The 72,089-nt window shown below is 45.8% G+C and overlaps 1 pseudogene; it reads right to left on the bottom strand.

Annotated features, from left to right (window-relative positions):
• Positions 1–35,188: 35,188 nt before the first annotated feature.
• Positions 35,189–52,332, bottom strand: LOC125541241 (E3 ubiquitin-protein ligase At1g12760-like; annotated as a pseudogene).
• Between the last annotated feature and the right edge of the window lie 19,757 nt (positions 52,333–72,089).

The raw sequence follows: 72,089 nt of genomic DNA, 5'->3' as shown, positions 1-72,089 counted from the left end.
GGCACGAGTGATAATAAAGCATACACAAATAGCAAATTACATACACTGGGCAAATACAGCTCCTACATCATGGACGCACAGCAACATAACTTACCATTTGAACTATAATCTCTTCAGAAAATATGATTGGCCAGATTTAGATAGCACAAATTTCAGTCTGCAAAATCTCCAAATCCTTCATTGTTACCTCGGTGTCTTGTTTCATTTTTTGACTCCTACATCTAATACTTGCATGTCCAGTCTCAACTTGTTGATGGTACGTTGAGAATCATGTACACGTTGTCTTGCCACCTCTAGTTGATGCTCGAGAACATCAGCACATTCCAATTCCAATCCATAATCATTCGGTAGCGGCCATGTTGCACTGCTCATAGGTCTTTGTGTTGATGTCACTTCATCCTGAAATGTTTCTGTATGTACACATGACTAGGGCAAAAATATAGTTACAAAAGTGAAGCAAGCAAGACAGACTATTTTGTACATGGCAAAACAGGACTAACAATAATGTTACACGTCATGAAGCATAAGCAGGTGGTATTTTAAAAATTATAAAAAGGTAGTCTGTGTAGCCTGCATACAGAAACATCTCTTAGCTCCCCAGAGTAGCATGATGTTGGGGCCCAATCCAAAACATAGACAAGTTACAAATTTAGACAACACGTTACATAGAAGTAAGCAAGTAGTTGGCCATTCTGTAGCTCAATTAAACTCTTAGGGAGCACAATGAACAACAGAGGGTTTCATACAAACATACTACAACAAGCAAAACTATGCAATCATTGGCCTAGTATAAACTAGATTGTGAGCCTCATGCAATAATAGTTGGTTAATAGATTTCAATGCTCGGACGAACCGCGTTTGCCAGATTCAATGCGGTACCGCATTATGCATACCTCAAGATCAAAATGCCAGGACCTCGTGGGGTTATAACAGTTATTGGAAACACAGAAAGCTCGCTCCGTACAGAGGCGCACACTGCGGCCCTCGCAGCAATAGTACAAAGCAGCCTTCTGAGGCAAACCGCCAATTCGGCGATAAAGCCCCTTGACACCTTCAAACGAGTCCGGAGTACCCTGCAACAAGATCGCCCGTCACGTTCAGAGCTCGCCTAGCAATTCGGCCTCCGTCCTAGTTCCAGTCAAGTGGCGAAATTTGTGCCGCGCGTACATAATTACGCACTCAAGATACCATGGGCATAGGCGGAGGCCCGGCTATGGCACGACCCACAATGCGGCTCAACCGCCTCAGGACCTGTATATCTTTACTATTTTCTTCCTTTCAGGACCCTATTCTCTGAAGTCCCTCTCCGATAGCCTGATTATCGGACCCATCACGGGAAGGAAACACCAAGGAAGCAAGAAGCTTTGACGTACAAAGGAATCCCCAGGTGGTCTCTGATAACGATCGCAATACATGTTTTACATACCCACACGCAGCTTGCCCTTGGATAGGAACATTAGCTTATTATTGAATTTCTTCATCTTTTTTCCCTATCTGCTTATTTACGACAAGTTGCACCCGTACATTCTGGTACGTCCAGTGCGCCAGGGGCTTCAGTGTACCCCATAACACGGCAAGAAAAGTCCGAACACTTTCGACAGTGCGGCACCCCGAACTTATAGCATTATATGCATCAGCTCTGAATAATGTCTTGGGTCAATAGTTGGGTTTGCCCGGCTCCCATGTTTTGGTACCTTATGTTCCGCTATATCGGCTAAGGTAGCACTAGGAGAACTACTGCGATTGTGTCCCGGTTCTTCCGGATGAGCACCTCAGTAGAGAAAGCCGAAAACTGACTATCATGATGTATCGAGAGCTAGTCGCTGTTCGAGAGGTCTCAAATCCTTAAAGATTTTTTCCGCTTCGGGCGAGGAATCGGCCTTGTCCGATTTAGGCGTATATAGCGCCCCAAGTTCAGCCTTCCGAATACTAGGGGCTTCGCCAAAATTCAAAATTGTAGACTTCTATGGCTAAGTGAGAGTGATAAAGGTGTATACTCTGATTGCCTTGTTCTTTGCGCTAAACACCTCCTTAAAGGACCAATTTTTTTTGGATAAAGAGTGTTTAAGATTTATCCCGAACACCTCTGTACTAGTTACATGGGGGCAGAAGCCGACGACTGGCCAACTCTCAGATTTTATAAACGGTCGCGCAGAAGGTAATATTTTAAATCGACAAGCGTTATATAGCGCACATGAACTCGTTTTCATATTACATGATCACATGAGTACATTCATTCAAATATTACATCCTTAGCACATTCCTCCGCCACAAGGCGGGCACCCTTCAGGACACTGTCATAATACTTTTCGGGGTGGCGATGCTCCTTGCCCTCCAGTGCCCCCCCCTTCACCAGCTTTTCGGCATCCATCTTCGCCCAGTGCACTTTTGCACGGGCAAAGGCCCTGTGCGCACCTTCAATGCAGACGGACCGCTTTATGACTTCAAACCGCGGGCAGGCATTCACAAGCCGCTTTACCAGGCCGAAGTAGCTGTCAAGCAGGGGCTCGCCAGGCCACATCCGGACTATGAGACCCTTCATGGCCAGTTCGGCTGCCTTGTGAAGCTCGACCAGTTGCTTCAGCTGGTCGCTCAAGGGTATCAGATGTTCAGTGCCAGCATATTGAGACCAGAACAACTTTTCCGTCGAGCTCCCTTCCTCGGCCCGGTAGAACTCCGCGGCATCCGATACGCTGCATGGTAGATCTGTGAACGCTCCTGGAGAGCTTTGAATTCGGGTAAGTAAAACAAAAGTCTCCTTCACATGCTTGCTTTGCATAATGAATGCCTTACCCACCGCTATCTTCTTGACCGCCTGAATTTCCTGGAGGGCCTTTTGGGCTTCGGCCTTGGCATTTTGTGCTTTCTTGAGGGCCTTCGCAAGCTCGGACCCCTACGTCTTAGAGTCATGCTCCAAGGACTCGTATTTCTTGACAAAATCTTGGAGCTCTTGCTGAACCTCGCCGACTCGGGCCTCTTGCTTCTCGCGCTCGATGCGCTCCTTGGCCACTCTGTCTTCGGCCTCGGACAGCGCCTTCTTTAGGGCCGCCACTTCGGTCGTGGCCCTAGCAAAATTCATGATGATCCTATGATCTAATAACCACTTTCTTATTTATCAATATATAGACGGGGTATCACTTACCTTTGTTCTCTTCAAGGTGCCTCTTGGTAAGGCCGAGCTCTTCCTCGGACCACTCAAGGTCCCGCTTCAGTCCAGAGACCTCCGTAGTATGAGCGGCAGTGGCTAGCAGCGAAGCCTGCTTATTCACATAGCCATATTCTGATTAGACTCCTGTGATTGTTATTTGATCCTCTGTTCGGCCTTTCTTTGTGAACACCAAACAGGGCATCAGGGGCTACTGTCTATGCTTTGATATTTCCTCATAATTTGATTACTTACCTCAAAGCCCGTTAGGAGGCTGGCACATGCTTCAGCCAATCCATTTTTGGCAGACCGAACCTTCTCGACCACCGCACTCATGATGATGTGGTGCTCTTCATCAATGGAAGCGCCGCAAAGCACTTCCAGCAAGTTGTCCGATGCCTCTGGATGGATAAAGTCCATCGGCACAGACGACTCGCCCCCATTAGCGAGGGGTCGCTTGATAGAATCCGGAACCACTAGAGGTTCCGGCGCAGTATCCGGATGGGGGCCAAACTTGATGCGGCCCCCGTCATTAGAACCCATGGGAGTCTTACCCCCCATGCGCCCGGCATCTGGGATGTCGCCCTGGGGCGCCTCCAGAATTATCTCCCCTTGGTCCGGTGCCCTCTGAGACAACACCTCGATGTCGTCCGTGGGCCGGGGTAGGTAGCTGTCGGGAGTGAATCGCTGTTCATCGCCGACTAGCGCAAACACCCATCCGAAGAAGATACGTCGATGTGGGCTTTGGATGGACTACAGGATCATGTTTGACATGATAAGAAGCAATAAAACAAAACATACCAGAACTATTATAGTATCCGGATACTTACAACTTCGCCAGGCGCTTGTCCCTGGGCAACCACTCCTCGTCGTTGTAAGAGGATGTTGTGGAGTGGTCCAGAAAGAGGGTCCTTCCCTTCTTGGACCCTTCGGCCTCCCCAGATGGGGCGGCCTTCCTTTTCTTGCCCCCCCTCCTGGTTGGGTGGGGGAGAACTTTTCTCTTCCTCCTCCTCATTTTCGTGGGAGGAGTGCGCCTCGGTGTTTTCGGACGATGAGTCCGATACAACCTTGCGCCGGAGACCTTTTCTGGTCCCCACGGCCTTCTTCTTGGCATTCTTCTCCGGCGCCTCATAGGGCGCCGGAACCAGCATCTTCGTTAAGAGAGCCTTTGCTGGATCTTCGGGCAGTGGGGCCGGACAATCGATCCGCGCTGCTGTCGCTACCTAGTCCTGTTAAAATAGCAAGGATGCTCAGGTCCCTCACATGATTATACTGGGGAAAGGAACATCTTGTGAGATATAAAGAGCTTACCAGATTGGCAGGGCGCTTTCCGTTGAGTCCGCGATCCTCGGTAAGGGGAGGAGGTACCTCGTCAGCCTTGAACAACACCTTCCAGACGTCTTTGTGCGTTGTGTCGAAAAGCTCTCGCAGCGTCTGGTGCTTGGTCGGGTCAAACTCCCACATATTGAATGCATGTCTTTGACACAGAAGGATCCGGCGGAAGAGCATGACCTGGCCCACGTTGACAAGCTTGATTTTTAACACAACTCTGGAGTCCGTTCAGCTCCACCGATGAACCCCAGGATAGGCCCTTCTCTTTCTAGGAGGTGAGCCGCATGGGGATGCCAGATCGAAATTCAGGGGCCGCCACCCAGTTGGTATTGCGCGGCTCGGTGATGTAGAACCACCCCAATTGCCACCCTTTCACGGTCTCCACATAGGAGCCTTCGAGCCAGGTGACGTTGGGCATTTTTCCCACCATGGCGCCTCCGCACTCCGCTTGCTGGCCGACCACCACCTTTGGTTTCACTTTGAAGGTCTTCAGCCACATGCCGAAGTGGGGCTTGATGCGGAGGAAGGCCTCGCACACAACGATAAACGCCGACATGTTAAGGATGAAATTGGGGGCCAGATCATGGATGTCCAGCCCGTAGTAGAACATGAGTCCGCGGACAAATGGGTGGAGGGGAAATCCCAGTGCACGGACGAAGTGGGTGAGGAATACAACCCTCTCATGGGGTTCTGGAGTAGGGACGATCTGCCCCGTGTCTGGGAGCCGGTGCGCGATGTCTGCGGCCAGGTATCCGGCTTCCCAGAGCTTTGTAATGACCTCCTCCGTAATGGAGGAGACCATCCACTTGCCTCCCGCTCCGGACATGTTTGGAATGGCTTTGCGGCGAAGATGAGAACTTGGGCGCTGGAGCTCGAGTGCGCAAGAATGAATGGGCAGGGCAAGAAGAAGGCCTGGGTGAAAAAGAGGAATCCTTGTCCCTTTATAAATGTGATTGAAACTGTGCGCCTCCCCACTTGCCCCATAAAATCGCTTATTCCCCAAGTGCCGCGATTGATGGCACGGTTGGGTTACCCATACCTGTATTGATGAGAATCCCGTGATAAGGGTACACGATCTCTGCTTCGACAAGACATGGCAAGGAAATCGCCTCGCAACATGTGCAGCAGCTGGTTGAGGAAAACGGTTTGAACAAAGACCGACTCGTGGCGTGATGTCATGTTATGTAAAGTTGTCAGCAGACTGGATTTGTGGAATATTGCACTCTCTACAGTGGTATGTGGAATTTGTTTCGCAGAGCCGGACACGATCCTTGTCTTCAAATTCTTCTATGGAGTATTCATAGAAGGAACCTGCCTTGCAATGCCGAAGAAAATCTGCGCGTCGGACTCATCGTCATTGAAGTCTGGTTCAGGGGCTACTGAGGGAGTCCTGGATTAGGGGGTCCTCGAACAACTGGACTATGTACTTTGGCCAGACTGTTGGACTATGAAGATACAAGATTGAAGGCTTCGTCCCGTGTCTGGGTGGGACTCTCCTTTTGCATGGAAGGCAAGCTTGGCGATTCGGATATGTAGATCTCCTTCTCTGTAACCCACTATGTGTAACCCTAGCCCCCTCCGGTGTCTATATAAACTGGAGGGTTTAGTCCATAGGACAACAACAATCATAATCATAGGCTAGCTTCTAGGGTTTAGCCTCTACAATCTCGTGGTAGATCAACTCTTGTAATACTCATATCATCAAGATCAATCAAGCAGGAAGTAGGGTATTACCTCCATCGAGAGGGCCCGAACCTGGGAAAGCATTGTGTCCCCCGCCTCCTGTTGCCATCAGCCTTAGACGCACAGTTCGGGACCACCTACCCGAGATCCGCCGGTTTTGACACTGACAGTGGGGAAGCAACGTCGCGCCATCCGGCCTCCTCTTGCTATGGGAGAACGAATACTCCTGTGGCTCCGGCTGGCTCTGCACCCTCACGAATGGCACACCGTACTCGATCGATTCATTCCCCTCTGGGTGCTCGACCTTCAACCTGTACGCCCACCACCTCCCCCTGACTTTGCCTCGGGCGAATTTGTCTGCTCCATCGCCCAGAGGAGATACTCAATGAACTCGAAGGACTGTGGCATGACTGCCGCTGAGGAGTACATTGACGCCGTCTCGCTCTTTCGCATACATTGCCACATGGCCCTCACCGTCCTCGAAATCTCCCACTCATTGTGAAACCAAGTAAGGATCTCATTCAACCTAGCTAACTTTGCCTGGTCGCCGCCGGCGATCTACCTGATTTGTTGTTGCATCCTCTCCATAGATGTCCTTCTGAGTGGTCTGGTGCTAGCTTTGGAAGATGGTAGGAGAGACGGTGGTTTTTGAATGGAGATGATGGAGAGGAGAGGGGGTGGTTTTGCAATGGAGAGAAAGGGAGAGGCGAGACGGTGGTTTTGGAATGGAGATGCTGGAGAGGAGAGGAGGTGGTTTTGCAATGGAGAAGAGGGAGAGGCGAGATAGTGGTTTTGGAAGATGATGGAGAGGAGAGGAGGTGGTTTTGCCATGGAGAAGAGGGAGAGCAGCGTGCGGCTCGATTTAGGATTGGACAAGAGGGTCGGTGCGCTGTGACTAGATCAAAATCAAAATCAATTTACCCTTCAATTAAGAAAGCGACCCCACATTAACTTGTCTCCCTTTTATTTTGGGTCATAATTGACCATGATTTTCACAAATAAAATATATGTTATACATTGCAAAAATAATATTATTTGAAAGTACATTCAGATACGAACCAAACGATACAATTTTTGGTGACATGCATCCATATTTTGCTTGTCAAATATAGTACATGGTCAAAGTTTGACCCAAAATACGCAAAACAAAAAAAATACTTCCAAGACCAGTGGCGCTCCTCTCCTCTTAAACCACCGCCGCTCCTCTCTTGTTCCAATATAAATCCAGCTCAGCTCCTCTCCTCTGCAATTGCAAAACCACCGCCCCTCCTCTCTTGTTCCAATCCAAAACCAGCATCGCTCCTCTCCCGTTCTAATCCAAAACCAGCACTGCTCCTCTCGTCTTCGATTCAAAAATGACCACTGACGAGTGAAGGTGCCGTGGAGAAGTAGATCGATGGAGGAATAAAACAGATACATGAGGATCACAGACAGCGACACTGTGAAGCTAGCTAGGATGTTCGAGATACAGTCTTGGTTTGACAAGGACCAACTAGTGGCGACGGTGACTTCCATGGCCAAATATCTGCAATAGAGAGAAAAGGCGGTGATACTCCCGAAGGGAGTCGCGCGGGATTACATAGAGCTGCTCCTCTAGGCTATGGAGAAAACACATTCACCGAATCCGATCGTGAGGGAGCGGTGGTGGTAGTATCGATCCCAGATGGAGCATCCACCAAAGATAGTCGGGAGCGGTGGTGGTAGTATCGTCTCACGGGGCGGCTGTCTGCCACCAAGGAATAGGAGGGGACTGCCCCCCTAGCCCGATAGTCGGGAAGGTTGTGAATTGTCAGGAGGAGCTTAGGGTTGTCTGTATTTGCATGTTGTGAATTGTGTTTTGTGTTGTGTATTTTGAGAGTACTTTCATATATGAATGTCTTTTGAATTTCAGATTTGCAGTATTGAGCATATGAAGTATTTTATGAATTCTAGAGATCTATTCTAGTGTCACTTGGCCACTGGCTAGTTCAGTACTTTCATTACAAATAAGGCACTGCCTCGGGTGGTCTGATGTCCTCCTACGCCTTTGTGCGCTCGTCGCGGCACCGCTTTCTGCCATTGTGAACATGCTGAATAAACGAGAGGAATCTGGAGAGGACTATACGTGGAGAGGCGGACAGTAAGGACCCACCAGGTCTATGGTCGTACACAAGCAAGTGCCTCATTGAAAAAATACTTCCTCCTAATGCTATACTGACGTTAGGGCCGACGGGTTTGTCAACATAGTTATAGTGTTTTTAGGTGCTTCAAGGTAGTTACTGAAGGAGATAAATTCACAATGAAGTCGAGGAGCTAGCAGGTATCATTTATTATCACTTGGGCAGCAAGTATCAGCTGGGTTGTGGGCTGCCTCGTCTAGGCTTTCTTTTTTAACATGTGCAGCCCACGACATGTCGGTTTGTATTTTCTTGAGGGCCGTCACGTATCGACTTACCTATGGACCTCCCATCCGAGGTTTTAATTTTCCTGAAACATCGGCAACCCAATTTATGTATTTTTTTTTGAAAAAACGCACATGTCTGTTCTATTTTTCTATGTAAGAATAGGAACGCCTGGTCCAACTTATGTTTCCCTTCTAACTATATTATAGTATATATATTTAAATTATTTTATATGTTATTATATATTATTGTCATTGTCATCATATATTGAACAGATACTTACATATGTAAGAAAACAATATCACACATCTTATTAACTTAATAAAATAATTTCTTAACAATAAAATCCTGGATTTTTGGCAAGGAAAATCCTGGTGATTGTGTACAAAATCTTGGTAAGATTTAAGGACCAATGTAATAGTAAGTCACTTATTATTTAAATATATTTATAACAAAATGCTCAGCCCCTGTTTCTTTTTGATAACATTGATGCACCCAACCCAACATTACAATTAGAATCAGCCCAGCAAAATCGTATTTCGAGAAAGTGCAAATGGCCTATAATTTTTTAGGAAAAAAAATAAATGTGCCGCAAATCCATGCCACATATTTGTTTACCCAGCCCAGCGAATGGACTGTAATTCTAAAAAAGGTCAAATTGACTGTAAATTCTGAAAAATGGGCTGAATACGTGCCACATTTTTGGAGGCTGAAATGTGGGCCAATACGTTGAAGCCAATGCAAGTCGTTGTCAACTTAGTCAACAAATGATTCTGGCATCATTAGCCGTTGGATTTACATCCAATGACCAGCATCCATCTTCAATCTCTCGTCTTCTTCCTCTAGCGCCGCCAGGACCACCTGCTCCCGCCTCCTACTACTAGTAGCTCTGCTTAGCAGGCTTCACTGTGAAGCGTTACCCTATCGCCGGCCAGGCCATCCCTCAACCCCTCCACACCTCCTGTTCCTCTCTACCGATTTTCGAACCACACCTCACCAGAACAAGTTAACGCGTGTACAGCTCTCCGTTTGTGACTCCACTCCCGTGTCTTCCCATCTCAGGCTCGTTGCTGTCCGGGGCCTCACCGTCGCCCACCACCTTGGATGCGCTCAGCGCGGCGTGGTCAACCTGGTAAATGAACAACATACATCGGAAGTGGACTGTACGTGGAGAGGCTGGTAGCTGGGTTCATGGCTGCACACAAGGAAATGCCTCCTTATTACACGCAAAATAATGATTCCTCCACCTGACATTTGGGACCCACCGGAAGGGCCTCTGTATTTCATGACAAAAATGTTCCTGCCGCTGACAGCTCGGACCCACCAGCTATTTCTTCGCATGGAAGGAAGTGCTTCCTTATTACGCACAAAAAATGGATACTCCCCCTGCTAGCTGGGACCGACCATATGGGAGGCTGACTTATGGGCCTACTAAGTTGACGCGGACGGAGGGTTTTGTCAACTTAGTCAATATGAACGATTCTAGCTCAAGTGACCGTACGATGTCCATCCAATGGCCGTAGTGCTTCTTCAACCTCTGGTTGTCTTGCTCCAGCCGCCCAAAGCAGCGCCGGTCATGCCACCTGCTCCTGCCTCCCATGGCCGGCTGTGCTGCCTCAGAGGCCCCACCGCCCCTAGTACTCCCACCGCTAGCGAGGCCATCCCTCTACACACCCACACCCCCTGTTATTCTATGGTGACGGCAGCCTCACACCGTAGCCGAACCAGTGAACCCTTGTACTCCTCTCTGCGTGGGCATCCACTACCGCGTCTTCCCCACCTTCGCATTGTCCCCTTCCTAGGCCTCGCCGTCGTCCACCCCCCTGGTGCTCTCAGCGTGGCGTGGACAACATGGTCAAGGAACGACTTCCATCAGAAGAGTATTGTATATGGAGAGGCTGACAGCTGGGACCACGGCCGCAGCAAGGGAGTGCCTCCTTATTACGCGCAAAATAATGATTCCTCCACCTGACAGCAGGGACCCACCGGACGGGCCACCGTATTTTGCAAAAGAAAACGTTCCCCCCTGACTTCTGGGACCCACTAGCTACATCTTCGCACGCAAGGAAGTGCCTGACAGTCGGGACCCACTCGGTCGAAGCGTACATAGTGTTGTCATTCTGGTCGCGAACGTGTACGTACATACTGGTCGATGTACAGGCGCGCATGTGTCGTATTAGAGGCGCGCACGTACCATGTAGACGTACGTACAACGGCCAAGGTGCAAGAAAGTAAGTACGGCCACGTACATATATACGGGCGGGGTCTTGAACGCCTACTGGCGCATACGTACGGCCAGGACTCGTGTACATGGCTGGGTCGGAACGGAGAACCTGTGTAGTCATCGTTATCATGGGGAGGCGACCAGCTGGGTCGGAACAGAATGCGTCATTGTGTTCATCAGGAGCCAACTGGCTTGGACGGAACAGCCGATGGAAACGAGGCTTGGCGTACCGCAGAACAGAGGAAATGGCCTTGTGTTTGACTGGCCACGGTCGAAACGGGTTCATGTTCATCGGGAGGGGTCTGGCGTACCGCAAAACGGAGGAAACGTACTTCTCCTGGACCTGCTACAGTGCAAAAGGGGTCCTGTTGATCAGCGGTGGTGTCGCGTACCGCAAAACGGAGGAAACAGACTTGTGTTGGAGCACTACGGTCGAAAACGGGTTCCTGTTCATCGGGAGGGGTGTGGCGTACCGCAAAACGGGAGTCCACGGGATACTGTTCATCTCCACCGTCGACTACCTCCACGGGATACTGTTCATCCACCGTCGACCTCCTCCAGCCTCCACCTGCGACTGTTCATCCACCGGCTCCTGTTCAAATAGCCTCCACCGCGCGCTCCTCCACCGGCTACTGTTCAACCAGCCATCTCCACGGGGTCCTGTTCAACCACTCATCCACGGGCTACTATTCATCCAGTCCTCCACCGGCTACTGTTCAACCAACCCTCCACGGGGTCCTGTTCATCCAGCCCTCCACGGGGTCCTGTTCATCCAACCCCCAACCGGCTCGATCGGGGTCCTGTTCATCCAACGGCAACACCACGGGCTCCTGTTCATCCAACCCCCCCCCCACCGGGAACTGTTCATCCAAACCCCCCCAACAATGCTCACTATTAATCCAGAGGCAGCATTGATCGGCTTTAGTTAGCAGCAGTAACACATAGCCTGCAGTTCAATCAATCGGGTTCAGTTAGAGCCCAACGCCTCACTCGGGTTCAGTTAGAGCTCAACGCCTCCCACACACGCACGTACATACGAGAGAAACACGCATCACTCAGCCCTCGACCACCCACCGTAACCGGGAACTCCGCCGATATTTTCCTCGCCTTCGCTTCTACCATGGTTTTTTCCGTCATGGATGGCCCAAAGAATGTCATGCAGCTGCGTCTCCGGCCCTCCCAAGACAAAATCCCATTTTCTGTCATAGAAGTAGGACCCCACCACATCTATGATGATACCGTGTTTTGCCACAATTGTCGTCATAGAAGTGTCATAAGCATGATAGAAAAAAATTCGTTCGGCCCAAAATGTCATTGATGTATCTTTTTTTGTAGTGTTCGTGGCATCTCGAAAGCTGTGGTACTACTTTCAAGAGTGCTCGATCAAGATGGCCTCTGAAGTACTACTCAATGATATCATAAACAACCGAGACGCCATCGGCCGCATTGTGAAATGAGCCATATAGCTCTTACGATTCGAAATAACATACAGGCCACGCTGAGCTATTAAATCTCAGGTGTTGGCCGACTTCGTCGCTGAATGGACAGAAGCCAAACTCCCTGGCTCGTCTACACATCCTTGCTCGTATAGACGCTAAATGCGACCCCATCCCGTCTAACACCTTTTTGGAAAGGCTTTTCAAACCATCCATGGTATGAGAGGACGAGAGCGGAAGTAACAGTCCGGCGCCGATCATACCCCCGGATGCCGAACATGATTCGGATATCATCGGGGGCTCGAGCACCGAGACAACACCCTCCACTCACATAATCATGGAAGTCCTTGCTCCATGGACCGAACCCTTCTTGTCCTACCTTAATAGGTAGGAGCTCCCTAACGATCAGAACGAGGCCCGGCACAAAGTCCGACGCTCTAAGGCCTATAAAGTGCACGAGGGAGAGCTCGACAAGACAAGTACCACCGGAGTCCTTCATAGATGAATCTTTGAAGAGGAGGGGCGGCAGCTATTGGCCGAAATACATGCTGGCCTCGGTGGCCATCATGCTGCAGCTCGGGCCCTAGTAAGTAAATCCTTCCGTATAGGTTTCTTCTGGCCCACAGCCCGAGCAGACGCACAGGCCCTGGTACAGTGCTATGTCGGATGCCATCTTTTTGCCAATCAAAGCCATTTGCCGCACACTACCCTCAGAATAATCCCCATTACCTGGCCTTTCATGGTCTGGGGGCTAGAGATGGTCAGACCCCTTAAAGGAGGGAGCCATAAGAAAAAGTATCTGTAGGTTATGGTGGATAAATTCACCAAGTGGATAGAGGCCAAACCGGTAAAAACGGTCGAAGCGGGACCGGTGATCAATTTCATATCCGGTGTTGTACACCGTTATGGCGTCCTACACAACATCATTACTGACAATGGTTCTAACTTTACAGCCGACAAGGTGAAAACTTGGTGTGCTAATCTGGGCATTAAGCTCGACTACTCCTCCGTTTATCACCCTCAAACAAACGATCAGGTCGAATGGGCTAATGGCCTTATAATGAGCGGCATCAAATCTAGACTAGTGCGCTCCTTACAGGAATCAGATAAGCACTGGGTTGAGGAACTCGATTCCGTACTCTGGGGGTTGCGGACCACGCCCAATCGCACGACCGGATATACACCCTTCTCTATGGTGTACGGTGCAGAGGTTGTCTTGCCTTGCGACATTATTCATGACTCACCTCGACTGCGCATGTATGAAGAGAGAGAAGCCGAGCTCGATCAGTAGGACAATATAGACGGCCTATAGGAGGAGCGCGATGTTGCAAAGGCCCGTTCCGCATTCTATCAACAACAGGCTCGGAGATATCAAAGCAAAGAAGTGCGGGCAAAGACTTATAATGTCGGCGAGCTCATTCTACGTCTACCACAGAAGAAAAAGGACAGGCTCAAATCCAAATGGCAGGGTCCCTTCATTATAGATGAAGTTCTCACTGGAGGAGCCTATCACCTTCACAATCCATCGGATGATCTCTTAGAGCCGAACCCATGGAACGCTGCTCGGCTCCGAAGATTCTACGCCTAAATCCGGACATATACCTTTGTTCGTTCCTTTTTCTTGTTTATATACGATTTCTAACATGTGTTCGGGTAAGCCGCACACTTGCGGGGTATACATCATTAAATGTACACACCCCACCACAACTGGGGGGCTTCTCTTAATAGAAGCTTATTATTATTTGGAGCATAGAGCTCACCATATATATGTGTCGTCTGCTCACATACGTCCTTTCTTCGCCATTATTTGCACCTTTATGACTTAAGTTTTTGCCAAGCAGGGTAGCCTGGCTCCTGTTCTTATGCCTTACGTTCCGCTTGTTCTTCTATGGCATAAAGGGAGCACCTCTGCGATTGTTACAACCGGGTTATCCGGACATGTACCTCAGACAGGTGAAGCCGAAAGCTAGCATTCTTAAGAGAATAATTGGTCGGCGGACAAATGATGAACTACCTCCGTTGCAATATAAAACTCCCAAAATTTAAAGCTTCCTATGACTTTTTTAGCATCACAGCTTTGGCATGCATAAATGATGCATGATGACCTAGGGAGAGGAACCCTTAACGAAACTATTCTCTTTGGAAGATGTTTCTTACGTTAAAAAGTAATATAACATAACTCCCCAAATACAGTATGTATATGTTCAAGCACCATTCCCGGATTGCCTAGTTTCTTAACATACTTGGTGTTTACCACAGGTATAGTATTTAGAAACACTCCAACCCTTGGGTTTCGGAGCTTGAAGCGGAAGATCTGCCATGACAATCTTTTCAAGTTCGGCCGGAGATAAGTTTGATGATAAAGCACATTGTTACATGGAATCAAACGCCTACTCTTTATCTATACCATCTAGAAGGATGTCTAGTTTATAGTCCTGTTGGGAAAATTTGGCGGCTATCTTTACTTGGTCGTACAACAAGCTAACCGGAATTTCTTGTACGTCCAGTCCCCGAGGTCCGACCCGGGCCATATGATGCGGATCAAGTCCGGTATACCATGGTTTCACCATGGCACAAGCTTCTCGTGCACCTTCTCAACATGCTGATGCCTTCCAAAGTTCAAAGCGACGTCGAGCTCCCTTGAATAAATGCACGAGCTCCTCCACATTTTCTAGAGGAGAATCGGATGGCCACAAGGCCTTAGCCATGTTCCTCATGACTTTGCGAGCTCGCTCATGCACTTGGGATAGCTCTTGGAGCAAGTCACCCTGAAATCTGGACACTTCTCCCTCGGGTCGCCCGGTTAGACAATTTCATAAAACTTTACATCAAGGGACCGTATGAAAGTCAGGATAAAGCACATACTGAATATGCCGCCTTTCAGTTTCCTGTTCTCCTTCAAGGCATCCGACAGTTGAGCTTGTACATCCTTTAGTTCTTCAGCTTGCTTGATGTTTGCATCTTGTAATTTGTTCTTCTTATCAATGGTCCTTGTTAATACACGTTGACCAATGGCTTCTTGCCCTTCGGCATGTTGTTTGTATGCATGAGCAGCCCTTAGCCTCTCCTCCAACTGCTCTGTCGATCCTGCCGCTGAAAACAAAACAATGTATATTTAAAACTCATTGTTAGCACAGAATCATATTTTCCGGACACTGTTGTGCTTACCATCAGTTGCCTTTTTGGAATTCTTCAAATCTTCCAGTTCGGCGGTGAAAATAGTTAGCTTGGTCCGATATTGTTCAAGCTCATTGGACAATGTGTTATTCTTCTCCGTGAGTACCTGATGATATAACGACCCTTAAATCAGTTGGGCCAAGTGCTTCAAGCCTCGGGGGCTACTGGCATACGACCATGTAAAATTGAGTCAAACTTTACCTGTATTTTCGTTAAGAGCAGATGTATAACTCCAGCAAGGCCATCTCGAGTGGCTCGGACATAAGCATCTGTCGAACTCAGTGCAGTGAATTCTTGTTCGAACAAGGCCGGAGCACGCATAGCTTCCTTCAAGCGACGGTGATTCATCACGCTTTCCACTTCAGAATTCGTGACCGACACGTCATCTGAATCCTCTTGTGGAGGTGGAACGGGCGCGACATTTGCTTGCGTCCTAATCGGCGAGTTCGGCACCGGATTAGCGGGCATTTGGCTGACAAGTCGTTTACCCACCATTCGCCATGTACTCCTCCTAAAAATAAAAAGGGGGAGACTCTTAACAATCCAGACTCATGCCTAAGCATGCATTAAGTACACATACCTCTTGGAAGACTGTGAAGTCTCCATGGTACACCTGGCCCCTTTCCATTTTGAACGACAGCCTTGTGTGGGGACTGCCCTCGAAGAGACACGATCCCTGGAGTGCCGATCCTGTTAAAGATCTAAATTAGTATAATGGATAAGGGCATGGATGGGGAGCTCTTTTTAAGAGGCCTCTGGATACTCACAATGCAGAATGGGTAAAGGCGAGCGTAGTTGGCATTGATGGCCACTTCCGAACAGTCAAGGCTCGCATGATAGAATACCCCATCGTCAAATTCTATATATATATATACATCTAGGCTATTCTGTTACATGTAACAGAATATTATTCTGTTACCGTACTTGAACTGATGGTTTCAGGCGGTTGTACTGATGAATTCGAGACGGTTGAACTGATGCTTTCACCTAATAGAAAAATATATCACCCCTCCTCCGCCTCCCGCCGACCACCTCATTTGTGACTAGCCGCGCTGCCCCACCTCCCTACACGTAGCTTCCACGGAGGCCTCTACCAGTTCCAGTGCTCCGCTCTCATGCGCCGGCACGAAAGGACGTCACGGTGGCCGAGGCGGCGGGCTGGCGGGTTTGGCTTTTCCAGCCGCACGCGCGCGGTGTAATAGCTCGCTCCGGCGACCTCTGCCTCGCCTCTTGCTACTTTTCTAGAAGCTTCGAGGAGGTTCTACAGCTCCCCCGCTGAGCTTCTCGTCTCTTTCTAGGTCATTGAGAGCAGCACGCACCGTGGAGCACACTAATTTTTCTGGAATTCCGAGAATCTCACGGACGGGCTAGGCCTGGAGCTCCGTTTGTTTCCAGGTGATTGGTGGATTTGTTTGGGGAATCCAGTTCCTCTTATGCCCGAATTTTGTTGGCGGAATCGGTTGGCCAGAGGAGCAAGGTAATGCCCCGCCTTATAGAACCTTCTGGAGTTATCTCGATGTACTATATGCTCAGCTCTGCATCTGTGTGTGTGCGCACGCGCCCGTTCAGGTTAGGGCAGTGACGGGAAGAGAGACTGATCGCGATGACGTCCCTGTCGCGGATGCTCTCCCTGGTCGGCTCGATGTAGCCGTCGGGGCCTCGCCAGAGTCTGAGGACGCAGACCGCCGTCAACCTCGGCGAGCCCATCTTCGACAGTGAGGTGGTGCCGTCATTGCTCGTGGAGATCGCGCCCATCGTCCGTGTCGCCAACAAGGTCGAGGCGGCCAACCCCCGCGTCGCCTACCTCTGTAAGCTACCATTCCTCTCCTCTGCTTTTTTCAGCACTACTACACGGATACTGTCAGTCAACACAACACTCTGCTAAACTGTACTGCCTTCTTCTAGCGTGAAAGTTAGACTGTGTTACGAATTGCTTTTTCTGTAAAATGAACCTAACCATATTTCGTGCCTACTTATGTCATGCCTCAATAGTCAATACTAGTCATGTGCATCCGCTTATAGGACTACAATTGCTCATTTTTTATATAAAGCTCTACAAATCACACACAGCTTCTGCCAAAATTACTCCTAGAAACCCACAATTCTCTTTCCCGAAGCCACACTTCTGAACTTGTGGTATGACAAATCTTCGAACTACTTGAGCGCTGCGGCGTGGGGTTGTTGGGGGTGAACGGCTCGAGTGCTGCGGAGTTGAACGGACTCTGGTGACCATGGTGAACTGCCTGGGGTGGCATAGGTGAACGGCCTTTGCGCTGAGGCGGCGACATTCGAGGAAGCCGTGGCTCACTAGCCTGTTCGGGTCATTGAGGATCGATGTTTGAACTCGCATATGTAGAGCATGTATAGCGTCCATGTGCAATGTTCTGAGCTATTTCACGGTTGGAACAAACAGAATCAATCATCGCGTACGTGGTCGCTTGTGATTTTTGAATAAACAGAACAAGTCGAACTTTAGCTTTCATTAGAAGTGAACGTCACCTGTAAGTGAATAGATACAGTTTTCTGTAAATCTGGTTAGACTGCAAATTTGGATACAGGAAGGCTGCGCCAAGGAACTGACCATGTTGCTTTCTTTATTATAGTTTTTCTGGCAGTTTGGGCCTTTTCTAATTAGTGAAGCTCAACTCGTACTGTGCATGTTATTTATCCCTTTTTTATCTCAAAAAAATATCCCTTTTTTGTGTTTTTTTCAAATATAATCTGGTAGCACATTGTTCTAAATAGAAAAAAAAGTGTTATAATTTTTTTCCCTAATTTTCAAATTTTTTGTGTGGCTGTGGCCGTGGGGTAGGTGTGTGAGAGGGAAACATTTTTAATAAACAATAAGTTTTTCATGGAGTTAAATTTTTTAACACCATTTTTCCTGAACCTTCGAACTGTTCCACCTAAAGAGTTTGAACGTTTCCTGGAATTGAGCAAAAATCTTTTTCCAAACTTTTCAAACGCTTCAAATGGAATCTTTTTTTATTTTGAATTACTAGGATTTTGCATTAAAATCTTTTCAAAACACAGAACTGATCATTTTTTTAATTCAGACTTATATGTTTCTATTTTTTGGAACCAATTTTTCTTGTTTTTAATTTGAATATATCATTGTTTTTAATTCAAAATGTTTTTTAATTCGAACTGGTCATTGTTTTTTATTTGAACTGATTATTCTCTCTAATTTAAAATGATCATTCATTTTTAATTCGAACTAATCATGGTTTTTAATTCAAATTGACCATTTCTTTTATTTCAAGCTGATCATTGTTTTTAATTTGTACTGATCAATGTTTGTAATTTAGACCATTTTGTTCATTCTTGCACGCACGTCAAACTGTCCTGTATACCTTCTTTCAAGAAGTAGCAATTATATCATCAGACAGAAAATTTTCCATATATAATACATGTACAAGAATGACATATACACCGCACATACCGCACATCTTCATACATGAATGACATAACACGCTCCCTACTATTCAGATTAATGCGGAACTTGATGCACCATAGTGTACATGATGCACCTTCCCTACTGTTCAGATTTGGTAGATTGTTCGGTTCCATAACACGCTCATCCACGCGACGCACGGAGGCAGACACATTGGTCACCTAGAAGGCAGAGCAGGAGCAGCTGCGCAAGGCAGAGCTCGGGAGGACGCCGCGCCCAGTGGACCATGGGACGGCGCGCCTTGGGGGCCGGTGGGGTGGCACGTTGTGGGTGCCGGCAAGTGCGGATGCAAGTGGCTTCTAAGATCTGATCTACCCGCAATAATCGATAATGTATTAATCCTACACTCATGTATCCAAAGTGATATTCTCACAAATTACTGGAGTTCGGCTGCTCCCTTACATAGCAAGACTGCTACTACTACTACAGATTAAATGTTGTATACATGTAGCCTATACTAACATAGAAGAGATTAAACATTGTCAATTTGATGTAATTTTTTTGTTCTGTGTACTGACATAGCAGTAATATAAGGCAAGACATTTGAAGGATTACTCACACTAAAATAAGAAATTGTACTGAACTTAAAATAAGATTTGCACTGAACTAAAACTAGAATCTGAACTGAACTAAAATAGATCTTTGTTTAGGCATTTAAGCAAACACTTGACGGCAAAAAAAGTGACTGACATTTAGAAATATAGACGATGGTATAGAAAAAATTCATGCAAGAATGAGAAGTACGACTCTGACATTTTAGCAACAAACAAATGACTAGGGTAGCAAATGTTCAAACTGAAACAAACCCATCTCTCTCTCATATTAACTCTTTGTCCATGGATCCATGTGCTGTAGCATGTGAACTCCAAAGCTAGCAATAGTAGTAGCTTCCATCTTGTATATCCCAATCCCAGGCTGCATGACTGCCATGGACTCATAACAAACCGCTTATGCATTTTAAACAAACACCTAGAAGGCACGACAATGGGAAAAAATCAATTGTAGAGTTGCAGACTAGTGAGCCAACCATAGAATAGAGTGAATGGAAGAGCTTGAACAATCCACAACATATACACAGGAGAATTGAGTTTCTGAAAAGAATTTTATTTATGATGTACTGATCTAAAACCACGTCAACAATTTGCAGACAGAGGTAATAATATACTATAGGAGGAATTTATTTGAATGTTTTTCAATTTTTTAAACTTACGGTTCTCGCGATTCCAAACATCTAGATTTTTGTTGTGCGAAGATCTTGACTTTTTCCTGGCGACAAATAAAAACGCTATAAGAAGTAGTACTGAATTCCTGCATCACACCTTCAAGGGTGAACCACACTGGAAGCTTGACCAAAATCCTCATGGGAGTTTATATTTGAACTAGCTACGGTTTATTTTTTGAACTTACCTGGCAGTAATACATGAACTCTAGCACCCAATACAAGTATCATGCGACAATCTGTAAACAAAAAAGATGTAGGTTAAAACAAAAGTTGAAATAGCAGACAAACTCGAAGAAGCTAGCATCAACGATCTTCTAACTGAAGCACCATAGGTTCCCAATTTAATACCACTACAGAGTACTACAATAATTCTGTCAAAATTAAGTACACAAAGAACCTGCACATCAATCCATCACATGATCATCCATTTTACATTCCATCCCCAAATATGCATGGCAAGTTTCAGAGTTGGAAGCTCTCTAAATTAAGCCATCTAAAAACTAAGTGATACATATATGCAGGAACAAAACTAGCTCTAAATGAGTAAAAACAGAGTATCAAGAAGATTCATCAAATTCATACCAAAAATGCTGAAGAAGGGAGAAAGTTGAGCTGGATCAGGAGGTGAAACATGGGTGGCCTACACGCGGCTCTTTGAGTGACCGGCATCGGAGCAAGAAGTTGGATTGATGAGCGGGAAGGAAGGCTGGGCTGGCTGCTGGAGTAAGCCAACAACCACGTACTGCTGCTCGCGACGAACTCGACCTCCCTAATGCCGTGGGGTTGGACTGAACACATCTCAATTGTGCATGTAGAGACTACAATATACACACCCATTCCTCATATTGCAATAAATAGTCACATATTACATCTGGGTGATATATCTGTACTTACAAAGTTATTGAAGGTGAACTATATCAAATGTTTATAGTCCACATGTCCATGGTTGTGGCGAAGATACTTAATTATATATATGAATTTGTTGTTCATATTGTAATATATAGTCCACATGTCCATGATTAGCAGAAAATGTTAATCTTTTGACACATCGAAACCAATAGCTGTGGCGAAGATACTTAATTATATATATGAATCACAACACACAGTGTTTGTTCTTCTATAACACATATGAAACTGGGTATGTGCTAACATTTTTGAACTTAGATATAAACTTGAGTAGTACCAACTATTAAACAAAAAGTTTGCTCTATTGAGCTTAGAGTTTGTATATTGGTGAACTTTTTCTCCATACAGAATCGTTAATCAAATAGATGTACTGTTCATGAGGTTTTATCAACATGATAAGTAGTAGTAGTACTACCCTAGGTGGCAAAGTAATAGCGGCACAAAAGAAGGCCACCATCAACAGTGAGTACTACTGCGACACCTAAACTATGTGTTGGACACGCTTGCTTTACATAGTACTACAAGATTTTTATGGAAAAAAGTACTAAAACATTTGTGAACACGAGGGCATACAGAAGTTGTACTGAGGGTGTGAATTAGAGCGGCCGGAAGAGGATGCAGCAGCCGCACACACCACCAGATAAGTTCTCCTGTCTCCAGAACACATGTGTACATACACACATCTCCATCTACAACAAACAAAAGAAATAGTTAACCTCCAGAGTTTTTGCAAAGTGAATTATTTTTTGCAACTAGAGAACTTACTACACTTAGGAAAGGTGAACTACTAATTCTCAAAAACTGCAGGATGTCTACTTCCCTAAAACCAGAACTTCTGAACTTCACGTATGCTCATATATGTCGTTTCTTTTGAATTCCCTATCAAATGATCGGTTTCAGTAGCCGAGAAAATTGGCTCAACCTCATAGCTACGAAAATGAATTTGACTGGATCTTCAAACATAGATAGTTTGAACTTCACTCAAAAGCTAAATAGTTCAACCACATACATACAAGCATAAAGCATGTAAATTTTGGTCCTGTTTAGACATATATCAGGAGAATATCTAGAGACCTCCGCTCAATTTTTTGTGTATGAACTGTCAAGCGAGCAACAATTGAACGTACGGGAGATGTGGGGATGAGATGATGAAACACGACCTTCAGGTGTTGGCGAAAAAGAACTGCCGACGAGCCAGTAGTGGACAGAGGAAGAAGGCCACATGGGAGGAAGCAGGGGGCAGCTTCGATCGACGGTCAGCCATGGATGAGGCGGTGCACAGGTGTACCACCACCCATTACCACCATCTTGCGTCGCGCGTCGTGCGTGTCCTCTGGATCCCAAGCGCGGACGTGACCGCTGCACCCTCTGCCTCCTACCCCCGCAGAAGATCTCGCCACCGGGAATCGTCACGTGGAGGTCGTCGGTGGTTGAGGTGTAGTTCTCCGTGGGGAGGGGGCTACCGGCGTGCGGCGACGGGGCGAGGGGTGGTGGCTCCCGACGGCGGGGCGAAGGGTGGTGGCGCGCGGCCGCAGGGCGAGGGGTGGTGGGGCGAGGGATGCTGGCGCGCGGCGGCAGCTGAAGGGGTGGTGGTGCGCGGCGGTGGCGCACGGCGGTGAGGCATGGGGCGGCGGCGAGATGGGATCAGGAAGTGTGTGGTTTGGGGGGGGGGGGGGAGGGGGTTAGTGTGTTGTGCGGGATCGAGCTGGTGGGCTGGATTTAGGAAGCTGTAGCTATGTCGTGTGCGCTATATAGGGCCGAGGGGTAACAGAATAATATTCTGTTACTAGTAACAGAATAGCCCAGCCCTATATATATATCCTGATCCTCGCAAAAGCGAGGATAATTGTCGCGATTATGATCCTTTGGCTGAGGAGCAGGACAGTGGACGTCCTTGATCATCCTCCTCCATGACTAGTTGGTGGTAACCAAAAGTACATTTGATTGGTGTCTGTAATGCAGTGAAATAAGCATAGACGAATCGAAATATTACCCATTCGATAGGGGTGTACATGGAATAGGCCTCCCGACAGTTTAACCGGAGGAAGTCTTCTTTTTCGCCCTTGTATAGATCGGCCAAAATTGAAGCCAGTTCGGTTGGGGTAACCGGACCCTGCCGTCTGTAACGGGATGCATCGTCTTCTCCATTGTAACACCATAAACGAGTTATCCCGGACTGAAGAGGCTGCACACACCTCTTTATTGTGATCGCCATGACTTCTACTATTGAGAGTTCGGAATGGGCCAGCAGCCTGACCATGCTGACCAACCTTTGTATCTCGGCACTATCCTCTTCTTTGGGAGTTCGGGGACGCCAGTTGAGGCACTTCTTCAAACGAGCACTGGAAAATACAGGGAGACCGCGCCTGACTGGATCCGGCAACGGAACATGATCCATATAGAACCACTCCGAAGGCCATTGTGGGTATGCTTCTTTGGGAGTTCCTACGGTGTATTCAGATCCGGAAATGCGCCATACTTAGGCACCTCCCACTTCAAATATAGAACCTCCTTTGTGGCGGGGAACGAGGCAGAAAAAATTCCTCCATAATCCGAAATGGGCCTCTATGCCCAGGAATAACTTGCAGAGGGCAACAAAGGATGATGTGTGCAGAATCGAACCTGGGGTGAGATTGTGTCGTTGGATTCCATAAAATTTCAATAACGCCCGGAGGAAGGGATTGATTGGAAATCCAAGGTGTAATGCCCATGATGTGGCTATATCTCCCACGTGTCAAGGCACGACTTAGAGGCATAATCGCATTGTGGTTTAGTCGCAACAAGGGTCATCTTCACACAATCCCATGTAATGAACAAGAAAGGGATAAAGAGAGTTGGTTTAAAATCGCCACTTCACACAATACTTAAATAATTCATACATCATCCAAAATACACACATAGACCAACTACGGTCAAATCCAAATAAAAAAGAAGAGAACCCCAAATGCTAGATCCCCGATCGTCCCAACTAGGCTCCACTACTGATCATCAGGAAACGAAACATAGTAACGACCAAGGTCCTCGTTGAACTCCCACTTGAGTTCGGTAGCATCACCTGCACTGGTATAATCGGCACCTGCAACTGTTTTGGTAGTATCTGTGAGCCACAAGGACTCAGCAATCTCAAAACCTATGAGATCAAGACGCAAGCTTATGGGTAGGATAAGGTAATGAGGTGAAGTTGCAGCAAGCGCTAAGCAAATGTGGTGGCTAACAGACGCAAATAAGAGTAAGATGAGAATCTACGCACCGGTCGTGAAGCTAGAAGTGATCAAGAAGTGATCCTGAAACTACTTACGTTCAAACATGATCCAAACTCGTGTTCACTTCTCGGACTCTGCCGAAAAGAGACCATTATGGCTACACACGTGGTTGGTTCGTTTTAATTAAGTCAAGTGTCAAGTTCCCTACAACCGGATATTAACAAATTCTCATCTCCCACATAACCGCTGTCACGGCTCTCAAAAGTTTATACCCTGCAGGGGAGTCCCAACTTACCCCATCACAAGCTCTCACGATCAACAAAGGTTATTCCTTCTCTCAGAAAGACCCGATCAGTCTCGGAGTCCCAGTTACAAGACATTTCGACAATGGTAAAACAAGACAAGCAAGACCACCCGATGTGCCGACAAATCCCGATATGAGTCACACGTATCTTGTTCTCAGGGCACACCGGATGGGAAAGGCGTCGGGTTGGCATAGACCCTGGTTGCCCAGGGGGCATCGGACATCGCCCAGTTCGGACCAACACTCAGAGAAGCACTGGCCCGGGGGGTTAAAATAAAGATGACCCTCGGGTTCACAACCCCAAGGGAAAGTTATAGGTTGTTAGGCAAATGTAAAACCAAGGTTGGGCCTTGCTGGAGGAGTTTTATTCAAGGCGAAATGTCAAGGGGTCCCATAACCCCAACCGCATAAGGAACGCAAAATCAAGGAATATAACACCGGTATGACGGAAACTAAGGCGGCAAGAGGGAACAAAACACCGAGCAAAAGGCCAAGCCTTCCACCCTTTGCCAAGTATATAGATGCATTAATTAAATAAGAGATATTGTGATATCCCAACATATCCATGTTCCAACATGGAACAACCTGCAAGGCACCTACAACTAGCAACGCTATAATAGGGGTTGAGCAAAAGCGGTAACTTAGCCAAACAACGGTTTGCTAGGAAGGTGGGTTAAAGGCTTGACATGGCAATATGGGAGGCATGATAAACAAGTGGTAGCTAGCACGACATAGCGGTAGAACAAATAACTAGCTAGCAAAGATAGAAGTGTTATCGAGGGTAATGCTCATCTTTCCTGAGATCCCGCAAGGAAGAAGAACGAGTCCATGAAGAAGATAAACGGCCGTAGACGAACAAATCCTCACAACTCCGGAACGAAACTGAAGCTAACAAGAGAAGCAAAGTGGAAAGAAGCAAGCAACATGGTAAACACACAAGCATAAACATGGCATGGCAATATCCAACAAACAATACTACAAATTAAGTCGAGTTGCATATTGAAGAAACATCACATTCAAGTTATTTAGTTTGCTCCCGTTTATGTACCCAACAATATCAAATGTTGTTAAACATGGAAAGAGGTGAAGCATAAGTAAACTACTATTTAGGCAAGTTTAAATGAGGCCAGAAAATAACAAACAACAATTCCGGAAAAATCTCCATATGCAGATTACGAATTTGGTACTATTCTGTCCTAAACCATATTTTCGAGTTGTTAAAAATGCAAGATGAGTGCACCATGTTAAACTAGGCATTTTTCTACCCCATTTGCATATAAAGTTTATTTAAATCCGAGCTACGGTTATTTAGATATGAATTAAATCATTTTAACATGGCAATATGCAAATTAAATGCAACAGCATTTTAAACATTTTAAACATGGATGAAAGTCGGAAATTATGAAACTAGACAAAATTCTAAGCATTTTACATATATAAATTATTTCAAACCGATGCACGGTTGTGGAATTATTAAATGCATGATGTTAGAGGGTTTTTGTGCAAATCTGCCAATTCTGGAAAATTAGTCAAAATCGTCTAGGGAATAAAAATGTTCACGGGCTGAAACTTGAGTCAAGCTGGCCCGACATGCACAGGGCAGAGGGGCTCCCAGGAGGGTCACCACTGGGCCACGGCCCGCTGGTGCAGAGGCTGGGCCGGGCGGAATGGGACTTTGCGTGGCCCACGCGTGGGGTCAACGCGGGCGAGTGGGACGAGCTCGATCCCGTGCACAGCTCAATGCAGGGACAACACGACACGGCAGGAGCTCGATGGACTCGGACGGACGGCGACCGGAGCGAGCGGAGGTCAGGGGACGACGGATCCACGCCGGAGCTGGGCGGATCCGGAACCGGGGATCCCATTCCCGGCGATGGACGGAGCTCGGGGAGGCGAAACCCCATGGCGGCGGTTGGAGCCTACGGGAGAGGGAGGGAACATGTGGGGGGAAGAAGAGGGAGAACCAGAGGGAGGAGGAGAGGAATAGGGCGGCGGCCACTCATCTCCGACAAGGTCGGAGCTCCGGCCAGGCCAGGTGGCCGGAGCAGCGATGTGAGGCGGCGGGGTTGATCTGGATCGGGAGCTCCTCTCCCGATCTAGATCGCTCGAGGCGAGCAGGAGCTCCCTGGCGGAGGCGATTTACCTGGTTATAGCCCGGGCGTGGACGGCTCGCGGTGGCGCGGGGAGGCAGGGCGGCGCGTGGAGGCCCGGGAGTGGTGGAGGCCGACTGATGCGGCGGCGCCAGCCAGTGGGGACGCACCAAGTGGCGGCGGCGGGGTGGATCGGCGCTGAAAACGAGGAGGAAGCAGCGGCTTGAGGTTAGGGGAGAGGGTAGGGGCTAGGTTTAGACAAAAATGGAAGGGGAAGGTCGTCCATTTATAGGCAGGGGTCTAGGAGAGGGGGTTTTGCTCCGTTTCGGATCCGTTCGATCGCCATCCGACGGTACGGAGCGGAGGGGGTTAAATAGATGGGCTAGGAGGGTTGTGTAGAGAGGTTGGGCTGAGATGAGAGAAGAGAAATGAGGCCCGGCAACTATTTTCGGAGACCGAAAACATCCGACGTTAGACCGGCAGCGGTGCCGCTATAGTTATCCATTGAGGCATCAAACAGACTCCGAATGCGATGAAACTGGGCAGACGGTCTACCTACAACACAACAACAACGCACGCCAACTTTCATCCCATTCCGAGAACATTTACCGGCCACTTATAAAATAATATTTCGTAGGTGCCGCGGGCACGTGCGAGTGTGTCTGAACTTAGAACGGACAACAGAGAGAACTGGAAGACCCAGATGCATGCAAGTTTTGAAAACAAGAGGATGCAATGCAGATGATGACATGATGAAATGCAACAAAAAATAAACAACAGAGCTGACACGCAAAACATGGAAGGCATCTGGAGCGCCGGTATCGGGGCGTCACAACACTCCTCCACTTACAAGAGATCTCGTCTCGAGATCTAAGGATGGCACCGGAGAGAAGCGGAAGAGGAAGAGGTAAAAAAAAGTTGCTTCTTAGACAAAAGAGTGAAACCAACGAACCTTGAGAGGTTAAACAAATTTAAAGAAGGAATCCAACGAAGATGCAAGAAGTTCAAAACACTTCGTTATAAAAGATGAACAAGGAACATTGCGAGAACCTTGTAGGTTGAAGGACATGAAACAAGAGCTTAATGGACCAAAAAGAATATGAAAGCACACTGATAGAAAAGAGAAACAAGGAACACCATGTGAACCTTGGAGTTTGCAAATCTATGAATGACGAGAACAACAGACAAGAAGTACATGCTAGCACTCCGGTTGAAACGAGATATACAAGGAACGATAAAGATCAATTACGACAACACTCTGGTTGTAAATGGAAGGCATATAATATGAACTTCGCAAAATGAAAGCACTTGGATGAGACTCCGGTTAGAAGAGCAATGATAGACACAACACTCCGGTTAAAACAAGATAGAGAAGGAATAAGAATGATATAATTTGGACATCACTCTGACTGTAAATGGAAGGAATTGAGCATGAACTTTATAAGATGAGAGGATACTTGATGAAATAAACAACACACTGCCTCTGGAACTATTGAAATAATGGCACAAGGGGTAAGAACGATTTCAGACAGCACTCCGGTTGAGAAGGGAGATAAAACTTGATAAGATGAGAGAACTTGAATGGAGGACATAACACTCCGGTTGAATGGATAAGCAAAGGAAAAAACATGATCTTTACAAAATGAGTGATGGGTCAAAGAGAGCAACATCATCATGCCTCCGGGATAAAAGAATAGAAGCTGGATTGATGGAAAGAAAAGAACGGAGAAGAAAATGACAACTCCTACCACAAATGAATTTGAAAGCATCCTTAGAAAGAAGGATTGAATGGAGTTGTTGAAAATCAACAACAAAAGATATGATTTCGAGTGGTCTTATGGAAAACATCCCAAAATTATGATGTGAAGACCAGCCACTAATGGAATCAATTGATCGCTTGGAATCAACCAAATTATGAAAACTTCTTTCGCCGAGAGGATAAGGAATACTTGGATCATTGATAGACACCACAATTAGCAACATTCCTTTAGGAAGGCTTTAATTGAAATCTATACCAAGATAACTCCAACAAAGAAATTGATGGATTGAAAAGATTTCTTGAACGAAGATAAAATGATGGATTTAAAATATGTCATTTCGGACAACTTGTGAATCATGAAACACGAAGGGAAATTGTCAAGAGTAGCGTAACACCACCTCAAAAGATAAGAGAGAAACAATTGCACTTCGGAATACAAGATGAAGAATGCTTGAAGTCCTCAAAACCAAAACACGTGTTGAGCACCATGTTAAATTTTGAGTATAGATTGGCAGATCAAAACTTCGAGAGAAATCTTGAAGAACAATTGAAGAATGAAAGGAATCCTTGAAGAACAACAATGTAGAGCCTCCATGAAGAACTCCGGTAATAAAAGAATGATCAAACGATAGGAAAGTTGAAAAGAACTCCTGGAGAAGCCTTGCAATGATTAGATGGAGCTTCGCGACGAGATAATGCGGAAAACTTGGAACTCCAGAAAAGAAAAGATGAAGCATCTCGAACCAAGAATGTGACATGATGAACAACTCTGGAAATAATAAATTAGATCACTTGGATGAAACAATAATAAGAATTACATTATGCGTATCCTTCACCAATTTAAGTCGCTGACAAGCAACGGATTTGGTATACTACTTATTCTTGTAGAAAGGATTAAGATAGATATAGCGCAAACTTGAGGAAGGTCTTCAACGATCCACCGGTAGGCTTTAGGAAAAAACCAATGAATTGATATGATACCAGGAGAAGAGTAATCTTGCATGGACCACCGTAATACTTGAAAACGAATGGAGAAAAGAGAACGAATCACCGTAAGAATTAGAAAGCGAATGAAGATACTTGAGAGAACTTAGATACATTTGAATGAATAGATCACGAGAAGACTAGAGAATACATGAAGGATGCACCGGTAAGATCAGGGAAACGAGAGCAGAAAGTTGAGAACGAATAAATCTGAAATGATGGCCTTCATAGGAATAAAATGGAAAGAACTCATGAAATGCTTCAGATGGGTATGAAAAGAATTCTCACAATTGGAAATGATTTGAGAGGATAGCATCAAGGTTGAACTATGAATCTTCGACACAACGGACCAAGATTTGAGATAAACTCTACTTCAGTTTTCAAATGCAGAGAATGACGATGAGAAACACCACCATAAATTACTGAGGCAGTTCGGAATAAAGAATAGAAAGGTTGAACCAATGATGAAAAGAATTTGGAAGTGGTCATGGAGAAGTCATATGACTGATTGAATCTCATCTTACGTCACACTTTGAAAAGAATTTGAGAATAACTCCGGAAAATTAGAAGAGTCAAGTAAGATCCTGGGAAAAACCTATGGGTTATGGGCCCACTCAAAAGAAACATCGTTGAACGATTTTTAAAGAGATGCTGCACCGGTTGAATTAAATCGCTTGAATGAGATAACAACCACGAAATGGAATGAGTGAATCACGAACCTTCTGAGATGCCTTCAGCACTCCAGAACAAATGAATAATGAGAAGTTAATGATTACGAGGTGCGTCGGCATGAGAAAGCATTTGAAACGACGAAAGGGGTATGATCAACATCGATGTTTGAATTGAATCCACTGGAGAAGAAAAACAATGAAGAATGATGAACTTGAAACTGTTGCGCATCTTCACGAGAGATCACCGGTTAAGAATTTTGAAGGAAAAGAATGAAAAGAACTCACAACAATAAAAAGGATACTTGATTAAGAAGTCTGATTCCTTGAAGAAAAGGGTGGGAGGGCAGGAAAAAACAAGGACAACTTGGGACGGATGAAACAAACACCGTTTGAAAAGAAGTGATAATTGATCTTGCAAATGTTGTAGGGATCGGCTTAACTTGAAGAGAAGCACACCGGTTGAGAAGAAATTGAGATGGCAAACTTGATGATCGAAAGGATTTGCATTCACATCGAAATATGAGAGCACTGCTTCAGAAAGGTATGGAATCAACACTTGACTTCGAAGCAACTCGAATACCACAATCAAAACAAAAACAAAGGATTTGGCTAGCAGAATCAGTCAAAAAAAACATATGATAGACCCCATATTGTATCATGTGTATGTTGGAAAGATATCCTATGAGATACTTGAATTCCCACCTATAAACTCCCGAAACTTTCTGGTTATGCAATCTAACAAGCCCTACGCTCCAACTGTATCCATCCGTCAACACCTAACCAAGAAAACTTCGAAAATCGTGTACCTCAACCTTCGAAAAGCATCCGTTATACAAGCTATGGCAGTACTCCCGAACTCATGCCCCATTACTGGGTGGCGTCGCGGTTATCTCACCAACAACTGTATAAAAGAGATTTTCGATGTCGGCGAGCTCAGGTATTTCAGAACTGTGACGATAAAATCGTGACAACAACGCGTCGGAGCACAACTCCCCGGGACACTGCCACAACCCCTAAATGTCAGGAGGCACCAAGAACAATGTTCTCTTCATAAGAATATCAGAACAATCCCAACATACCCGCGTGATCCTAATTTTTTTTAATGAAATTGAGGAGAGGAAAGTCAAAACATCTATTTCGGGAGACCTCACTAGAGAGACGAAGGGACTGAGGAGTAAAAAGAATCCTACTCTCCGATATATATAATCCTAAGACTCAAAACATTTTTGTTCTAGACTCAACAACATCAACGATTCGATCAAGCAGGGGGCTCCTAAGTCGGGGATGGCTCTGATTACCAACTTGTAACGCCCACGATGCGGCTATATCTCCCATGTGTCGAGACACGACTTAGAGGCATAACCGCATTGTGGTTTTGTCGCAAGAAGGGTCATCTTCACACAATCCCATCTAATGAACAAGAAAGGGATAAAGAGAGTTGGTTTACAATCGCCACTTCACACAATACTTAAATAATTCATACATCATCCAAAATACACACATAGACCGACTATGGTCAAATCCAAATAAAAAGGAGGAGAACCCCAAATGCTAGATCCTCGATCGTCCCAACTAGGCTCCACTACTGATCATCAGGAAAGAAAACATAGTAACGACCAAGGTCCTTGTCGAACTCCCACTTGAGTTCGGTAGCATCACCTGCACTGGTATCATCGGGACATGCAATTGTTTTGGTAGTATCTGTGAGTTGCAAGGACTCAGCAATCTCAAAACCCGCGAGATCAATACTATTTAAGCTTATGTGTTGGATAAGGTAATGAGGTGGAGTTGTAGCAAGCGCTAAGCAAATATGGTGGCTAACATACGCAAATAAGAGTAAGATGAGAATCTACGCAATGGTCTTGAAGCTAGAAGCGATCAAGAAGTGATCCTGAAACTACTTACGTTCAAACATCATCCAAACCCGTGTTCACTTCCCGTACTCCGCCAAAAAGAGACCATCACGGCTACACGCGCAGTTGATTCATTTTAATTAAGTCAAGTGTCAAGTTCTCTACCACCAGATATTAAGAAATTCCCATCTGCCACACAACCATGGGCACGGCTCTCGAAAGTTTATACCCTGCAGGGGTGTCCCAACTTAGCCCATCACAAGCTCTCATGATCAACGAAGGATATTCCTTCTCCCGAAAAGACCCGATCAGCCTCGGAATCCCGATTACAAGACATTTCGAAATGGTAAAACAAGACCAGCAAGACCGCCCGATGTGCCGACAAATCCTGATAGGAGTCGCATGTATCTCATTCTCGGGGCACACCGGATGGGAAAGACGTCGGGTTGGCATAGACCCTGGTTGCCCATGGGGTGCCGGACATCGCCCAGTTCGAACCAACACTCAGAGGAGCACTGGCCCAAGGGTGTTAAAATAAAGATGACCCTCGGGTTCGCGACCCCAAGGGAAAGTTATAGGTTGTTAGGCAAATGTAAAACCAAGGTTAGGCCTTGCTGGAGGAGTTTTATTTAAGGCGAACTGTCAAGGGGGTCCCATAACCCCAACCGCGTAAGGAACGCAAAATCAAGGAACATAACACCAGTATGACGGAAACTAAGGCGGAAAGAGTGGAACAAAACACCAAGCTAAAGGCCAAGCCTTCCACCCTTTGCCAAGTATATAGATGCATTAATTAAATAAGAGATATTGTGATATCCCGACATATCCATGTTCCAACATGGAACAACCTGCAAGGCACCTGCAACTAGCAATGCTATAAGAGAGGCTGAGAAAAAGCGGTAACATAGCCAAATAACGATTTGCTAGGAAGGTGGGTTAGAGGCTTGACATGGCAATATGGGAGGCATGATAAACAAGTGGTAGGTAGCGTGACATAGCGATAGAATGAATAACTAGCAAGCAAAGATAGAAGTGATATTGAGGGTAATGGTCATCTTGCCTGAGATCCCGCAAGGAAGAAGAACGAGTCCATGATGAAGACAAACGGGTGTACACGAACGAATCCTCACAACTCCCGGAACGAAACTGAAGCTAACGAGAGAAGCAAGACGGAAAGAAACAAGCAACAACACCGCTCCGGCCTTAGGTTCGGAGCGCGTCATCAGGTCCGAAAACGGGAGTGTAGAGCCCGCCGGACTCTCTGTGGCCTTAGAGCTCAACACCAAAAGAATAGCGTCTCCGGCAATCATGCAAGGCCAGACTCTTCTCCGGATACTACTTCCGAACCCTGGAGGCCCGCATCATGCGAGCTCAACCCAGAAACTTCTGACCCCGTTCAAACCCCGCCCTTAAACGAGGCTTTAGACCTAATGCGATCCCTCGTCATCATAGAGGAACCGCTTCTGAATCACGCCCAGCCCGGACTAGGGGCTGGAAATAGGGAATTTTACTTTCCACCCACCACCCACTTCATAGCCACTATCGAGGACCTTGTCGTGGATAGATTTTCAAAAATGGCACACTTCATACCATGTCATAAAAGTGATGATGCTACAAATGTTGATGATTTGTTCTGTTGTGAAATTATTCGCTTGCATGGTGTGCCAAATACTATTGTTTCAAATCGTGATACTAAATATCGTAGCCATTTTTGGAGATGTTTATGGGCTAAGTTGAGGACTAAACTGCTTTTTAGTACTACTTGTCACCCCCATACTGATGAACAAACTGAAGTAGTCAATAGAACATTGTCTACTATGCTTAGGGTTGTTTTGAAGAATAACAAGAAAATGTGGGAACAATGCTTGCCTCATATTAAATTTGCTTATAATCGTTCACTGCATTCTAGTACTAAGATGTGCCCTTTTGAGATTGTGTATGGTTTTCTGCCTCATGCATCTATTGATTTGTTGCCCCTTCCATCTTCGGAGAAGGTTAATTTTGATGCTAAACAACGTGCTGAATTGGTCTTAAAAATGCATTAGTCAACTAAGGAGAACATTGAGCGTATAAATGCTAAATATAAACTTGCTGAAGATAAGGATAGAAAACATGTTGTGTTTGCACCTAGAGATCTTGTTTGGTTACATTTGTGTCAGGATATATCTCCTGATTTGTGCAGGTCAGAACTAATGCCACGTGTTGATGGTTCTTTTAAGGTGTTAGAGAAAATAAATGATAATACATATAAACTTGAGCTGCCTACAGATTTTAGGGTTAGTCCCACTTTTAACATTGCAGATTTGATGCCTTATTTGGGTGAGGATGAGCTTCCGTCGAGGACGACTTCATTTCAAGAAGAAATGATAAGGACATCAATTCCATTGTTACACCCACAGCCCCTGCTACTATACATATTGGACCAATTACTAGAGCTCGCGCACGTCAATTGAATTGTCAGATACTTTTGTTTCTTGGTAACGATTCTAATGTTCATGAGAATATGATGCTGCCTAAATTGGACACATTTGTTTTGCTTACAAATGAAGGGCCTAGCTTCGACAAGAAAGATGAACCTTGGAACAAGTTCAAGCATGAAGATAATGGATGCGCAAGGCGAATAAGAATGAAAGTTCAAGTGATGATTTCAGGACTTTAAAGCCATCATAATGAGTGAATGAAGGTTTGAATGGAATATACAAGATGTCATTTCCTAAATTTCGTCTAGAGGCTAAGGTGTTGCGTCGCCTTATTATTGGGCTAGGCCCATGTAATTTCAAAATACTTTGGTATAGGCTATTTTTAGAGTCTGTACATGTGGGGAACAAGAGTTAGGGTTGATTTCGGACCCCTCCTTCAAGGGCCACGAAATTCCCCCTCATCCTCCATATATACAGCCCTTAGGGCATCATTTAGACTTCGTGTTTTGTTTAGATTAAAAGTTCATCATAACTGCAACTTCGCGTACTTCGTTTCTGTTCAACGACCAGACCAAAACGTCACAGTACCTTACCTTTATTAATAAAGATTTCCTTTTATATTCGTAATATCCAGATTGCAATTTTAGTTTCTTACTTGTTCTTTGTTTGCATGCAGGAAAGACCCTCATGGAGGTTGATCGTGTTCCAGCACGGTCAATAACCTCTCAGAGTTGGTTTAGCGATTACTAAGACGCGACGTCGTCACACGTTCGTAGTGGATCGTTAAAGTCTACTCCACCAAAAACAATAACCACCATCTCATCGAAAGAAGGGACATCTTTGCGTCTATCAATAATGATATGCTACAGGAAAAACATGGAAATCACTTTATGGGAGATACCGCTGGAAGGGAAAGTATCAAGAGGCCTTCTGGCTAGTGCTGCCTAAACCTCTTCGCTACCAAGGTTGCACTTGACGATGTTAAACTTGCACAACAGATATGTCGCGTTTATGAGAAGCCACTTCTCTATGCAGGTGCAGTGGAAAATGATGATTACAAGGGAGTTCTTGCAGCTCAACACCATCTTCATACGGGCATAGGCAGATGCTGCACTCATGTATTGACAAGTATAAATGTTGATCGGGACATATTATAATGACAGTTTGGTGTTTGGCAGATTTGAGTGGGCCAGGGTGTGCCCACGTTAAGTTGCTCGATGGGGTTTCCAATATTTTCCTAGTGTCTGTAGCATGTGTATGGTCTACGGTGGCACCGTTCTGGCGTGTGTGGGCTGTGTGTCCCCTTTTGTACTGTTTATCATTACCATTCTAGTACTTAATTGCATAGCCTCCTCTAACTGAAAAAACTACCATGTTAGTTATAGCTCTGGGCAGATTAAGGGCCATTGGATGGATATATTCATGCAAGCCTAAAAAAACTGTTAACTTGGAACCCAAGTTGTTGCCTATAATATGATGAGTAAATTAATCATGAAAATATTTCCACAATACTAGCAATAACCATATTGACATTGACATTAAAAAGTAATAGCCATTATGTAATGACTGGAGGGAATACAGGATCAGTTTACTGAAAATATCCTAAAATCCTTGTGACAAACTTATTTCTGAAAGGCATTTCTAGTATGTTATGATGTGACCATGGATCATGAGTAAATTAGGATGAGAATAGCAATAAGATTGATAAATTATATTAAAAAAAATCTATTCAAGAACTTACAGCATCCTCAGCTAAAAGAATGTGCTCAATGGGAGGGTCGGTGCCACACTCTGTCATTACTCCACAAACAGGTGCTGCAATCCCAGCAACCTGCTTGTCTACATCACCCATTGTCCGAAACATGTATTTGGACAGGCTATTAATATCCTCCTCGGATGCTTCTTCCTGCTTAAGGTGACACAAGCCATAGTTTCAGTACCAAAGAGGTGGTCACTTTCCTTGCATCTTTGTAAAATGGAATACCCAGTGAAATCACCGCCCACCCCCTCCTCCCCCCCTCATTTAGCATGGATCATTTATAAATAGTAGTAAACCATTATAATTGTAGCATGGAACGAATAAAGCTATTAGAAAAGAATTGAAAACATCAGTTCATATGTAACATATTATATTAAAATTGGCTAGTGCTTCTGTTTACCCAAAGGATAAGTACCACACGTGTGGCACGAAGTAACACCGCCCTGACATTTTTTACACTAAAGTTGCCATCCGAAAAAAAACCTAAAAAAATTGAAACTTGCCATCCAAACAGAAAGTTGCCAAGCTTCACAACTAAAGTTGCCATCCTCTTCTTGTCACTAAACTTGGCATCAAAAAACGTCAGGGCGGGATTGCTTCGTGCCACACGTGTGGCACTTATCAGGGTCCTCTATTTAAGGTTTGTTATAACGCCATGCGACAAGGTATTGCTTCCTTATGAATTACAAACACAATAAATCAACCATAGGCAAAGAAAACAGATGACAGTCAATATACTGTAATTAAGGTACTCCCTCCGGTCCTTTTTAGTTCGCATATAAGATTTGACTGAAGTCAAGCCTCATAAAGTTAACCAACTTTATAGAAAAAAGTATCAACATTCACAATCTGAAATCAATATCAATAGATGTGTCATGACTTAAAGTATCATATTGTATAACTTTAGCATGGCAGATGTTGATATTTTTTCATATAAATACGATCAAACTTTGTGAAGTTTGACTTTAGAGAATTCTAATATGCAGAGTAAAAAGGACCGGAGGGAGTATGTCTAAGTGTCTGGCTATCTATATTATCCAAACAGAGCATTAGCCACTGTATTTGGCAGAAACTAACAGATCTAGAAGACGAAGCACTCACACCCAGATCTTAATTACAACTCTCTCAAAGGATATATTTATAGAACCACAGGAACTAGCATACCTGATCAGTTATAGCATACAAGATGGCAATAATGCAAGGTAGGCAGCAACAGACAGCAATGCCAATCAAACAAGCAAGGGCAACACAGAATACCACAAAGAAAACATCAAATGCCAAAAACACAATTGAGAGCCTGCAACAAAAAAGCTATGTTAGAAAACAAGCACAAATGTTAAGAAGCATGGCATCATTCAGATGCCAAGACTACTTGAGACATACCAGTAAAGTAGAGGAGCATCTTGTGAAAAAGCATGACCACCTGCAGATACCCAATAGAATCCAATGATCCACCATATGAAGGAAAACATCGTGTTTCCAGACTCCAAGTGCTTGACAGTACTGGACAAAGTAATCTAGCTCATAAGCTATGCGTAGAATGGTAAAATAATTAAGCATTAAAGTAACTAGCTCATAGTGCAGAATTATAGAAAATAAACAAATGTTTATCTAAAGAACATGGAAACAAACAATACAGGTAAAATGAATACAATGACGGTAACAATTAAATGATACACATTTTAGCATTGGACATGTTTCAAAGAATCCATTCACATGGTTCAACCATAATTCCATATTTAACAATCTCAAACAACCAACTCAGGAAGGAGGCTAAAAAATCCTATCTACATTTGTGCAATCCATCATGGATGATACTTCGATCAATAATCTATTTTAGTGATCAGATTGCAACCAAGTGCTAATCACAAGCAACTGAACCTTGACAAATGGAATAGAAGAGTGAGCACATATTCATCATCTAACATAGGGATCACGTTCGAAATGGTCCTGAAAATGATAAGGATTGGCAGACAAGTGAACTGGTCACTGAAACTACGCCCACGGCAAAAAACTACACTAGTAAGCCATTTTTCTGGTTCCGTTTTACATGCCACCTTTTCTACCATAAATGACCCTCAAGATAACCCCGCTATTTCCGATGATTTAAACTATGCACCAAAACTAGTCTTTGCCCTCATCCCATGGGTAGTTTGCTAACCAAAGAACAAGCCATGCAAATTCAATATTGCAAAACCTTATCAAAGAATGAATAGCTGGACATCTAGTCGACCACCCTATAATACCTTCAAGCCATTCAATTGACATTTCACCTATACCTCATCCATGACCAACAATTCATTGGAAGATGGACAAATATCAATGGACGCGCACAAAAGCACTAATGTGTTTGGCTTGTGGGAATTAGAGATGAAGAATGGGAGTTGAGGGGTAAGAGGGCAAAAGATCCACTACTTGTTTAGAGGGAAGGGGAGTTTAACTGGGAAGGAGAATGGGAGTTGAGGGTGCCAACTCCCACCGATTTGTTTCCATGGGGGAACCCCGTTAATTCATGGGGAGGTCTTCATCCTGAACTAATTCTCATCATACCAAACAAGGGAATGTGAGTAAAATTGTACTTCCCACGCCTAATACCTCGACGAACTCCCTTGTGCAAACTACCATTCCCCTTCCCAAAGGTTACCAAACAGGCTCACTACTAAAACCTGCAAAAATAGGCTTTGCTTGATGTTGACTAGTCTGCTCTCTTATATTTCTTAAAAGAAATCAAAATAAGTATAATTTCCAAGAATATTACACGGAATGTGCCTACTAGGCCACATAAAGCACTGAGAGCAGACAGAACAATCTAAAGCTGGAGATAAAAAAAGAACGCCGATAAGTGCCACACGTGTGGGTGTTAGGGGGTCTGCCCACTCATTTTGTGTGATGTATAAGAGGAACAGCCCACACACCTACGTGTGGGCAAAAACAAGTAATTCCCACACACCTCTTTTTTCCCTCCCGATCCCTCTCACACGCGTGCGTGTGGGCGAAATAGATAACGCCCACATGCCCCGTACGTCAGGCCTCGTACCTCGTGGTCCCGCACGTCCCGCGTGACAGTCACCGCACGCCCATAATGGCCATGGTCCAGACCCTCGTCCATGTTCGTTTAACTGCAGTTGCCATGTCGCTGAACTACAGTTGCCATGTCGGACAACTACGGTTGCCATGGTTGCTCAACTGAAGTTGCCATCTCATGTCAAAAGTTCCAGATGTCATTTTTGGGAAACTGCGGCTGTTGCCATGTATGGTCTGGTTTACTATAGTTGCCATGATTTGAAAACGTTAGGGGTTTGCCACCTACTAACACTATGCAGTTGCCATGTATGGTCTGGTTTTACTACAGTTGCCATGATTTGAAAACCTTAGGAGTTGCCACCTACTAACACTAGGCAGTTGCCGTGTAGCGCTACAAAAAGACATGGCAAAACAACATCTTTGGGTAAAAAAGAGAGAGTTGTCATCTTCTTACAAGCACACACTAGGGCAGTTGTCGTGTACCCTGCAAAATACATGGCAACTAACATGTTCGGGTAAAAAAAGAGTTGCCACCTGCTTATAAAGCACATTAGGGCAGTTGCCATGTACACTGCAAAACACATGGCGAGTGGAAACTTGGGTGTGGGAGATGAGACAGGTGTGTGGGCAAGATGGCAAATGCCCACACACCAGCCCTTGTGCGTGAGTGGAAAGTGGTGTCAGGACTCCGATTCCAAGTCACATCGATCTAGCATGTAACGCCTCATATCGCTTTGCGGCCTCACGCACGGTATTCCCACAGTTGTCGCCTTACTATGGCCCGGGACCGTTTGTGTCTTTTGGCTCACGTATATGATAGTGTCGCTAGCATCCATATGACAGAGAACCCGGGCCGACATGGCTAGTCGTGAACCCAAAGCGGCACCAACCTATGGGGACAGGCATACATGTATCACATCGAGCATGTCGGTCAGCAGCGTGTGAATCCGGGCTGTAGCAGGCTAGGAAGGACTCCGGATGTCACCGCGTGACATTTCCCCGAAGGGACAGACACAGGAACAAAGTGAAACACATGCCGGCCAGTCAAGTGTCCTGAGCAGTAGTGCTGGGCTAGCAGGACTCCGGTGAACCGGGCTGTAGCGGACTACTATGTCTCATGGAAGCACAAGACTACAGTTCCCCATAAGAGAGGCTACCGAGGACAAACAACTAGGTTGTCGGATCCCACACATACAAAGCATTTCAATCATACACACAATATGATCGATATGTGTAAATACAACATGGCATCACAACATAACTCTACGACTCAAGTATTTATTCATTAGGCTCCGAAGAGCGAGATATTACAAACATGGGTCTCATGACCCAACATTCAGAGCATACAAGTCAAAACACATGCGGAAGCTTAACATGTTTGAGTACAGACATCTACAAATGGAAAAGGCTGAGAAGCCTAACTGTCTAAAAGACCCTCCCAAGGTACAAGATCGTAGCTGAGGTAACGAGCTAAACGTCGAAGTCCAAGCGGAACTACTAGCGGGACTGAAGTCTCTCTGCAAAACATAAAATAAGCAAACGTGAGTACAAATGTACCTAGCAAAACATACATCAGAACTAACTACATATGCATCGATATCAACAAAGGGGGTGGTGGATTTTAACTGCAGCAGGCCAGCTTTGACTCGGTGGCTATCCTGAACTACGACTGCAAGTAACTCTTTGAGGTGGCGCACACGAGTCCACAAATTCACCATACCAATACACCACTATGGATCCGCTCCCGTCTCCCTGTGAGAACGCCATCCATAGCACTCACACTTATCTTGCGCATTTTAGAGTATCCACTTTTGCTTGTCTATGAACTATGCAAGGGGTCCATTTTTCCATATCTGAGGAATCCGGCTATTCGAATAGATAATGATAACCCTGCAGGGGTGTACTTCTTCACACACGCTCTCGCCACTTATCGCCCTGTACACGTCATGTACCTCGGCAACCTTCAAGCGGAAGCCGGGCGAGGGAGTCGGCCACGACCTAACTAACCAACAAGTCTCTAGTCCAGGTTTATCGCCTATTCGGGTTCCATCCGCAAGGAGATCCGGCCGGGGTGTCGCTCACGGCCACAAACGATGTGTGTAGGGTTCCCAAGCCCACCATCCGGGTACCACTTGGTACACCGTGCCACTGTGCCTAGTCTGTCCCAAGCCCACCTGTACCGGGTGCCACTTGGTAGACTACTAACACTACCTACAAACACTAGAAACTAGTTGCAACTCCTGGACAGAGATCAAGTTGATTAATAAGCCGAGAGGGGCCGAGTTACCGGAACCCAATGTGTGGTAGTAAATGCTTAGTTCCTGAGAACGGCTGCAATGAGACAACCCACCAGGTACTCCTACATGGCCTCTCACCGCTACCTTTACCAAATCGTGTTCACACACTTAGCTCTCAATGGTAGGACATGTTCACCACGTTCTAATTCATTCCGGATGAATCAGACCGGACTCAACTCTAAGCAGTAGCAGGCATGACAACAAGCATGAATGAGTAGGCACATCAGGGCTCAAAAAACTCCTACTTATGCTAGTGGGTTTCATCTATTTACTATGGCAATGACAGGTCATGCAGAGGAAAGGGGTTCAGCTACTGCAGCATGTAATAGTTGAAATGTTGTTGTCCTAATGCAGTAAAAGAGAGCAGGAGCGAGGGAGTGGGATTATATCGGGATGAACAAGGGGGTTTTCTTGCCAGGCACTTCTGAAGATAGTAGCTCTTCATCGGTGTCATCAAACTCATCGTCGGAACATACGTCTACTGAGGGGGAACAACCACCGATTAGCAAAGAAGGAACACAATCAATGCAATGCACATTCACATGAATGACATGTCATGTTAAGGTACTGAATTCACCTAATGCAATATCTAGCCAAGTTAATTGAAGTGGAGCTCAAACAAGATCAAATTCCAACTCCAAATGTTATTTCATAAATTGCCCTAATCATCATTTGTCCTATTCAGTGAGGTTAACTTGTTCAAACATGCATGAAAATGCCATATTCAGATTCTTTGGATTTTTCTGATCATGTTTCATATATAATTTGTTTAATTTGGAGTTATGATTGTATTACTATGAATTTTAGAAGTTTTGGCTATTTTCTGAAATTTCCTGGATTATTTTAAAACCAGAAAATCAATACTGCACCAGCATGACATCATGCTGACGTCAGCAGGTCAACAGAGCTGACCGGGGTCAAACTGGCGTGTGGGGTCCTCATGTCACTAACATAGGGGTTAACCGGGTCTAATCCCGCGTTGACTGGGGTTTGACTCGCCGTGGGGCCTGCTGTCAGTGGCTGTGGGGCGTCTAGCTGGCAGGGATTAGCACTAATGATAGTGCTACGTCGGCTCGCCGGAGTTTGGCCGGCGACGACCATTTCGCGCGGCGGAGGGCGTCGGGTTTGAGCTACGGTCGACAGTTTCGAGCGCGGTTTGTGGCTATGGGTTGCTGGCGCACGCGCGCATCTAAAGGAGGCAGCGGGAGTTGCCGGGTGCAGGGTAGCGGCAGCGGCGACGGGTGGAGCGGCAGCCGGAGTTCGGCAGGGTGCGGGGACGCGGCTGCGGTACACTGGGAAAGGAACTGGCGGTGGTTTTGGCTTCCTGTGGAGCTGATGAGCATGGTGACGCGCGCGGATGCGGGCTACGGTGGCTCAGACCATGGCGGCGCCATGGCCGGAGGCGGAGGGCTCTCGGGCTCGATGTGGACGATGACACGCAGCGCAATCGAGCAAGGGGAGAGGGGGGTTCGGTACGTGAGCTCACAGCGGAGACGTAAGGAAGGTCAGCGTACTCGGGGAAGGCCTAGGGGCGACGAGACGGCGATGGCGATCTCGGCCGGCCATGGTTGGAGATGATGTTGCGGGCGTCACTTCGGGGCTCTCCTCATCGCGTGGCTCAGCAAGGAGGGACGAGGACGAAGTAGCGGAGCTTCCTAGCGCGTTGGCGAGGCGTGGGGTGGCCGGTGGCCATGGCTATGGCGTGCGGCGACGATGGACGCGCTCGGGCGTGAGAGAGAGGGAAATCCAGGGGAAGGGATGGGGACGAGAGAGAGTGAGAGAGAGCCGGGGAGGGTTGCGTGGCGCTCGTCCACACGCGTCAGGGAGGGGCAGGCAGGCGAGCTGCTGTCGGCGTGGCGCGCTCGCGCCGTGCGTTGCTTCCCCTCTGCCTTCTGGCGAGAGGAGGACGACAACTGGCAGGGGAGGTGGGCTGCTGGGCTGCATAGTAACGGCCGGCTAGGTGGGTTGCAGGTAAGTCAGGTGAGTTTCTACTCTGTTTTATAATTCTGTTTTGTTTTCTTTTTATTTAATCATTTTGCCACTGATTCAAATTCAAAAGAATTTCAAAACAGTGACAAAACCCTTTGAATAATTTTATGTTCCTAGATGGACTTTTCCAACAGCACATAAAACATTTCAAAGTTAATTGAAAATATATCCCATATATTATGAATATAATTCCAAATTCAAATACAATAATGATTTAAATTCAGTGCCAAAATAATTCCTTAAAAATGTTCAATATTTTTGGTTTGGATACAAACCCTTGCCAAAATTATCAAACATTAATGAAGGCCATTTTGGTTTCACTGAATGCAAGCTTAAGGGTTCTTGCCCTTTTTTTATTTAAGTTTTTGAGGCTTCCACTTTCCTCAATTCAAGTTTCAGAAATTTAGACATGATGCAGGATGCTTATGAAACTAATTGCAATCAAATTCTAGGGCTGTGACAACTCACCCCCACTAAACAAGAATCTCAGCCCGAGATTCGAGACGTGAGGTAAGAAGGAAGGGGGGGTCAAAAAACTATCGCAGTCTTCTCGATCCAACTGCCCTTCCCGAGGATGTTGATTCATTTGCATCATCTTGATCTTAACGTCTTTGCTTTCGGGATCTTCATCCAGCATGATGACGCCAGAAAGAAATTCTACAGGAATCGATCTCCTCGAGGATCGAGCACTCAAGATCAACTCATGGAGTGAGATATAAAACATCTCTTGAGCAGAGACACGAAACACGCATCAGGGGTGATGGAAAGAAGCGGATGATAAAGGTTCAAATTTGGTAGGCAACAATTCCATGCTTAAGATGATGGTGCATGGTTTGAAAGTAGCAAGGAGATAATTGCCATGATACCATAACGGGACATCTTAAAGAAGGTGACTCACAGAAATATTACCTTAACTGGCAAAAAGAATTACTTTTGATTCAGAGATCATTGAAACCCTTCTCACCAGCCTGAGGCAATCACAAATGATCGCGTGAAGGAGCTTGAAGAAATGGCATACTCATACTAGAATGGATGATGTGGACTACCTTGTTGAAGACAACACAATGGATGATTTCTTCTTATCATCGAAAAAGTATAGGGTCTAGGGTAAGCCCACTTTTGAGGATGATCCTAAATTAAAAATTACCGAGAAGGCAGACCATAGTAAAATGGCACAAAGGCGGGTGCAAGCTGGGAACAAAATGCAAATGCTGGGAATGATTCTAGTAACTGGAGAAAAACTCAAAGTGATTCCACTTTTGAGTAATTATAGAATAACTGAAGAAACTAAGATCACAAGAACCCCCAAGGAACAACTCCTAGAATAAGTTGCACTAAATCCTCATGGAGAAGATGGTTAAATAACTCAATCAAGTTACTACAATGATAGACCTTCCGGCTAGGTGGGTCGGCCAGAACATCAGCCTTGTCGGGGCCTACATCAAAGATCTTGGAAAAATTCCAACCATCATATCTGCCCGAGATTCAGATCTGGTTGGTAACACGATATCCCAGACTCATCAAGTCTAGAAAGACAATGAAAGTTTGCAACACAAATTGACGAGATGACATTGCGAGATTCTCAGGAAATGGACTATGGTAGTAATCTCCAAAACATGAGCTGGTTCTGTTAAACACACGTGAACACGCTGTCCCAGACAAGCATGACCACATGGTGGTCTTACAATGAAACACTACCGAGTCCTTGTTGGGAACCATCATCAAGGATATCGAAGTCCTGTGCACTTAAATTAGACTTCTTTACCTAGAACAAGTCAATCAGTGGCTTGGTGGGCTACGGAATTCATATGGAGTGGAGGTAATTAATCTACCAAACCATAGTATACCTTACACATGCATGACTGACTTGGGACGATTCCAAAGGAAGCAAAACTAACTCTCTCAAATTCACAGCGGCAACTTGCATCGAATGTACATGAATGAGAGGAAGTCACTTCTTTCATCCAAACATATGCTTCATGAACGGAACATGAAGGCATTGTTTACAAAGTTTCCAACACTAGCTTGATGTTTAACACGAATCATGGGGGAGACAAGATGCTGCTGATGGGCCCAATAGCAACTCATCGGAATTTCCATATCACTGGACTTCCACCATCATGTGAACACGGTGATAGCATTGGTCAGACCAAAAGATGTAATAGTGTATGCTCGAGGGATGAACAATGAGTAAGACAACATTATGAACATCGTTGGTTTTGATTTGACTTGAGGATAGCCCATACTCAAGTCAAAGTTTTGACAAGACAGATAGATCCAACAACTGATCATGAGGACCAATCGATGAAGATATCATCTTTCTTCAACACACACACAACACACAAGGATAGCCCTTTGGAGATGAACTAAGCAGGACAAGCTTTCATCTTCCAACTCTCCAAGTTGTTCTCTAGCTCAACCAACTAGCTCAAGGATATCCTACACAGGTTCTTGGAGAAGGGTGGCTTATAAGAAAACCAACTTGATCACGAACTCAACATAGCGGTCAGGTGACAACCTGGCAACACTTCCGAGAAGACATTCAGAAAATCATGAACCACCGATATGTTATTAAGCTCGGGAACAATCCTGCTTCTCAAGGCAAGATGACATGATCATAAGAGCAAGGGATTCAATCCTAACACAAAGAACGAAGAGTGCACCGGAAATAAGGACTAGGTGGCACGATCAATCTTAGGATGATGATTCAATAACCAACTCGCTAAGAATGAGAGTATTGTCCATTAACTACCAAGCAACGGAGTTGCTAGGAGTATTGATTTCGCACATCACAGTACACTTGTCGGCACTCCGGTTACAATAACACGGAACCGAGGAATGAACAATGATGGCAAGAAGTATTACTGCGTCAAGAATTCATAAGAGGTGGTGCAATTCTCATGACACTCCTGACATAAAGATGGTAACACTCCAAGGTAGAGCAAAGCAAAAGCTGGATTGGCATTTTGATCTACGAAATACAATTGTTTTGACCCAATCCTAGGTATGGATGAGGTTCTGGAGTTTGTTTCTCCTAGTCATTCTGGAATAGGATGGCTTGACGGACCACAAGAATAATAAGCATCGATAACACGGATGCACAATTACTCTTGATCAACAATTAACAGACGAAGGTCAGATAACAGCTAAAGAGGGACAACTCAAAGGAACATATATCTTTCTGAGTTGTAGATGCATAGACTAGCATGTCGAACGAGTTCAACATAATTCTTCCGGATAACCCATGCAGAAGGGTAGAACTGGCAGAGTCACAATATAGAAACGAGAACTCATCAAGAGCTCTGGTCGTCATCTTTGGTTCAAGAACTTCTGCCATATTGGTTCATGGTACTGGAAGAATGATGTACCACGAACCTCGAGGTCTATCACAAGGTTTACTAATGTCCTAAGGAACTAGCAAACACTATCAACATGAAGCAAGTAGGGTGAGTCTCGTGTTCAAAACCCAGGAATAGAATGCCTACTAACTAAATGGCATCACGGGATGCTTTCAAGAATATCGGCCAGAATCATCACACTGGAAACGCAAAACATGGTTCGATTAGTAGGTGGCACTCTAAGACATCTAGGGTCATAATAATAATTCCAACATATATGTTGAGCCAATAGAATACCTCAACTTACAATTAGTATGATTAACCTGGCCTAGAGGAACATCGAAAACCAGAGGGAAAGGATTTTGCAAATGCATCAGATTGTTTGGAAACCTGGGATGACTCGGACAGCATAACGGCTGTAAATGCTCAAAAAGTTTTGAGACATCCTGCAAATTTGTGGCATAACCACTCAGAAGCACAATATCAAGGTTCCGAGACCAACTATGAACACACGGAAGTAGTAGGAACTGAACTGAGGCTTAAATCCATCAATCCTATAAGTCTCTATCATAGTAACTCGTCATCCTGATAGATAGATGAGCAGGCCTAGTTCTTAATCCCCGTAGAAGAGAAGAGGTTGACTCAGATCAGAAGGCCATGGGGTATAAGAAGTAAAAAGAGCCTTACGTTCCCTTCCACAATCAATTCCCTTATATAACTAAAGCATTTCTAGACTCAACTTCGACCAGTTTGGCTTGGTAATCCTACAGGCAGTCAGGCTCTGATAGGAAAGTTGTCAGGACTCCGATTCCAAGTCACATCGATCTAGCATGTAACACCTCATATCGCTTTGCGGCCTCACGCACGGTATTCCCACGGTTGTCGCCTTACTATGGCCCGGGACCATTTGCGTATTTTGGCTCACGTATATGATAGTGTCGCTAGCATCCATATGATAGAGAACCCGGGCCGACATGGCTAGTCGTGAACCCAAAGCGGCACCAACCTATGGGGACAGGCATACATGTATCACATCGAGCATGTCGGTCAGCAGCGTGTGAATCCGGGCTGTAGCAGGCTAGGCAGGACTCCGGATGTCACCGCGTGACATTTCCCCGAAGGGACAGACACAGGAACGAAGTGAAACACATGCCGGCCAGTCAAGCGTCCTGAGCAGTAGTGCTGGGCTAGCAGGACTCTGGTGAACCGGGCTGTAGCGGACTACTATGGCTCATGGAAGCACAAGACTACATTTCCCCATAAGAGAGGCTACCGAGGATAAACAACTAGGTTGTCGGATCCCACACATAACAAGCATTTCAATCATACACACAATATGCTCGATATGTGTAAATACAGCATGGCATCACAACATAACTCTACGACTCATTAGGCTCCGAAGAGCGAGATATTACAAACATGGGTCTCATGACCCAACATTCAGAGCATACAAGTCAAAATACATGCGGAAGCTTAACATGTCTGAGTACAGACATCTACAAATGAAAAAGGCTGAGAAGCCTGACTGTCTACAAGACCCTCCCAAGGTACAAGATCGTAGCTGAGGTAACGAGCTAAACGTCGAAGTCCAAGCGGAACTACTAGCGGGACTGAAGTCTCTCTGCAAAACATAAAATAAGCAAACGTGAGTACAAATGTACCTAGCAAAACATACATCAGAACTAACTACATATGCATCGATATCAACAAAGGGGGTGGTGGATTTTAACTGCAGCAGGCCAGCTTTGACTCGGTGGCTATCCTGAACTACGACTGCAAGTAACTCTTTGAGGTGGCGCACACGAGTCCACAAATTCACCATACCAATACACCACTATGGATCCGCTCCCGTCTCCCTGTGAGAACGCCATCCATAGCACTCACACTTATCTTGCGCATTTTAGAGTATCCACTTTTGCTTGTCTATGAACTATGCAAGGGGTCCATTTTTCCATATCTGAGGAATCCGGCTATTCGAATAGATAATGATAACCCTGCAGGGGTGTACTTCTTCACACACGCTCTCGCCGCTTATCGCCCTGTACACGTCATGTACCTCGGCAACCTTCAAGCGGAAGCCGGGCGAGGGAGTCGGCCACGACCTAACTAACCAACAAGTCTCTAGTCCAGGTTTATCGCCTATTCGGGTTCCATCCGCAAGGAGATCCGGCCGGGGTGTCGCTCACGGCCACAAACGATGTGTGCAGGGTTCCCAAGCCCACCATCCGGGTACCACTTGGTACACCGTGCCACTGTGCCTAGTCTGTCCCAAGCCCACCTGTACCGGGTGCCACTTGGTAGACTACTAACACTACCTACAAACACCAGAAACTAGTTGCAACTCCTGGACAGAGATCAAGTTGATTAATAAGCCGAGAGGGCCCGAGTTACCGGAACCCAATGTGTGGTAGTAAATGCTCAGTTCCTGAGAACGGCTGCAATGAGACAACCCACCAGGTACTCCAACATGGCCTCTCACCGCTACCTTTACCAAATCGTGTTCACACACTTAGCTCTCAATGGTAGGACATGTTCACCACGTTCCAATTCATTCCGGATGAATCAGACCGGACTCAACTCTAAGCAGTAGCAGGCATGACAACAAGCATGAATGAGTAGGCACATCAGGGCTCAAAAAACTCCTACTTATGCTAGTGGGTTTCATCTATTTACTATGGCAATGACAGGTCATGCAGAGGAAAGGGGTTCAGCTACCGCAGCATGTAACAGTTGAAACGTTGTTGTCCTAATGCAGTAAAAGAGAGCAGGAGCGAGAGAGTGGGATTATATCGGGATGAACAAGGGGTTTTTGCTTGCCTGGCACTTCTAAAGATAGTAGCTCTTCATCGGTGTCATCCAACTCATCGTCGGAACATACGTCTACTGAGGGGGAACAACCACCGACTAGCAAAGAAGGAACACAATCAATGCAATGCACATTCACATGAATGACATGTCATGTTAAGGTACTGAATTCACCTAATGCAATATCTAGCCAAGGTAATTGAAGTGGAGCTCAAACAAGATCAAATTCCAACTCCAAATGTTATTTCATAAATTGCCCTAATCATCATTTGTCCTATTCAGTGAGGTTAACTTGTTCAAACATGCATGAAAATGCCATATTCAGATTCTTTGGATTTTTCTGATCATTTTTCATATATAATTTGTTTAATTTGGAGTTACGGTTGAATTACTATGAATTTTAGAAGTTTTGGCTATTTTCTGAAATTTCCTGGATTATTTTAAAACCAGAAAATCAATACTGCGCCAGCATGACATCATGCCGACGTCAGCAGGTCAACAGAGCTGACCGGGGTCAAACCTGGCGTGTGGGGTCCACATGTCACTAACACAGGGGTTAACCGGATCTAATCCCGCGTTGACTAGGGTTTGACTCGCCGCGGGGCCTGCTGTCAGTGGCTGTGGGGCGTCTCGCTGGCAGGGATTAGCAAATGATAGTGCCACGTCGGCTCGCCGGAGTTTGGCCGGCGGCGACCATTTCGTGCGGCGGAGGGCGTCGGGTTTGAGCTACGGTCGACGGGTTTGAGCGCGGTTTGCGGCTATGGGTTGCTGGCGCACACGCGCATCTAAAGGAGGCAGCGGGAGTTGCCGGGTGCAGCGTAGCGGCGGCGGTGACGGGCGGAGCGGCGGCCGGAGTTCGGCCGGGTGCGGGGACGCGGCTGCGGTGCACTGGGAAAGGAACTGGCGGTGGTTTTGGCTTCCTGCGGAGCTGATGAGCGTGGTGACGCGCGCGGATGCGGGCTACAGTGGCTCAGACCACGGCGGCGCCATGGCCGGAGGCGGAGGGCTCTCGGGCTCGATGGGGACGACGACTACGCGGCGCAATCGAGCAAGGGGAGAGGGGGGTTCGGTACGTGAGCTCACAGCAGAGATGTAGGGAAGGTCAGCGTGCTCGGGGAAGGCCTAGGGGCGACGAGACGGTGGCGGCGATCTCGGCCGGCCGTGGTTGGAGATGATGTTGCGGGCGTCGCTTCGGGGCTCTCCTCGTCACGTGGCTCAGCAAGGAGGGACGAGGACGAAGTAGCGGAGCTTCCTAGCGCGTTGGCGAGGCATGGGCTGGCCGGTGGCCGTGGCTATGGCGTGCGGCGATGATGGACGCACTCGGTCGTGAGAGAGAGGGAAATCCAGGGGAAGGGATGGGGACGAGAGAGAGTGAGAGAGAGCCGGGGAGGGTCGCGTGGCGCTCGTCCACACGCGTCGGGGAGGGGCAGGCAGGCAAGCTGCTGGCGGCGTGGCGCGCTCGCGCCGTGCGTTGCTTCCCCTATGCCTTCTGGCGAGAGGAGGAAGACAACTGGCAGGGGAGGTGGGCTGCTGGGCTGCACAGTAACGGCTGGCTAGGTGGGCTGCAGGTAAGTCAGGTGAGTTTCTACTCTGTTTTACAATTCTATTTTGTTTTCTTTTTATTTAATCATTTTGCCACTGATTCAAATTCAAAAGAATTTCAAAACAGTAACAAAACCCTTTGAATAATTTTATGTTGCTAGATGGACTTTTCCAACAGCACATAAAACATTTCTATGTTAATTGAAAATATATCCCATATATTATGAATATAATTCTAAATTCAAATACAATAATGATTTAAATTCAGTGTAAAAATAATTCCTTAAAAATGTTCAATATTTTTGGTTTGGATACAAACCCTTGCCAAAATTATCAAACATTAATGAAGGCCATTTTACTTTCACTGAATGCAAGCTGAAGGGTTCTTGCCTTTTTTTATTTAAGTTTTTGAGGCTTACACTTTTCTCAATTCAAGTTTCAGAAATTTAGACATGATGCAGGATGTTTATGAAACTAATTGCAATCAAATTCTAGGGCTGTGACAAATGGCGCGTGGGCGAACTGCTAAACGCCCACACACCAGCCCATCCCATGTGGTGAAACGGCTGTGTGAGCGACCGGGTGAATGACCACACACCAGCCCAATCCTACGTGGCACTAGAAACATGCCAAGATTCGTGCGCTTACAAATGGACACGGATCCACGCGTGTGGCCGAGATGCAAACGCCCACACGTGTAGGCGTTAATGTTTTCGTAAAAAATAGAGAATAAAGCTGGTGATAGTTGATGTGGCAATACTATTACTGTAACAGTAAATTAATTTATGTAGTTGATTAATTTATGTAATCAAATTCACTTAGTATTTGGAAGGAATAGAGCAAAACACGAACCTGAGCTTGAAATCCCAATCTCCCGCATCATCCTGCTGCACCCCAGCCCCACCCGCGCGGCAACGGTGCCTGTACTCGACGACGACGCATAGAACGTGAAGGAGACACTACAGCACGTAACCGGCAAGCCAGAAGCGGAGCGGGACGGCGGGGCGCTCCGTGAGGGAGGCGGCGAGAACGGCTGCTGCCACAGCGACGAAAGCGAGATTCCAGAGCACGTCCAGCACGGCGACAGGCTTGGAGTAGGCCCAGTCAGCCTGGCGCTCCTCGAGGTGCTCCGCCGCCGTCTCCCGCACTGCCATCGACGGCTCACGCATCAGGCGGCGGCTGCCCGTGCGGCGTAGGAACCGCGTTGCGCTGCGGAGGATCGGCAGCCGCCCGACGCCGTTAGCCGTCGCGAGGGATGTCGGGGAGGAGGGGGAGGAGAGGAGGGGCGAGGACGGCGAGGAGTCGCCGGAGCGACGCGGGGAGGTGGACGCCATGGCGGATGCGAACCCTAAGAGTAGTTCTATTACCCTGACAGGGTGTTTGGCAAGAAGGTGACGGTAGACATAGAGCACAGGATAACGGGAACTACGATGAAATGGCGCGCTCCGCCGGGCCTGACTAGCGTCTTTCTTCGCATGTGATTCTAGGTGGATTTAGGTCATGCTTTTACGATGGGTTGAAGCGTGTATTTGTGTGTATCACAACTTATTTTTCTTGAAAAGAGTTGTCCAATCTCGATCTTGGAATGGTTTATGTGTTTACCTGACGTCAATATCTGATCTAGGCGTAAACGCATATACGCCATATGGTCTTCACATGCTGTTCTGAGTATGGTCCATTCGTCAAAGCTACATATAGGGTTTTTATGTTTTTTACTTGATTTTTGCCAGGGTGGTGTTCCTTGGCTATATAATGAATTAATGTTCGTAGAATGACAATTTTTGGCCCCCGAGCAACATAGACTTGAAATTTTATAAAAATCAAAACCAACTTTCTTTTTGAAAAAAATGCACATATACATTGGGACGTATACTTCATGTCTGATTTACGATATCTTTTGTGCAGATCACATGAAATCATATTTCATCATGAAACTTTACAAACATCTAGTATATATTCCAATATACATGTGTAATGTTTCTAAAAAAATTGAAACTTAAAACTTGATTTTCTTCTTCTTCTTCTTCTTCTTCTTCAGTTTTTACGCACCATAGAGCAAGAGCTCCATTGGCCAGTACCTCACAGTTCTATCTTTTATTAGCCAACCTACACTTTTTTTAAACGAACCCACACTTCTCTCATAGTTACCTACAGTAATGTATAATTGCGGCACCAACTTTTTTTTTTCTTTTGAGCTGGATTGCTGGATAAAATGCAAAGGTAGCTACAGGCCAGTGAATACCCTATGCGAAGGACGTCAACACATGAACCAAGCACAGAAAATCTGCCAGCGACGCACTCACACACGCAAATAGCTGATGCCCCATCTGCCGGTGTCAAAACCGGAAGATCTCGGGTAGGGAGTCCCGAGCTGTGGATCCTAGATCGATGGGTAACAAGGGGCATAAAGACAATATTTATCTAGGTTCGGGCCCTCTCGAAGAGGTAAAACCCTACGTCATGCTTGATTGTATTGATGTGTTTGTATGACAATTACAGGGTTGATCTACTACAAGATCGGATGAACTAAACCCTAGGTGGGTATGATGATGGTTCTCCCCCTCTACGGACTAAACCATCTTGTTTATATAGACACCGGGGGTACCTAGGGTTACATATGTTGGTTACCATCGTTGGATAAACATGTTGATCACACAAGTGAGACTTCGAGGATACACCAAGTCTCCAAAGGTTTCCTTCTGGAGCACGGGGTCGTCTGCAGTCCTGTCTTCCTCCAACGAACCAAAAGTAGCCCATTAGTCCAACCCATGAGATATAGGCCGGCATCCCGAGGACCCCATACTCCCGGACACAATCAGTAGTCCCCAAACTTGCCTCCAATGCCAAGGTCCATAATCTCCATTAGCTTTGTGCCTCTTGAACTCTTCAGCTTGAGGGGCGAGTTCCTCCCATCTCCTATATCCGGTTGATGGTAGCTCAGCTACTCTCTACACTTCGGTCAGTGAAGTATTGTGGGGTTTGTCGCATCGTCTTTGTCATTCATAATTAATGACACCCCTTGATTTTCTATGCGTAGGAGGAAAACAAATGGCCCAAAATCCTATTACAGAAATGCCCCTTACGGGCCTGTGAGAGACGTCTATTTAACGGGCCGAAAAACATGAAAGTTGTTGCACTTGATCTCGAATCACCGCAAAGCTAGAGCTAAGCAAGCCTTAAACAATGGCGAGTGCCCCAAGCTCCTCTTCGCGTCCTCACGACCCCCATCAAGGCAATTGGGCTAGCTACTCTGTTTCTCAAATGAGGTTGACAAACCTCGAGACGCAGGTTTATCTACCTGCATCAGATCTCGTGTCCACCCGCCCCGGATTGATCTCTATAGATGGTGAGGCTTTTGCAGAAAACATCCCTGGCCCGCACGGGGAAGAAAGGGTATGCTTCGTGCCTTTTCTCTTATGGGGTCTAGGATTCCCCATTCATCCCTTTTTGAGGGGTTTATTAGAGTTTTATGGGATCGAACTCTACCATCTCACCCCGGGATCAATTCTACACATCTCGGGCTATGTCGCCCTTTGTGAGATGTTCCTAGGTTGTGACGCACACTTCGATTTGTGGAGGAAATTTTTATGTCTTGTCCCCCGCACCCAAGGAGGGGAAATTCATGAGGTCGGAGGAGCTGAAGTATGGCGTATTGCTGGGACTGGGTATCCGATAGGGACTACCAAGAAGGATGTCGAGGAGTCGACCTCACAGTGGTTCTACATTGAGGATGCCCCCTTATTCGATCCAACTCGAAGGGGGCTGCCCGAATTCTCTCTCGTTTCTTCGAAGAAGCGGTTTAACTGGCGGCCGAAGAGTCCTTCCCAAAAGGAAAGTGCCAAGGTATCACGCCTAGCCGCTCAAGTAAGGTGGTTGTCCCACAATGGGTTAACCATCATCGATGTAATGGTCGCAGCCATCGCCCGGTGCGTCCAACCCCTCCAACAAAGGGTGCACCCCATATGGCGTCATAATGGGGCGAATGACTCGACATGTTCCATAGAAAAGGAACCCGCCGATCAGGTGGCAATGGCAGCTGTCTTAGTCGGCCTCTTCAAGGGAGAAGAGCAAGACTTCTCCCAATTGAAGCCCAAAGAAGGCTTCTCAAACTTTAAACCCATCAAAATGGTGAGTATTTCAATACTCTATAATTCGGATGATATGTTAGTCTTTCTTACTCGGGTATCTAATCTGTCTGAGCAGAGCTGGAGGGGCTAGATCGAGATGGTGAGATGCCCTACTCCTCAATCGGAGAGCTACTCTTGTGTTGATGATCCCGAAACATCGATTGATTTTGAAGAGGGAGTCTTCCATCAGGAATGCCTCAATGGCTTTAAAGTGTCCCTTTTGGCTGATCACCCCAGGACGCTTCCTTCCTCTGTCATAAGTGAGAAAAATATTTTTTCTCGAAAAAGACGCTTACCTCATGCCACCCCTAGCACACTGACTTCTACCCCCAAGGGCCACCACACAACATGCCGAACACCAGCGAGAGCGGTACTGGCTGTGTCAGCACCGAACGGCTGCAGGGCGTTCAAATGTGTGGCGGCAGCGGTAGTTACATCAACCGTGCCCGCAACCAAGAGGTAATATGTTCACTATACTTTCGGCATTTTGTTTTTGACAGCCGCTACAAATACCCATAATTTTCTTTGCTGTGACCTGCAGGCGATGTGTATAACCACCTTTGTCCGAGGACGTTGAAGAGGTGTAGGGGGGTAATCCAAAACTGAGGCCTCCGGCTATGGTCTGCGCCAACTCGGAGGTCGCTGCCGAGGACCAACATCCAGGGGACCCCGAGGACGTCTCAGTTACCAACTCCGGAGTAAAAAATGTGATGAATCACCGACGACGGAAGGAGTCACTTCGTCATTCTGTGTTTTCTAAACATGAGTTTAACACTCTTAGTTCGGTAGACGCGTATCTTGGTGCCGCCTGAGAAGGGCTCGAGGGAGCCGCCAAACTTCTATCGACCAACCTGCAGGTACGCTATTGGTTTGATAACCAAACACATAACCTAACCCAGTAGCCCCCAAGCCTTAATTTAGCCGGGACGACTGAGTTAAGGGTCTAAATGATCTTATTCAATCCATCGGTAGATATGGTGGACTCTGATGAGGACATCAATGCCTTTGTTACACTCACATCCCCTGCTGCTATACATACCTGACCAATTCTAGAGCTCGCGCACGCCAATTGAATTACCAGGTACTTTCATTTTTTGGTGACAATTCTAATGTTCATGAGAATATGATGCTGCCTAAATTGGATACATTTGTGTTGATTACTAATGAAGGCCCTAGCATGGACGAGAGGGATGAACACCGGAGCAGGATCAAGCATGGAGAAGAAGGCACATGCGAAGGGATCCAGAATGGCATTTCTAGTGCATATTTGAGCACTTTGAAGCCTCCGTGATGACCCACAAGGACATGGACGAAATATACAAGATGCCCTTCATAACTTTCGTCCATAGCTTATTTTAGGTGCTGCGCCACCTTATTTTTCGGCCAGGCCCATGTAATTTTGAAATACTTAAGTATAGGCTGTTTTTAGAGTCCGTATGTGCGGGGAAACAATGTTAGGGTTGGTTTTAGACCCCTCCTACAAGGGCCAAGAAATTCCCCCTACTCCTTCATATATACAACCCTTAGGGCGTCGTTTAGACTTTGGGTTTTGTTTAGATTAAAAATTCACCATAGCTGCAACTTCACGTATTTCGTTTGTGTTCAGCGACCAGACCAAGACGTCACAGAACCCCACTTTCATCAATAAAGCTTTCCTCTTGCAATCACAATATCCAGCTTGCAATATCAGTTTCTTGCTTGTTCTTCATTTGCTCGCAGGAAATAGACCCTGGTGGTCAGGTTGATCATGCTCCGGCGTGGTCAATAACCCCTCGGAAGTTGGTTTAGCGATTTCTAAGGCGCGGCGTGTTCGGACGTTTGTAGTCGGATAGTCAAAGTCGACTCCCACAGAAAATGATAGCTATCTCATAAAAACATCGGGACACCTTCGCCTCTGTCAAGTGGTATCGGATTTCCAGGTTGCTTAGTGAGATTTTACAATTTTTCCTAGTTTAGATCGAGTCTGTTCTTCATATCTATAATCCACGAAAAAGCTAAAAAAATAGGGTTAGTTCATCATATCCGAACCAATCTGAGACTTTGCATAATCTTTTTAGAGTTTTGCTTTGTTGAATTTTCGGTTGCATCGTCGTGTCGAGTTGCTCGTCTTAGCGTCTAGTTCCTTTAGAGTTTCGAGTTTTGGTCACAGATTGTCACGTCGCTGATACGTCTCCAACGTATCTATAATTTTTGATTGCTCCATGCTATATTATCAACTGTTTTGGACTATATTGGGCTTTATTTTCCACTTTTATATTATTTTTGGGACTAACCTATTAACCGGAGGCCCAGCCCAGAATTGCTGTTTTTGCCTATTTCAGTGTTTCGGATAAACAGAATATCAAACAGAGTCCAAACGGAATAAAATCTTCGGGAACGTGATTTTCTCATTGAACGTGATCCAGGAGACTTGGACCCTGCTCCAAGGATCAAAAGAGGCCGTCACGAGGGTGGGGGGCGCCCCCCTAGGGCGCGCCCCTGCCTCATGGGCCCCTCGTTGCTCCTCCGGCATACTTCTTCCTCCTATATATACACACGTACCCCCAAATGATCAGAAGAGGAGCCAAAAACCTAATTCCACCGCCGCAACTTTCTGTATCCACGAGATCCCATCTTGGGGCCTGTTCCGGAGCTCCGCCGGAAGAGGGCCGTCATCACGGAGGGCTTCTACATCATCCTAGCCCCTCTGATGAAGTGTGAGTAGTTTACCTCAGACCTTCGGGTCCATAGTTAGTAGCTAGATGGCTTCTTCTCTCTCTTTGAATCTCAATACAAAGTTCTCCCCCTCTCTTGTGGAGATCTATTCGATGTAATCTTCTCTATGAATAATATTTGAATCTTCTCTGAATTCTTTTATGTATGATTGGTTATCTTTGCAAGTCTCTTCAAATTATCCGTTTGGTTTGGACAACTAGATTGGTAGTTCTTGCCATGGGAGAAGTGCTTAGCTTTGGGTTCAATCTTGCGGTGTCCTTACCCAGTGACAGAAGGGGAATCAAGGCGCGTATTGTATCGTTGCCATTGAGGATAAGAAGATGGGGTTTATTTCATATTGCATGAATTTATCTCTCTACATCATGTCATCTTGCTTAAGGGGTTACTTTGTTTTTAACTTAATACTCTAGATGCATGCTGGATAGCGGTCGATGAGTGGAGTAATAGTAGTAGATGCAGAATTGTTTCGATCTACTTGTCACGGACGTGATGCCTATATACATGATCATGCCTAGATATTCTCATAACTATGCTCAGTTCTGTCAATTGCTCAACAGTAATTTGTTCACCCACCGTAGAATACTTATGCTCTTGAGAGAAGCCACTAGTGAAACCTATGGCCCCCGGGTCTATTCTCATCATATCAATCTCCATCACTTTAATCTTGCTTTGCTTTTTACTTTGCCTTTACCTTTTACTTTGCATCTTTATACCAAAAATACCAAAAATATTATATCTATCAGATCTCACTCTCTTAAGTGACCGTGAAGGACTTGACAACCCCTAATCGTGTTGGTTGCGAGTAGCTATCGCTTTGTGCAGGTACGAGGGACCTGAGCGTGGGCTCCTACTGGATTGATACCTTGGTTCTCAAAAACTGAGGGAAATACTTATGCTACTCGGCTGCATCATCCCTTCCTCTTCGGGGAAAACCAATGCAAGCTCAAGACGTAGCAGTCGTTGGCGCACCATCTTAACCATAGCAATATACCACCACCCCACCATATACATCACTGCTTCCATATACCACCACCCCCACCATATCAATCGCCACTGCAATATACAACCACCAATCCGAGTCCACATATAGCATCGCCATATCCAACCACCAATCCGATTCCACACATACCACCATCATATACCGTCACCAGTCCGAGTTCCACCAGATTCATCTCTGACACCAGTCCTAGTCCTAGTCCAAGTCCAGTATTTGTTCCTTTATTTCCGAGTTCCAGATCACGCGATACTACGAGTCGTGAACAAGTCGGATTCCCCAAATTGCGTGCTACCCATACAAGAAAAAGAGTTCTAGTTTTAAAAAAACTAACTCTAGAAAATTCTGGCTAGGCAGTTTTTAGACACCATTTGTAGACTTTTTCAAAAAAAATTGTTGCGGAGCAAGAAAAGAGAGGAAGAAAAGTGCAAAAATAGTGAAAAAAGGAAGAAGAAAAGAGATAGATTCAGAGTGTGCTCCTCCCTTGTTTACGTGTAGCACCATGATTTTGTTAGTGTTCTAGGATCACGTCTCTAGCACGGTCTAGCCTAGGACCAACACAATCCCATCGTTGAGCGTTTATTCAAATTTGCATCTCTGCATTGATTATTGCTGACCCTTTTTGCTACCATATTATATGCCTTCCCAGCTCCACATATATCTACGTCATGCATTTGACTCTCCCTAGTAATCCCTCTATCCAAGCTTTGAGGGTTTTGACTACAACGGTTGACGATCACCAAATGCTGCTAGGTAAGAACTTGTAAGAAGTTGAGATTTGCATGAGGATTTGTGACACCCCACCACCACCACTTCTTAGTAGTCTGTAGGAACATATTCTTATGTATTTATATTGCTGCTAACCATGACAGGATCAAAAGCCGACGCGATTGACTGGGAGAACATGACGAAGAAGGAGCTTCATGATAAATTTCAGCACATGTTGAGTCAATAGGTGGAAGACGTGATGGCCATCTTTGGAAAGGCACTAGAGAGGATCGATGACATTTAGAAGACAATTGACACCAAGTTGGGCGCCAAGTTCGATGAAGTGCTCGCACGTCTACCACAGCCACGGACTGCATCTACTATACCATTGCAACAATATTAACAACCACTTCCACACTGCGGTCTAGAAGGGCGAGGGCAGCGTGTTTCTCTTGATCCAGGACAAACTTGTGGTGCCGTTTCTACAGCTGTTGATGCTTTTGTAGCTCCTACTGCTACTGCAGGGGCGGAGGACTATTACGAGGATGAGGTTGATCAAAATCAGAACTACGTGCAATCACCAGCACCACCACCACCACCACCAAGTCGACTCATGCATATAATCGCAACGGTAGGTCTGCAGCACCACCTCATGTACGATATTATGACGATAATCCTAATATAAAATTGAATATTCCACCATTTGAGGGGTAGATACATTCCTGATGTATACCTCACTTGGGAGTTAGAAACTGAACAAAGTTTCACATGCTTACAATATCTTGAGGATATACGTGTTGCTGCTGTACCTCTTGAGCTTGCGTTAGTTTTTACCTTGAAGAGGAAAGGGTGATGCAGCAAAGTAGAGTAAGTATTTTCCTCAGCTTTTGAGAACCAAGGTATCAATCTAGTAGGAGACAATGCGCAAGCCACCGAATACCTGCACAAACAAACACCAACTTGCACCCAACGCGACAAAGCGGTTGTCAATCCCTTCATGGTTATTTGCAAAGTGAGATCTGATAGAGATGGATAAACGGTAAAGTAATATTTTTGGTTTATGGAACAGAAAGTAAAAGATTGCAAAGAAAGTAAATAGGAAACTAAAGTTGTAGATCGGAAACTTATATGATGGAAAATGGACCCAGGGGCCATAGGTTTCACTAGAGGCTTCTCTCAAGATAGTAATTATTACGGTGGGTGAACAAATTACTGCCGAGCAATTGATAGAAAAGCGCAAAGTTATGATGATATCTAAGGCAATGATCTTGAATATAGGCATCACGTTCATATCATGTAGACCGACTCCTGCCTGCATCTACTACTATTACTCCACACATAGACCGACTCCTGCCTGCAACTTGTCGTGCCCAATATGCGACTCTATCCTAAAGGAACTCGAAGATCCCACCAAGGATAGAACCGCATATTGACACGCTTTTGTAAGGCGGATATCATTACATCGTACCATAACATAATAGTTGGGGATACCTACAAAGGCATACAAATGACACATGAATACATCAAACATCATACATGAGAACAACATCCGACTACGGATGAAACACAAATAGAAACTCAGACAACATCCACCCTGCTAGCCCAAGCTGTCGACCAAGAACCTATCCCCAGATCGACGAAGAAGAACTCCAAAAAGGTTAAACATCGCTCTCACATCATGATCATCGCATTACATGTACCTGCAACTGTTGTTGTACAAATCTTTGAGCCATGAGGATTCAGCAATCCCATTACCATGGGTATCAAGACTAGCAAAGCTTAATGGGTATGGAAAGGATAAGTGGTGAGGTTGCAGCAAGCGGCTAAGCATTGTATGGTGGCTAACTTACGAATACCAGAATAATATGAGAAGCTATGCAAACGGTCGCAAACTAGTAATGATCAAGAAGTGATCCTGAACTACTTACGTCAAACATAACCCCACTGTGTTCTCTCCTGGCGCGCTCGAAAAGAGACCGTCATGATTACGCACGCGGGTGGTGTGTTTTAATTGAGTTTACTTCAAGTTCACTACAACTGGATATGAACAAAAGCCCATCTGCCACATAACCGCGGACAGGGCTCTTGAAAGTTTAAACCTTGCAGGAGTGTCCCAACTTAGCCCATGACAAGCCTCCATTGCGGGACCCTCCGATCAGACTCGGAATCCCGGTGCACAAGACATTTCAACAATGGTAAAACAAATCCAGCAAGACCTCCCGACGTGCCGACACCATGATAGTAGCCGCGCGTATCTCGTCTCAGGCCACGACCGGATAAGTGAAGCGTAGAGGATCCAGATACCCCAAGTTTCCTAGGGGAGGTCCCCCGCACGGGGCTCTAGTTTGGGACCAACACCATCGGCACTGGCCCCCTATATGTAGAAAAGAATCCTCGGGTTCATGACGCCCTATGCCAATTAATTATTTAGTTCAATATTATTATGGGAAATGTTAAAACCAATGTTGGGCCTTGCTGTAAGAGTTCTATTCTAAGCGAACTGTCAAGAGGGCCCCATAAACCCTCACCATGTTAGGGACACAAAATCAAGGAACATAACACCGGTATGACGGAAACTAGGGCAGCAAGAGTGGAACAAAACACCAGGCAAAAGGCCGAGCCTTCCACCCTTTACCAAGTATATAGATGCATTAATTAAATAAGAGATATTGTGATATCCCATGATATCCATGTCCCAACATGGAACAACCTACAACTGCACCTGCAACTAGCAACGCTATAAGAGGGGCTGAGCAAAGCGGTAACATAGCCAAACACTAGTTTGCTAGGAAGGGTAAAAATGTTAGAGGCTTTCATGGCATATTAGGAGTCTTGATAAACGAGTGGTAGGTAGCGCGACATAGCGATAGCATCGAGACAACTAGCATAGCAAAGATAGTAGTGAGATCCAAGGTGATGGTCATCTTGCCTGAAATGCCGCTGGAAGAAAAACGAGTCCATGAAGAAGACGAAGCCACGAAGACGAACCAAGCGTAGTCGAACGAATCCTCATGATCGCAATGAAACAGGAACTAACAAGAAGAAGCACAACTGGAAAGAAGCAAACACCATGGTAAACACACAACACATAAACATGACATGATGCTCAACCAAGTATGATGCATGTCAAGTCTAAATGATGCTACTCATGGCAAGAGATGATGCATACAAGAACAACACATCAAAGCAAGTTTAAATGAGGCTGGAATCAACATATAACAATTCTGGAAACTCCCCATATGAAAATTTCAAAATTGGTCTAGATCCGAATAACACATTATGTTGACGTTGTTAAGCAGCAAGTTAAAGTGCACCATGATGATCTATGCGTCTTTCTAGTCAAGGTACACATAAAGTTCATTTAATTCAGAGCTACGGACTAGAAGATATGAGCAAAACAAGTTAAACATGGCATTGATGCAAAATGCATTCAAACATCAAGCACACATGCTCAAACCAAGGATGCAACAAGGAAAGATGAAACTACATGCAAAACCAAACAAGTTTCATATAGAGCATGCTCCAAATGGAGCCACAGTTTAACACATACACCCGAACCAAGTTTAAAGGACAAGTTGTCCAAAACAGCAATTAGGCATCTTACAAGCACCAAAACAACCTGCTACAAGAACAAGATATGCAGAAACATGACATGCACTTAAAGTACAGATTACATGCTTCAAATAACAACAAGATTTAGGTTCATAGGCATCAGGATTAACCCAATATGATCAAAGCAAGAAGCAACTTTATAACACAGATTATGACTTTGTCAAAAACAGGGCATACATGTGAGCAGAAATAACATGTTGACATGCTGGAGGCATGAAACAAACATGCTACAGTGCAAGATCATTGCAAACAAAAGCATGGCATTAAATTAAAGTTTAAACATGGCAAAACATGATTACTAAGCATCTCGATATAACCTCTATATTAATGGCATTCATCAAGACAATTAAGCAAGTCATAACAGATTCTCAGACTTAGTGAAAAACAGAGTAAGGCTGAAAAAAGATTCATGATTCATACTTTGAGACCACAAAAGTATATGCTACAAGAACATCTCATAGCATCAAAGGGCATGGCAAACATGTACATGTCAAGCACTACAAAACATGAAAACTGAGCTCCTGCTAGAAAACACTAGAACATGCTCAAAACATCATGGCAAGATTGCAAATGATAACAGATTCACAGACTTAGTGAAATAAACTGAACATGGCAGGAACAACGACAAGTAGGCATGTTTGCGAGCTTTTGCAACTCACCACAAAGCATTTCATGGCATGTGAATGTAACTAACAACAAGAAGGCATATTTGTGCAACTACTCATGTCAAGAACATGGTCACAGGATGCATAGAACGCTAGCTATTCACATGGCAAAACTGAACTTACTGATACAGGCTGATAGAAATATTATTTAGCAATTTGAGAGCATGATAACAACAAGCTATGGTAGGCTATAAATGCAACCAAGGGCATGGATGGATAGAGCATAACAAGATCTACAAAACATCCTTACTGAGAATCTCCAGTGTATGCACGGATTCACTTGTAGCATCAAGTTAACATGGAAACATAATGTAGCAGATTCAGACTTACCAGAAATCATCAACTCATAGAAATCAGCAACAACAAGTACCCTACTTTGCATGCTTGTGCTAGTCACCAAATGACACATAAAAATACATGGATTGCACCACTTTAAGATGTCATGAATATGCTCCTAAAACATGTTGACATGACACTCAAAAGATAAACACACAAAATGCTATGAAGAAGACAAATTAGCAAGTTATGATAGTACTTAGCAGGTTACATCATGTAGCACTTTTGCAATGATGATTAAGGCATCAATATTAATAGTATCATGCATAAAAATTATACCACCATGTAGAGCACAGAGAACACAACATCATACATATCTAGATCTTCAAAATCGGGCAACCATGCACATAGATATGATCACCGGAATATGCTATATGATGTTGTTAAGATCTCGGGACTTAGTCGCTTTACCCCACGCGAATCTGGACAGAGAGGTAATGAGACGAGGCCATGGCGACGGGATGGAGCTCCGGCGAGGTGATGGGGAGCAAAGGAGGTCAGTGGAGGGCGCGGGTGGCCGGGTCTGGCCCCATGGAACCCATTCCCGGCGGCAATGGTGACCGGCGACGCGGGGACGACCGGTGGCAGAGCTCGGGGCGATAATGGCCATGGCGGAGCTCGGCTCCTGCGCGGGAGACAGAGAGCGAGGTGAGGGAGAGGGAGGCGCGGGGGCTGGCCTGGTCTGTCGCAGGTGGCGGGGGAAGGCGGGGCCACCCGGGGGCGACGGGCGCTCGGGCTCCTCTCCCGATCCAGATCGGGATCGAGGGACGGAGCCGAGCGCTGGGACGCGCGGCGGCGGGCGACTTTGGGTCGAGCGGCCCAAGGCAGGACGATTGCGGCCTTTGGCGGGCCATGTGCGGTGGGAGGCGGCTGGGGGATGTGGGAAGGCCATGTGGCACATGGAGATTGGCCACGGGTGGCGCTGGGTGGCGGTGGAGCCAATTGGGGCGCGCCAGGTGGCGATGGAGGGGTGGATCTTGCCAGAATTTGAGGAGGAGGGGGTTGTCTAGGTGCGGATTTCGAGGGAGAGGCGTCTGGAGGTTAGGGGAGAGATTAGGGTTGCCAAATTTGGAAGGGGGTGGTCTATATATAGCAAGGGGGCTAGGGTTATGGGGTTTTGCTCCGTTTTCGGACCGTACGATCTCGATTGTGCGGCTCCGAGCGGAGGAGGGGGTAGCTGGGCCATAGGTGGGATGTGTAGAGGTTGGTTGGGCTGAGAGGAGAGGGGAGAAAGGCAGCCCGTCAAGGTTTCCGGAGACTTAAAATGTCCGACGAATTAACCGACAACGGTGCCGCTACAGATGACGGTTGGGCTATCAAACGGACTCCAAATGTGATGAAATTTGGCAGGCGGTGTAGCTAGAACATAACAAGACCGCATGCCAACTTTCATCCCTTTCCAAGAACATTTTTATGCCACTTATAAAATAATATTTCGGAAGTGCCACGGGCGCGGGCGACTGTGGTTGAGCTCAGAACGGACAACGGGGAGAACTCGGAGACTCGGACGGATGCACGTTTTGAAAAACATGATGATGAAATGCATATGATGACATGGCAAAGTGCAACACGCAAAAGAATGACATGGCAAAGATGGCGAATAGCTGGACGACGCCTAGCGCATCGGACTCGGGGCGTTACAACTCTCCTCCACTAACAAGAGATCTCGTCCTGAGATCTTAGGAACGAGACGAAAGAGAAAGAGGATAAGGAGGAATAAGAGCGCAAAAGAGGAGGTGAACAAGACCGAGAGCACTCGGGTAGAAAAGAAGAATGGTGTTTTATGACGAGAATCAAAAGCTTAAGGAGTAAGATAGACTACGAAAGCACTCGGGTTAGAACAAGATAGAAATGTAATAAGAACGAAAGAATTGTGATAGCATCCTGGTTGAACATGGAATGGAATAGAACGAGAACTTGACAAGATGGAATGATACTTGATGAGAGGAACAACACAATGCCTCCGAAAGAATTGAAAGAGTGGAATCAAAAGAATGGAGAAGAAACTGACATTTTCTACCACAATTGAGTTTGAAAAAAAAACATCCTTATGAAGAAGGGTTGAACGAAGTTGTTGGAAATTCAACAACGAAAGAATAAGCTTGTTGTGGACTTACTGAAAAACATCTCAAAACTTGAGGTGAAATTATGCCACAACCAAATGCTTGAATAGCTGAGAAGAAAGAACAAATGCAAGACTCCACTTCAAAAGAATACGAAGAATAAATTGCACTTCGAGACCCAAGAAGAAAAGATGCTTGCGCTCCTCCAACAAGAATCATGATGAACACTTGGAGAATGAATTAAATCCTTACGAACCACCATGAAGAAATCCGGTAACACAAGATTGATGAGATAGCATTGAAGGTTGAAAAGAATAAGATTAAAGCCTTGCGATGATTTAGATGGGGGTTCCGACGAGATGACCAAGGGAACTTTGAACTCCAGAAAAGAAAAGATGGAAACACTTCAAACCAAGAATGTGATATGATGAATAAATTCCGAAAAGAAGAGATTGATCAACTTGATGAAATAAGAGTAAGAATTATGTTATGCTTATCCTCCACCAATTAAATTGATGAGAAGCAATGGATTTGTATACTACTTATTTGTGTTGGAAAAGATTAAGGGGATATAGCGGCAAAATTTGGGAAGGTCTTCCTGAACCACCAGTAGGATTGGAAAGAAACAAATGAATTCATATGATAAGAACGGAAGTGAAATTCTTGAATGAACCATCGTGGCAATGAAAACGAATGAAGAGAAGAGAACGAATCGCCGGAAAGAATTAGAAAAATGAACGAAGATACTTGAGTGTAACGCCCTCAATGCGGCTCTATCTCCCACGTGTCGAAGCATGATTTAGAGGCATAACCACATTGAAAGCAATGTCGCAAGTGAGGTAATCTTCACACAACCCATGTAATACATAAGGGAAAGAGATACATAGTTGGCTTACAATCGCCACTACACACAATTACATGAATAAAGCATTACATCAACCAGTTACAATCAAGGCCCAACTACGGAGCCAAAATAAAAGAAGACTACCCCAAATGCTACACAGATCCCTGATCGACCCCAACTGGGCTCCACTACTAGTCAACTAGAACGAAACAACATAAAGGACAAGATCTTCATCGAGATCCTTGAGCTTGGTTGAGTCACCTGCACGGTATCATCGGCACCTGCAAACTGGTTTTTGGAAGTATCTGTGAGTCACGGGGACTCAGCAAACTCACACCCTCGCGATCAAGACTATTTAAGCTTATAGGTAAGGTACAAGGTATGAGGTGGAGCTGCAGCAAGCTACTAGCATATGTGGTGGCTAACATACGCAAATGAGAGCAAGAAGAGAAGGCAAAAGCACGGTCGAACAACTATGATCAAGAAGTGATCCTAGAACAACCTACGTCAAGCATAACTCCAACACCGTGTTCACTCCCCGGACTCCGCCGAGAAGAGACCATCACGGTTACACACGCGGTTGATGTATTTTAATTAAGGTCAACTTCAGGTTTTCTACAACCGGACATTAACAAATTCCCATCTGCCCATAACCGCGGGCACGGCTTTCGAAAGTTCAAATCCCTGCAGGGGAGTCCCAACTTAGCCCATCACAAGCTCTCATGGTCAACGAAGGATATTCCTTCTCCCGAGACATTCCGATCAGACTCGGTATCCCGGTTCTACAAGACATCCTCAACAATGATAAAAAAAGTCCAACAACACCGCCCAAATGTGCCGACAAATCCCGATAGGAGCTGCACATATCTCGTTCTCAGGGCACACCGGATGAGCAAGACGTCGGGTGGGCCAGCCCAGAGTTGCCCCTCGTAGCTCCGGACATCGCTCAGTTGGACCAACACTTAGAGAAGCACTGGCCCGGGGGGGTTTAAATAAAGATGACCCTTGAGTCTGCAGAACCCAAGGGAAAGAAAAGGCTAGCTGGCGAATGGTAAAACCAATGTTGGGCATTGCTGGAGGAGTTTTATTCAAGGCGAATTGTCAAGGGGTTCCCATTATAACCCAACCGCGTAAGGAACGCAAAATCCGGGAACATAACACCGATATGACGGAAACTAGGGCGGCAAGAGTGGAACAAAACACCAGGCATAAGGCCGAGCCTTCCACCCTTTACCAAGTATATAGATGCATTAATTAAATAAGAGATATGGTGATATCCCAACAAAATATCCATGTTCCAAGATGGAACAAACTCCAATCTTCACCTGCAACTAACAACGCTATAAGAGGGGCTGAGCAAAGCGGTAACATAGCCAAACAACGGTTTGCTAGGACAAGGTGGTTAGAGGCTTGGCTTAACAATATGGGATGCATGATAAGCAAGTGGTAGGTATCGCAGCATAGGCATAGCAAAAGAGCGAGAAACTAGCAAGCAAAGATAGAAGTGATTTCGAGGGTATGGTCATCTTGCCTGAAATCCCGCAAGGAAGAAGAACGAGTCCATGAAGAAGATAAACGGACATAGCCAACAGATCCTCACAAACGCAACATTACCGGAATGAAGAAGTACACCAGAAAGAAAGAAAACAACATAGTAAACAATCATCACATAAGCATGGCACGATGCGCAAACAAGTATGATGCATGTCCAATTTAATGAGGCATGGCATGGGAAAGTGCATAAGCAATTCTACAAATTAAGTGGAGCTCAATATGCAACGATTTGCATATTGATGAAAATACCACATGACTTATTTAGTTCTCTCTCGTTTATGTACCCAACAAGATTAAATGTTGTTAGCATGGCAAGAGGTGAAGCATGAAGAAACTATCTAATCTAGGCAAGTTTAAATGAGGCCGGAACAACAAAACAACAAGTCCGGAAACTCCTCATGTGCCTATTTTAGGTTTGGTACTGATCTGCCCTAAACCATATTTTAGAGTTATTAAACATGCAAAGTAATGTCACCAAGATAAACTAGGCATTTTTCAACCCCAAATACATATAAAGTTTATTAGAACCCGAGCTACGGTTATTTAGTTATGAATTAAATCATTTTAACATGGCATAGGAGCAAATTTAATCAAACAAAATTTTAAACATAGATGAAAGTGGCATATAATTAACCTACACACAATTCTAAGCATTTTTCATATATAATTTGTTTTAATCCGATGCACGGTTGTGGAATTATTAAATGCATGAAGTTTAGGGGCTTTTCTGTAAAAGTGTAATCTCTGAAAAAATAGCTAAAATGTTCTGCGAAAAAAATAAACGTGACGGGCTGGATCTGGTTAGCCCATCAGTGGGAGGGGCGCAGCAATGAGGCTCACCCATGGGCTTGGCCCGTTCGGTGGAGAGGAGAGAGGCTGGCAGGTTGGGCTTGGTGCGGCAGCGCTGGCCCTGCTGGATCTGGGAGCCCAGCTCGATCGGTCAACGGGCAAGTGGTCGGGCGACCTGCTCTGCTTGTCCTGGAAGCAGAGGACGCCGGCGGCTTGGGCAGCAACGCGGCTGTGGCGTCTTGACTCAAGCAGGGCGCGGGAAATGCGGTGGACGGAGATGGTGGGGAAAATGACCACGGTGATGGATCCAGGCCAGGTTCGGGCGGGGGCCCAGTGAAGAGGAGGTCGGGGATGGCCATGGGGTTCCTGTCAGCGGGAGGAAAGAGACAAAGAGAGGTGAGGTTCAGAGAAGAATTGGAAAAGGGAAGAAAAAGGAAAGGCAGGCGAGGAGAGGGTCACCGGCGCGGTGTGAAGAGGATCGGAAGGAGGCGCCTGGTCATCAACTGGGGAGATGGCCTCGAGGACAGGCTCTGGGATCGATCTCCTGGAGCAAGAGATGGAGGGGTCAGGAGCATCAGATGTAGAGCGAGAGAGAGAGAGGGAAGGGAAGGAGGCGCGGTGACCTGCTGCTGCTACTGCCGGCGAAGGCGAGCTCCTGCTGACGAGGTCGTCGGCCGATGGCAGGGTCGACGGAGACACCTGGGCACGAGGGACTCGGGCGCGGGGTCGACTGCTACTGGCGCTGGGGTGCTCGGGGTTGCTGTTGCTGCGGTGGCGCTCGACGGGGTCTGGTGGCTGCACTGGTTTGGAGAACGCGGAAACCGAGGAGGAGCGGTGTGCTGGGATTGGTTCGATGGGACAACGAGGAGGAAACCAGGGAAGGTTTGTGGTTGGCTGTGGGTGAGATCCCGATGGGGATTTGGTGAAAAAGTGCGGCGGTGGCGGCAGGGACAAGTGCCTAGAAATTAGGGTTTGGACTAGATTTAGACTAGAGAGTATATATATATATAAAAAGAGGGAGACATTTAGGGGCTAATTCGTCCCTCCGATCGTAATCGGACAGTCAGGAAAAATAGACTAGGAAGTCCAATTGACAAAACGGAGACATTTTGTAGATGTTTGGGGATGATCCAGATCCAACGGTGACGACTGTCCGGGTCGGGTCCGGGACAGCTTTCGGACGCGCGTGAGGGGTCGATGAACTGTGCGGAGAGGAGGGGTTTCGGGTTCTGACGGTGATAGTGGATTGTGCAGAAAGCTTTGTGCTGAGAGAAAAGAAGAGAGAGAGAGAGACCCGGTGACTGTTTCCGGAGACCGAAAACGTCTGACGTTAGACCGGCTATATTGCTGCTATATTTATCCGTTGGGCTATCAAACGAACTCCGAATGCGATGAAACTTGACAGGCGGTCTATCTACACTATAATAAGACCGCACGCCAACTTTCAACCGATTCCGAGAACATTTTCCGGCCACTTATAAAATAATATTTCGAACATGCCGTGGGTGCGTGCAAGTGTGGTTGGGCTCAGAAAGGACAACGGAGAGAACTCGAAGAACTCGGACGGATGCAAGTTTTGAAAACATGATGATTGAATGCACATGATGACATGATTAGATGCAACACGCAAACAAATGACATGGCAACAACATCAAAAAACTGGAAGACACCTGGCACATCGGTCTCGGTGCGTTACAACACTCCACCACTACGAGAGGATCTCGTCCTGAGATCTAGAATGGCACCGGAGGGCAAACAGAAGAGAAAAGAGAAGAGGTAAAATTAAGTTGCTTCTTTGACAAACGAGTGAAACCACGAGCCTTGAAAAAGGTTAAGCCATTGAAAGAAAGAATGCAACTAAGAGGAACAAAGTTGAAAGCACTCCGGTAGGGAAGAGGAACAAGGAAGAACCAATTCGGGCAGCACTCCGAATGAAAAGAAGGAGGATTGAATAAGAACTTGATAAGATGAGAAGATACTTGATGAAATCACAACATACTACCTTCGAAACTATTAAAAGAATGGGACAAGGGGTAAGAAAGATCTCGGACAGCACTCCGGTTGAGAAGGGAGGTAAAACTTGATAAGATGATAGAACTTGAAAAGAGGGCACGGCACTCCGGTTAAATGGATAGGCATGAAAAGAACATGATCTTTGACAAAGCGAGATGGCAGGTGAAAGAACAACATCGCCAAGCCTCCGGAACGAAAGAATAAAAGATAGATAATTGAAATTGGCGAATTGAGAAGAAAATGCCAACTTCTGCCACAAAAGAGCTTGAGAGGGCATCTTTAGGAGAAGGGTCGAACAGAGTTGTTGGAAAATCGACAACGAAAAGAGTAAGCTTGTAGTGGGCTTATGGAAAACATCTCAAAACCGAGTTGAAATTTCTGCCACTGACGGAAACGATAGATTGGATAGATATCAACAAGGAGACGAGAAAATATTTTCACCGGGAGGGTAAATGAAGAACTTGGGTTATTTATAAGTACCATAGATAGCAACAATCCTTAGGGAATGCTTTAGGTGAAATATAACCCAAGATAACTCCAAAGAAGAGATCGATGGATTTAAAATATCCCATTCTTAACAACATGTGAATCATGGAACATGAACTCAAATTATCAAGAATGACATAACACCACCTCTAATGATACGGTAGAAAGAATTGCACTCCGGATTG

This window comes from Triticum urartu, chromosome 2A, assembly GCF_056163025.1.
Source record: "Triticum urartu cultivar PI428250 chromosome 2A, HENAU_Tu73, whole genome shotgun sequence".
NCBI classification, from domain to species: Eukaryota; Viridiplantae; Streptophyta; class Magnoliopsida; order Poales; family Poaceae; genus Triticum; species Triticum urartu.
The sequence above is the reverse complement of the archived record's forward strand: the minus strand, read 5'-3'. Positions and strand labels throughout refer to the sequence as shown.